Here is a 63,952-nt window from a genome sequence, read left to right as displayed (position 1 = left end):
GTTGATGTTTACTTGAATTTTTCATTTTTTTATATGCTTTGGTTCCCTGGTAATTTGGCAGATTATTTGCGATAAAAACTAGTAGAAGCCAAATGCAGGCTTGTAACGGAGCTTCAATGATAGGTTCTTTGCAACAGCCTATAAGGATCAAAGTCGATAGACCGACATTCCATTTAAAGGGTCTGGTTATTCTGGATTAAGCTTAACTCTGTAAAGCCCTGTAGAGCTCAACTTGAAAGTATCTTAGTTACTGGGAGGTCTCCCTTTTCGGACACTGCCCCTGTGCTCGAAACCGGCTTTGTGGACCATGGCCTCAATGAAGCTGATCCTGACGTTCAATCTTTATTAATAAGGAGAAGGAGAGGCAGTTCAAAAGCCTTGAGCTCATTGCCTCAGAGAACTTTACGTCCCGAGCAGTAATGGAGGCAGTTGGTTCATGTCTCACAAACAAGTATTCTGAAGGACTACCTGGTAAAGGGTATATCTAGTTAAGCAGAAATGCAGAATGCATAGAGATTTAGTATTTGTGATTTTAGATTTTATTGTTTGTAGCGAATTATCTTATTGTTTATTGCAGGTACTACGGGGGCAATGAGTACACCGACGACTTGAAACACTTTGCCAAAAGAGGCTTTGGCAGCATTTCATCTGGATGAAAATAAGTGGGGCGTTAATGTTCAACTCTTGTCAGGTTTATCCTTCTAATTTTGAGGTTTATACAGCAATTCTTAATCCACATGATCGAATAATGGTAAGATACTTCTGTTTTAGCTGTTGTATCTTGGTTCTCTTGTTGGATAGTACCCATATAAATGGTTCTTAATATGATATATAGGGTCTGGACTTGCCTCATGGCGACATTTGTCACAGGGATTCATGACTGCTAAAAGATGAGTATCTGGCACTCTATCTATTTCGAGTCAATGCCTTATCGACTTGATGAATCCACAGGTTATCTATCAATATTGTTACTTAATGTTCGTGATTGGAGGGCTTGTTTGGTGATTAATTCAGTTTGTGGAACAGGCCTTACTGACTATGACATGCTTGAGAAAACAGCTACCCTCTTCCGGCAAACTTATAATTGCTGGTGCTAGTGCATATCCTCGAGATTTTGACTATCCTCGAATGGGAAGTAAGCACTAACGTGCTTTTCTTGTTCTGCTATATTATCCGCTATCACAATATGTATGCATATACATTTTCATTTAGCATATAACTATTGGAATTGGTATCTGTTGGAAGATCGCAGATGTAGTTGGTGCATTTCTGATGAGGATATGGCTCATATAAGTGGACTTGTTGCTTCTTCTGTAGTTGGTGATCCCTTTGAATATTGTGCCATCGTGACAACGACTATGCATAAATTTTGATTTTTGAACTTATTAAATGGTCTCAATAATAAAACAAGTATTATGTTTTTTTAGATATTTCAAATTCGAACAGTTTGCGAGTATAATATATGGATGCGATTGTCAGCCAAAAAAATATAGAGACTAAAAATGTTATTTTAATCTTTTTATATGCGGTTTCATACTTTTTTAAATATTTAAAATGAGATATTGAGTTCTTATATTTTCTTATTTAATTTTTTTTATTTCTACCATTATGTGGTCTTAAGGTTGTTTGTTTGGCTTTGAATGGATTATTCAGCGTTGAATGCTTAACCGTTCAGTATTCATCACGTTTTTTTTCGCACCTCTGAATGTTCAATGCTGACTGATTCAACAAAACGGTGTTGAAATGATTCAATAAAACAATGCTGAATGATTCAACATCAAAATACATTCGAATAATTCAGAGCTATTATCAAACAGCATGTCACATTCAGAACTAATTCATACAGAGCCTCTGAATCATTCACATTTGAATTATTCAGCGCTTATCATTCTGAAATAAACAAACATCCCCTTAGTAATAAAAGAAATGTTATACTTTTTAGAGATATTGAATTTAATAGTTGAGTTTGTAAGGTATGGATATGTTTGTCAGAGTAAGAAAATATAGAGGATGAGTCACCTTAGTAGTTAAAGGATCTGTTGTTACCCCTTAAGATCATGAGTTCAAGTACCGTATATATCAAGAATATGAGTAATTGCACGTTCAATATCAAATAATTTCGATAAACATATACTATCTTGTATTTACTTTAATTTATAGAAGAAAAAGTGATAATTATATATCTAAACTTAAATTATTTAAGGTATTTACTTCAAATTTTATAAAAGAAAAGTAATAATTATATATCTAAACTTAAATTATTTAAGGTATTTATTTAGAATTTTATAAAAGAAAAGTAATAATTATATATCTAAACTTAAATTATCTAAGGTATTACTTCAATTTATAAAAGAAAAGTAATAATTATATCTAAACTTAAATTATTTAAGTTGGTTACTTCAAATTTATAAAAGAAAAGTAATAATTAATATCTAAACTGAAATTATTTAAGTGATCAAATCCTTAAGTTGAGGAAATCACTCCTTAACGACGCTGGTGGAGGCTAGGGTGTTAACCGTACAGTTTAGCTTAAACGGTCGGTTAATCGTTATAACATTTATGAGATTTTTCTAATTGTAATTTAATTGTAAAAAACGGTTAATTGTTATCATTTAACTTATTATAATTATTTTCAATTTTTTCATAATTCGTATTAAAAAATATAAAACTTGACATATACTTACATAGGTGTAAGTGATAAAATAAAAAATGTAACACTTAACATAAACTTACATCGGTAGTATATATCTCTCAATATCTAGTACTTGATAATAAACACGTATTATATTGGTGTAAATATGTTTTTTGTATTTACAAAGAAATAAAAAATTAAAATATAAAAATATTATTAGTTATTTGTGTACAAATTTTATTAATATATATATATATATATCTTATATATATATATATACATATATAATATATATAGAAATAATAAAAAGTATATAAATTATTTATGTGAAAATATAATAAATTAGAAATATAATTATAAATTTAACCTACTAACGTTAACCGTTTATTAAATTCGTAATCTTAACTTTAATCGTTAACCATTATTTTTAACGGTTCAATTAACCGAAATCGTTTAGTATTAACGGTTCGATTAATTAACCTATTAAATGTACGATTATGCTGATTACGATTACGGTTAACAATTACGATTTTTTTAACGTCCTCTTTTCCATTCTTGATTAATCTCTTCTTTCAAATAATATTTTCTAAATATGTGTCTTTGATATACACCATATGTTTACTTTTATTAAATCAAATTTGTACAATTTTTAGTATATTATTATTTTTTATCATCGATGGCATTGTCAGTGTGAGAAAAATCGAACATAGACATGTGACATAGATAAGACGTTTCCCATAAATCATGTCTTTTGTTAAAAAAAATCAAATAAATATATTATTCGATAACATTTAAATTAAAATTATTTTTTAATAAATTATCAAAAGTTATGTCATCAGTTAATTTTGTTTTCCAAAAATTTTAATTTAAAATATTAAAAATAAATCCTAAATTTTCTGACTCTATTATGGTCCAACGAAGACAACGTATGAAATTATCAGCATAATATTATACAACGTCATTGTTCATATAAATTAGGGTAACGTATAGTAATGGTCACTGAACATTTCTGAAGTTTGCATTTAGGTCCCCCAACTTTAAAACTTGCAATACAGTCCCTCAATATTTATTCTGTTTGCAATATGATCCCTCAACTTAAACCACCGTTAGAAATAGGGTAAATTATATAAAAGGTTATTGAACTTTTCAGACACTTGAATTTAGGTCCCCAACTTTAAAACTTACAAACATCCTCAATTTCATTCTAAACCCCAATTCCAAAGTAATTCAATTTCATTCTAAACCCTAAATTCCAAAATAATTCAATTAAATTCAATTATGGTCAGATTTATTATTATTAATTTCATCTTATTTAATGTGATACGTATTTTTTATATAAATATAATATAATTCTTATCTGTTGAAGAAATTTTTAATTAAAAAAAGTATTAGGATATAGAAGATGTTGAAATAATCGAATTTTAAATTTATAAATGTTATTTTGACGTATAAATAAAGTGTAAACTACTAGGACAACTTAACTATCTAGCCCTTTTTACTTTTGTCATCGATCTTTTAAATTTATCAATCATACAACATAATTATTTAACTGTTTCAACTAAGCCACTAGTCGTTACCATTGATACAAATGACGAAGTGGCAGTTAAAAGGAATTGACATTATTATCATTCAGTCTTTATTATTTATATAATCATTTGGTCCTAAATTAATAGAATTTAATAAATTAATCATTTAATTAGGATCTACATGTGTTAGCACATGATCATGACACGTGTCATTGGTGCACATGTCACCACCTAATATTATATATGCTATCAATTTGGTCCTAAATAAATAAAATTTATAAATTAATCATTAACCAGGATCTACATGTGTTAACACATGATCATGATATAGTTATTGGTGACACCATGTCACCACCTAATTAGAAGAAATTAAGTTACAAAGAAGTAAAATTTGGGTCTTGGGCAACTCAAACCTGAGTCACGCAAATGAAAGATACAGGGTGGAGCCACTAAGCTAATATCATCGTTTGTGTTAAGAGATATACAATAATACATATACTAATAGTATGACCAATGCCAAAAAAAAAGAATATAATGGAAATGGAAATAATGAGATTTGAACTTCGCAAAAAATTGAAAGCAATAAATGATGGGAAAATATTATATTTTTTTACAATAAAAATATTATATTTGATAAATTGTTTGATAGATTTAATATATTTTTTAAATATAGTTGATACAATATTTTAAAGAATAAATTTAAGATTTATATATTTTTAAACTAAATTTAATAATTATATTTTTCATATTTATAATTCATGATTATATATATAATCTTAAGTTGAGTATTTCTAATATAATTAATAATTTTAATTTCTTATTAAAAATAAAATATTCAAAAAATATAAATGATTCATACATTAATATATGAATTATTTTTTTATTTATACATCTAAATATAATATACATTTATATAAATATTTTTATTCGTATATTGAATATTTTGATTAAAATAAACATATTTAAATACTAGTTTATACAAGAAATAAAATATATAAAAATATAAATGATTCATACATTTAAATAAATTGAATCATTTATATTTTCTATACATCTATATTTAATAAGAAATAAAATTATTGGGGACTATTTTGCAAGTTTTAAAAGTTGGGGACCTAAATTTAAGTGGTTGAAAAGTTCAATGACCGTTTATATAATTTACCGTAATTTTCTAACAGTGATTTAAGTTGGGGACCATATTGCAAACGGAATAAATGTTGGGGGACTGTATTGCAAGATTTAAAGTTGGGGGACCTAAATGCAAGCTTCAGAAATGTTCAGTGACCATTACTATACTTTACCCTATAAATTATGACCTGAAAATGAAACGTGGAAGAGTGTGGGCAAGAGATTCTTTAGTTTACGTCACCATTCATTACATAGCACTTGCCTTCTTTCGCAAGATAGTAAGGGACGGATTGATTGTGAATTCAAACCTTTTCAATTGTAATTTAAACTTTATTTTTAATCTCAGGGATTATTTTATTTATGCGGGCATAATTTAATCAGGGGCGAATGTAAGATTTTATGTTAAAAAATAAATTTAATTTATAAAATTTTAAGAGTGCGAACTACTTATAAAATCCTGAGAACAAAATTTTTTTTCATTAAAAAAATCTAAAATATAATAATTTTAAATTTCACGAGCAACTTGACCGTCCCCCTAATACATCCCTGAATAATTAAACTTAAATTAGATTTTATCATTTTTAAACGATCAAATATAAATATTTTATACACAATTTATGTTTATAAAGTTATTCAATAAGTGATTATCACTAAATTCTATACAATTTTATCAGTTTCATGTTTTTTTATCTCTAAGTAATGTTTTTTTTTTAAAATTATACAAAAGATAAAAAAAAAATACTCTTATGCTAATATTAATTACCATTTCAAATTATATAAACACTCTATACTTAAATTTCGTATTTTATTAGTTATTTTTAATTTAATATATTTATGTAACTTAATATGTGAAAACTAAATAAATAATATGATAATGCACTTTAAAAATATATATTATCTTGTTTATATTTACATGTTCACTAAATATATATTATTTTTAAAATATTTTATACATTTATGAATAGTTATAGTTATGATAATTATAATATAAAAACTGTGTTATCAATATGTATAATTGTAATTGTACCTTTAGGGTGTTTGGATAGGATTTTTTTTTTCAGATTGTAATATCGATAGGATTTTTTTTCCAGATGTAATATCGAGAAGATTCCCGATAGGGGAGTAATAAACTATTTCCAACAGTAAATTTTATGGCCTTTTACCGGAATGATAATCCATTATTTGTTTAGGTATTGTTTTTTCCTTTCACTTGGACTAAATGTATAAATATTTAAAAATAATATATATTTAGTGAACATGTAAATATAAACAGATAATATATATTTTTAATAGTTGCATTATCATATTATTTATTTAGTTTTCACATATTATAGTTACATAATATAATTAAATTAAAAATAACTTTACTTTTATTTCAAAAACCTTTACTTTTATTTCAAAAGCTATAGTCTTTAGTTTTCACAAATTTGTTAAAATTTATTTTCCCAACCACAACTATATTTTCCTTGTTTTACTATCCAAACCTGTTATCATTTTATTTATTGTTTATTATAATAACTTTTTAAATATTAATTAAGATTAAACGAATATATGGTATGTTTACTCTTTTAATCTACCCATTTATCTTTTAAATTTTGAAAAAAATTTATATAAAAATTTTTGAATTTAATTTAATAAATATAAATTGAAATAATACAATAATATTTTCTATGAATTTTATATAAGTATTTCATTTGAATATTTGTATTCTACTTGTTAAAAATATCATAAGGACAATTCAGTAAAATATACATTACAGTAATCCTTTTTCCTTTAACCAAACAGTAATCATACATTCGTGTCAAACAAACCAAACACAATAATGTAACATTCTCAGTAATGTGTAAGGTAATGTAACATTTCAGTAATCTTATTCCCGAAATAATGTTGGATTTCATGAGCCAAACGCCTTAGAGGAAAATAATAAGCACTTACCATCAATATTAAAGCATATTATATAAACTTATTTCAGTGTTATTTTATTTCCCCAACAATATTATTTAAATTCACCAATAATTCATATACAATAGTCGTTGGGCATAAAATATTACTAACTATAAATAAACTGAAACACTCGCATTGAACTTTTCAAGACAAGGGAGGGATTAAGACATAAAATATTATTAATTTGTTTCTTAAAATTAGATTTACTTTACGGCTTGATTTTTTCTTTTAAATATATTCGATGGATACATTTATTATATAATATGAAATAAAATAAAATTACTTTTGAACAGTAAAATATATAGGGATGGGCATGGGACGAGGTGAGGCAGCTTTTTTGGCCATCTTGATCTCAAACTGAAAATATATATATAAAATTTGATTTCACCCAATTCCGATAAATTTTAGTTTTTTTCGTTCCGAACCTATCTTGATTTTTAGACTAAAACTTCGACCCTAATATGAATATATTAATACTATCATTATAAGATTAAGTCGGGTCAAAATTCATGAATTCAGATATTTTGATCATCTCTGAAAATTGGTGCTATTATTATTTTTAGTCAAAATAAAGTTTAGGTCATGGATGATTCTCTAAGTTCAGGGTCAGGAGATACCTAAGACCCAATTGAAATTTACGTTAGAATTTATAGATTGTCCACCAAGAGTGACAGTAGTAGGATTCGAACTTGACTTTACAAGTTTAAACTTCTGAATCTCAACCACTTATACCAACACTTGTTGACCAAAATTGGTGTTATAATTACACCAAATATTTATTAATACTTTGATTTTTTTGAATAATGACAATTGAATTTCATTAATAAAAATGGAGGAATTAATATTACAACAAATTCAAAGAGAAAATTGGAGACAATAGTCAAAAAACTTATACATAAAATAAAAATATTAAACCCAAATATACGAAAATTGAAACCTTCCAAACATCAAAATAATTTAGTAACCTTCATAAAACTCATTGTCTCTCTCGAACGAGACTTTACAATGTGATTAAGAAGTGGTGAGTGAACTAAACAATTTGACATACTGTTTCGCTACACAATTCCGATTATATAGACAAACGATCATTTACAAAAGAGGAGATCTAATAATACGTAATCATCGACAAGCCAATCAGAAAACAAATACCTTGAGTATCTTTATGGAAGCACCAACACGACCATTAAAGTATGCGAAAAACTTACTGAAAACAATAAGAAACGTACCACCAGAGCAGAGAAAAAACATGCTACAAGAGTAGAGAAAAACATGTCATAAAAACAGAGATTCTTATTTAAAAATAAAAAAAAAACTCAAGAAATAAATAAAAACATAATATGAAAAATAACAAGAAAAATAATAAAAATAATAACTATCGGTGGTTGATAATTAATATTAATATTAATATCGCCACCGGCTAAAAAATAAAGGAAGATAAGAAGATTGAACAAAAATATTAAGAGAAAAAATTAGGTTAATTTTTTTTAAATTTTATTCTTTAATGAAGAGTTTTTGTATTTTATATTTTCCGGGAAATAAGCAGCCAATAAGAAGCAAATAGGTAACAGACAATTCAACTCTGCGGGTCCCAATCAAAAGCCACGGAATCAACTGGGCCACCACCCATATTTCATCACTCTCATCATGACCGTTGTTTCTTATAGGTCCCATCATCAACGTCCCAGATGCATTAACAAGTTTTTAATCAACAAACGTAGATCCCGGGATCGCCAATATCACCGAAATATCTGTATTTATATAACTTTGTTACAAAGCTTTGAATTTTGAATCATCTCTCCAATTTACCCTTATTCGTCAAACAATGACCAATCTCGTTACAGGAGTAGTCCTTCTCCTGTTATCGGTCGCCGGCATCGTTTCTTCCACTAGAAATGTTATCGGAGACGTTCTCCGGTTGCCGTCGGAAGCTTCGAGGTTCTTCCACCGGAGCGACCACGATGAAGTTGGTGGCACTAAATGGGCGATCCTGATAGCTGGATCTAATGGTTATTGGAATTACAGGCATCAGGTCAGAAAACTTTCACTGAATTAACTTTTTTCCACATTGACATGATTTTTGGAAATATTGATCATCGTCAACCTCCACCTGATATCCTGTAGTCAAACTAGTGTAATTTGTCGGCAATTTTTTTTAATCTATTTTATCATTCTATTGTGAATTTGTTTGTTGTTTGATCGGTCTTAAATTTGTTAAAATGTTGATAATTATTTCAGGCTGATGTTTGTCATGCTTATCAACTCCTAAGGAACGGTGGTTTGAAAGATGAGAATATCGTGGTCTTTATGTACGATGATATAGCTTTCAATGTAGAAAACCCTAGGCCTGGTGTTATCATTAACAATCCTCAGGGACCTGATGTTTATAAGGGAGTTCCAAGGTTTGTTTTTTTTTAAGAATTGTTGCTAATTTTACATTTCTGATTATGATCGTTGCCTTGCTGTTCTTCTGTAGGATTATACTGGAATAGATGTCAATGTTAACAACTTTTTTGCGGCTATCCTCGGAAACAATCTGCAATCACCGGGGGTAGTGGGAAGGTTGTAAATAGTGGCCCTAATGATCATATCTTCATATTCTACACTGACACGGGGGTCCTGGTATTCTTGGTTAGTAATATCAAATTAACTGTTACTTTTGTGTTGCTTTCTGATCATGTCTTAGCTTTGTATCTTTTACTTGCAGATTCTAGTATGGTCTTCAGCTTGCAATTTGATACTTGTTTCTAAAGATGCTAATGATTCCTTTGTGTAATACAGGGATGCCCACCTGGCCTTATATCTTTGCTGATGACTTGATTGATGTTTTAAAGAAAAAGCATGCTTTAGGGACCTATAAAAGCTTGGTAAATCAATGTTTTAACAATTATCGATTTTGAATGAGATCTCTTATTGCTTTATGCCGTTCTAAAGTTCTTGTCCGCATGGAACTTTGTAGGTATTCTATCTTGAAGCTTGTGAGTCAGGAAGTATCTTTGAGGGTCTCCTTCCCGAGGGTTTGAATATCTATGCAACTACAGCATCAAATGCCCAAGAGAATAGCTGGGGAACCTACTGTCCCGAAATGTACCCAAGTCCTCCCCCAGAATATGATACCTGCTTGGGAGACTTGTACAGTGTTGCTTGGATGAGGACAGGTTGATATCAAGCATGCTCATCGATAAGTCCTTTTCATTTATCATTGGCAGTATTGAATATAACATCATGCAAAGTTGAATCTGATTGTCTAGATCTGTTTCTCCATATTTAAGCAAGTTTTATATATATATGAACTTCAGTTTGTTTCTTGGCTGCACCTTGTTGAGCTAAAGTGTTAGTAGACAAATGTAAAATGTCTGGGACAAAAGTGGGTGTTATACATGTAAATTTGATTCTTTAGTATGATCTAGACTAGAATAGATATCTTTCAAAACTGAGGAATCGGTTTTTGTTTTATTTTTATTGACTTGCATCCCCTGGAGTGAATCCTAATATTGTGTTTCTGTTGAGCAGTGATGTACATAATTTGCGGACGGAGTCTCTGCACCAGCAATACGAAGTTGTAAGGCTTTTACAAAGTGTTTTTGCATGAACTCTTTTCTTTTCTTTTATCAGGAAAATATAAAGATTTCATTTTCATTGTGGGGTAGTTATTGATTACTGTTATCCAAAAGGAGGGAGCTTTACAATTTCGTTTTTTGGGCTTTTTGCAGGTGAAACAGAAGACTATCGGTAACAATTATGTTTATGGCTCTCATGTCATGCAATATGGTGATATAAGGCTTAGCAAGGACAGTCTCTTTGCATACTTGGGCACAAATCCAGCAAATGATAACTTCACCTTTGTTGATGAGAACTCCTTCCAACTACCTACAAAAGCTGTTAACCAGCGCGATGCTGATCTTGTCCATTTTTGGTCCAAGGTTTGTACCTTGTTTCTTCTTGAGATATATATATATATTAAACACAACACTCGCTTCTTCGCATCGATTTCTTTAAAAATGTCCTCGTTTGGAATGATTCCATACATTCGAAAGCTGTCACTATGCTAGTTTTAGAACCTATCTAATTTGGGGATTTCTCTCCGATCTACTTTACAGTATCGCAAGGCACTCGAGGGCTCTGTTAGGAAGGCTGAAGCACAGAAGCAGTTTGTTGAAGTCATGTCTCATAGAATGCATGTAGACAACAGTATGAAACTCATCGGAAAACTTTTATTCGGAATAGAAAGGGGCCCGGAAGTTTTGAGTGCCGTTCGACCGGCTGGCCAACCACTTGTAGACGACTGGAAATGCCTCAAGAAAATGGTAATTACTCTTTGATTCTCAGTCTTTTGTTTTCTTTTCTCTTGCTACTGTAAAACACACCTTGTTCATCTAAAACAGGTGAGAACTTTCGAGGCGCATTGCGGATCGCTAGCCCAGTACGGGATGAAACACATGCGATCCCTTGCAAACATCTGCAATGCTGGAATTCAGACGGAACAAATGGCTGAGGCCTCGGCACAAGCTTGTGTTAGCATTCCTAACAATCGTTGGAGTTCTGTTCAGCAAGGGTTCACTGCATAAAAACATAGTGACCGGAATCGGCTAAAATATTATCGGCCGAAGCTTGGATAATGGTTATATTTTCGGATTGTGGCTTCTTGTATTCCTAATATTCCGAATGCTGCTGCATTTTGATGACTATCCATGTGATTTGCTTATTTGTATAATTATGCAGAAGCAACCATGTACCATAACTCCTAATGTATATACGGGTAGGATGTGTTGTATCAGAAAATAATGTATGTATACAAATGCTGTATGATGCAATTAAATCCTTGTTTGATGATTATCCATGTGATTTGCTTACATGCTAATTTGGATATGATAATCGTTTGAGATTTTGAAGTTAGATTATATCATATATCAGTGAATAGGTTAACGTTCAATTCAAATTGTTATCATTTTTTAATGGAAAAATGATTTGTTTAGAACACAATGAAAAGTGGGGTGATTATTTTTTAACTTTTAATAGTTAGGAGACTTAAAAGAACATCTTATAGTCGGGATCATTTTGTAACTTTATAAGTCGGAAGACTCGATAAAGCAAAACCCTATGTCGAGGACCATTTATATACTTTACCCTTGACTAAATTGGTTATATACTGATTAATATTAGAGTTGATTGCTTTACCCATCCTCAAACTATGATGTATCATTCTAATTTGATTTATGTACTTTTGAGCATTCCAGTTTCATCCTCAAACTTTGAGACTCATTCTAAATTAGTTCTAACTTTTGTGAATATTCCAATTCATCCTTAAACTATGATCATTTGATCTCCAAACTTTCAACCATTTTAATTTCATTCCAAACTATCGTTATATGCTAATCCCATCACTTGTTACTAAAACAAGTTAGGCTAAACCATATTATTATAAGTTTAAGAAAAATTATATTAAACTATGGTTGGAACTAATTGTACATTTGGATGAATTTGAAGAAGAAATTGAAAGATTCAAAATTTTGAGTCTGATTTAAAATGAGAGTTATAGTTTAAAAATAAAATTAAAAAAGAACTAATTTAAAATGAAACTTATAATTTAAAGATGAAGTTAAAAATTTAAAATAAAATCATAATTTAAAAATGTGAACAATTAAATCTTAATATCATACTAATTATAAAATTCAAATTTCAACAATCATCTCTTTCAATGATGAGTGTAAGTAGATATCTAAAAGGGTAAACTATGTGTTTAGTACTTAAACGGTCAATTTTGATCTATTTTAGTATCTAAACTTTTAATTTTTTCAAAATCATACATAAAATTTAGTTTTTTTTCATTTTAGTACCCATGTTCAAAATTTAATGTTAAATTTTTATAAAAAAAAAAGAAATTTAGGTACTAAAACGGATCAAAATTAATAGTTAAAGTATTAAGCGCGTTATGTTTGTACTAAAATGAAAAAAAACTAAATATTAGGTATGATTTTAAAAAAAATGAAAGGTTAAATATTAAAATTGATCAAAATTATTAGTCTAGGTACTAAATGCGTAGTTTACCTAATTTAAAATAAACGACTCGCGAAAAAAAAGGAGAGAAAAAACAATGACCGCTCTTTTTCACCGACTCAATGACTTGTGAGTTACGGCTCGATAAGAGTGAAAGCTAGTTTTGTAGCCAAAAAAAAGAGAGATTTCACCCATCACGTGACTCCATAAAAGACCCGAAGACTTGAAATTTCCTTCACAAGGAAGAATGGGATTGATCAAAGCATTAGGGTAATGTAGAATTATCATGAGAATGAAATTTATATTCTATTGTTTGATTAGCTCGAGAATTTTATTTTCGGTAATATAAGATTACCAATAGTGGATTTTTTGGGGTATATTATCGTGAATGTCATTACCTCTCTTTCTTTATGTATTGTTGGATTACCGGTGTTTTGGACTAAAATGCCCTTAAATTATTATTTTTTTTCAAAAATATATTTATTTTGTCATTGAATAATAAAAATTCTACGAATGTTAAATTATAAATTTATCCTTAAATTATTTTAGATTTACAAAAAAAAATTATAATTAAAATTTTATATGAAGTTTAAGGGTTAAAATAAAATTTTACCCTTTCATTAAACTTTTTTTTATTTTTAATTTTGTAAAAAATATATAAATATTATGAATTTAATTTTTTTTAAAGAAAATATATAAATATTTTTTAACTTGTAATATTATACAAATATATAATAAGGATAATTTGGTCAAATATACATTCCAATAATCTTTTATTCCTTTAACCAAACACGGTAATCTTACATTCATGTTAAGCCAACCAAACACAAAATACAACATTCCCAATAATCCTATTCATTGGTAATCTTACATTCCCACTGGTAATCTTATATTCCGTGAACCAAACGCATTAATGTGTGTTTGGTTGGGGGAGTGTGAGATTCTCATTGGAATGGAATTCACATTTTCCCGTTTGGTTGGCTGAGAATGTCATTCCCAGTAATCTTACATTACTAATAGTGAATTTTTTAGGGTATATTACCGGGAATGTCATTACCTCCCTTTCCTTAGATATTGTTCGATTACCGACGTTTTGGACTAAAATGCTCTTAAAAAAATTTCTTTAAAAAATACCCTTATTTTGTTATTGAATAATAAAAATTTTACGAAAGTTAAATTACAAATTTATCCTTAAACTATTTTAGATTTACAAAAAAAAATCTATAATTAAAATTTTATATGAAGTTCAGGGGTTAAAATAAAATTTTACCCTTTCATAAACCTTTTTATATTTTCAATTTTGTAAAAAAAAATTATATATTTTTTTAAAGAAAATATATAAATATTTTTCAACTTGTTAAAAAAATTATATAATAAGGACAATTTGGTAAAATATACATTCCAATAATCTTTTATTCCTTTAACCAAACACGATAATCTTGCATTCTTGCTAAACTAACCAAACACAAAATACAACATTCCCAGTAATTCTATTCCTTGATAATCTTTTATTCCCAATGGTAATCTTACATTCCGTGAACCAAACGCACCCTAAAAGGTGTGGTGTTGTCCACAAGAGACTCGACACGTCGTCTTTGGAAGAATCCGATCGAAAACATTGTAAAATTTATAAAATTTTAAGTTGGAAGTAATTTAAAGAATTGTTTTTTTAATATTTTTTGATTAAAATTTTTTTATAACATTTTCGGTTAATAATAAAAAATATTACCTTATACATAACATCTTCAATTTAACCGAAAATATTAAAAAATTAAAATTTTAATTTACAGTCGATCTAAAATATTAAAATTTTACAATATTTTCTATCACACTTATTTTTATTTTTTTAAAACTTTAAATTAGAGTGTTGAGGGAGAACTATCACGGAAGACTTGAAATTTCCTTGGCAAGGAAGAATGCAATTGATTAAAGCATTAAATTTCATTATTTTTTAGTTTAACCTCTAAACCTTAGATCCCATTACACTTAAAATGTGATAGAACCCAAGTTTATGAACTATATTAAAAATGTTGTGAAGGATGGAACGAGGGGCGGGTGGAGTAGTCTTTTTTTAAAATTTAAAATTATTATATATTTTAGATTTTTTTTTATATTTTATATTAAAAATCTGTTTTTGCCCCTTATAGTCAAATTCGCTCCCAAAATTTGTAAATGTTCAAATTCACTCCTTTAACATAAAATCATGTGGTCGTCCCGTTACCGATATCCGGGACCAAATAAAGGAAAATTGTGAGAGAATGTTTTATTCTTCTTTTTCTTCCATGATTTAGAAAATTTCGAGACTGGTTTATTTAAAGATCACAATAATCGGTTGATGGAATTTTTTAGTATTATTAATTTGGACTAAAACATGATGATAATAATATAAGAATGTGATTAAATGACGTCCAATTAAATGATTTTACTTAATTCAATGGTCCTAAAAATATGTAAAAATAAAAATAAAAAATATACAGTGTAGGTACAGGGACATGAATGAATGCATGATCTTATGAGACGGGGAAAATTTGAACTTTTAAAATTTCAGAGAGTAACTTAAACTTATAAAATTTTAGGGGTAAAAACATATTTTCAACATAAAATACATAGAAAAAAATCTAAAATATATAGTAATTTTAAAATTTCAGGGGGCGAATGTCCCACCTATCCCCTCGATCCATCGTTGTGTAGATGCATCCTAACCCCCTCTCCAAGGATAAATAGAGGGGGTGGGTGGGGGATAGTCGCCCCTCCCCTGATACTTTAAAATTATAATATATTTTATATTTTTTCTATGTATTTTCTATTGAAAATTATTTATTTTCATCCCTAAAATTTTAAAATTTTAAATTCACTGCCAACATAGAATCATACGTCCGTTACTGTCTATATATATATATATATATATATATATATATATAAAAGGTCAATTGCAGCACGCGTGTCTTACCGGTCATTAAACATTTCACTAAAACGGACTAAAATCAACAACGAGTCAACATTCAACGATGAGAAAATTAAGGTGGCAATGTTTACATCGACATTCTTAACCACACAAGACATCTGTCAAACAAGAAAAATGACATCAACCTTTTCTGTAAGAATTTATCTCCTGCTTCATTAATAATAATCTTCGTGTTATTTCACAATGTGGCAAACTGACAATTACTTGTGGGTCCAGATTTGAGTTTATCTTAATTTAGTTACATATGATTAAACAAATGTAGAATTTGGAAGCTGTTTGAATTATGATCTGTTGATAAACTAAACAACGATCGACCTCCATTGCTTAGTTTGGTGTCATATCGTTTTTTATAGCTGTTATTGGATTATAATCTAGCGAAAAGAAAATTGAAAAAAATAAGGGTAAAATATACATATGGTCCCCCGACTATAAGATGATGCTTTCTTAAGTCTCTCGACTATTAAAAGTTACAAAATGGTCACCGACTATAAGGTGATGCTTTCTTGAGTCTCTCGACTATTAAAAGTTACAAAATGATCCCCGACGATGGGGTGTTTCTTTGTTGAATCCTCTGACTATTAGAAGTTATAAAATGATCCATTGACTATTTAATAGGTTTCAAAATCATCATTTTTTTGTTAGAAAATTGACGGCAGTGTAAGCTGAATGTTAATCTACTAATTGAGATATGAAAAAAACTTGATTTCATAATCTAAAAAATCATCATATATGTAGTTAACATGTTAACATTTAGTTCAGACTGTTGTCAATTTTTAACAGAAAATTGATGAGTTTGCAATATATTAAATACTCATATGACCATTTTGTAACTTTTAATAGTAAGAGACTTAACAAAGTAACATCCTATAGGGGAGAGATTATTTTGTAACTTTTAACAATCAAAAGACTCGACAAACATAACCTTATAATCAAAGGACTATTAATGAGCTTTACCCAAAATTAAAGGAACCCAATTAATTTGCTTCGGTGATACTCTTGCAATATTTGGTCATTTAGGTTCAACAACTCTCCAGGCGAGTTTAAAAGGGCATTTTCAATTAAATTTATAATAATTAATATTCACTAATATTGCAATATTTGGATGTATGGATTACAATGGAGTCATTTAAATATAGTTATATTATTTAATTTTATAATAAATAATATTATTTTAAAAATTTAAATTCATATAAGCAAATATAATTAATTATATCAAATATGAAATGAGAACAAATTTTTAAAATAATACTTATAATTCATCTAATTAACAATAATGTTTAAACACGCAACTAATGACAAGAGAGCAATTATATTCGAAGTCGTAAACTTGTAACCCCATTATATTTACTAATTTTAAGATTATGATTAAGAATTTGAAAAGATACTAGTAAACCTCTTTAATTAGTTGGAGAAAATGGAAAGAATTATATGTGATATTTCCAAATTCCGTGAGAGATAAACGAATATAACTCTGTTTGGAGGCAGAGAAAACGCAAGAAAATGCTAAACATAAAAGGAAAGAAACTAGAAAACAAATGAAATACATACAGTAAAAAATATATTTCACTATACTAATAGAAATGGCATCAATCAATGATAATAGTGAAAATAATCTATGTCCAAAACATCGATAATCAATAAATCTGTGCAGCAAATAGCATAGCTAACACCTCTCTCTAACATGATAATATAATTACTTCCCAGATCTACTACTCAAACATCTAAAACACCAAACAAAACTCAAAATATGTATCACCGGAAAACAGAGCGTCGTCTCTACACCATCCATAACCCCGGCCAGCAAGAGAGATTACATCCTTCAGATCCATAGAGTCGAGCCGAAAAGCAGAGCCGTTACGGCGGAAGAAACGGCGGCGACAAATGACGGGGAGACAGAGACAGCTCCAGAGGTGGGGCTCGGTGCTGGAGCTTCAGCAGCGATGGCGGAACCCATGAGTGCGCAAACAGCGACGAAAACAAGAATTAGAGAAGCCTTTGTGAGAGCCATTGTCGATGAGAATACTTTAACTTTAAACAATAAAATTGAAACTCTCTTTTTGTTGAAGAGCAAAGAAAATTTGCAAGGTTTTTGTAATAGTAGAGACGAAGATAGGGTCTGTTATATAAAGAGTGAAAAACGGGAAGGTCGGTCAGCTGCCCGTATTTTCCAGCCTGGAGATTGTTATATAACGGGGCCCACCGTTTTAAGAGTTTCCTTAATTTTATTAATTCTGATTACACGCGTGTAAATATACGAGGTCTATTTCTGATTTCAGTCCCCTTACTCTGTTGATTTAGTCCTTTTAATTTAATTTGGTATAATTTAATATTTTAATTTATTATTATTATTATTATATTCGAATTAATAATACTATCTTTTTTTTCCCTTTAAGTAACGATGTGAACTTTTTATTGTCATAATATCTCATAGATAAATTTCAATCAACTTGAATACCTAAGGCTTTATCGAGAAAAAATTCATAGCATTTTGTTGAAAACAACAACTAAAGATGTTATTAAATTAGACATACTAATAATATCATAAAAGCAAAGATAAAAGTATATGATTTCAGCATAATAGAGGGATTAAAATCGAAATTAGACCAAATACTAATTACCTGCCCGATATTTTGTGATAATGACGGTGTGTGAAAGATGGAAAACGCCGTCGTTCTGTTTGTAAGGAGCGAATCTCTGTTGTTTGTATTCATTGGTAATTATTAAATGTTTGATTTTGTATCATTGAGCTACAGAGCGTGTTTCCCACACGCGAATCCAATTATATTCGATGAAGGTTAGGCCACCAGTCGATGTCTGATATTCACTCGTGTTCAGAGCGCGCGAATGATGGAGTATAATAAGAAGAGAAGAGGAAAGGTGGAGCCGGGCGGGGCCCCCAGCTCAATCCGGCCGCAGTTGATGGGAAACAACTTAAAAGATGCGCGGTTTCATTGAGGACGCGCCAAGTCCACAAAAACAGCACATGGTGTAGCGGAAAGTGGGCCAATCAGGAGAGAACACGTGAAGGACCAAAAGCTACATGTTTTTTTTTTTAAATATATCTAAAGGAAAGGGCCAAAGACGGAAAAAGTGCCACATGAGAATTTTTAATTCTCAAAGTAATGTATTCAGTCGATTAATTTTTGATATAGAGTGTTTTTTTATAGAGTTTTGAGATTTTTCGACGTTTTTAAGGGGTGTTTATTGTTAGATGGATTTTTATACGTCTTTAATGGGATTTCAGGAAAAAAAATTGGCTATTTTACATAAATATCACCTTAACAAAAAATTAATTACTTGTTAGTCACTGTTTAAGAATATTTTACGGATCTAACATATTTTTAAATATTTTCTATAAAATTATTCATGCATTAAATTACATAATACAATTATATTTACCAATTACTACTTGATACTTTCTGATACGTTTTTGACCCTTTCAAAATCCTATACGTATAGTATATTCTAGGAAACTTTGAGGGTAAGTAATTTAAAATATAAATAATTTTATAAAATACATTATTTTAAAAATAATTTTACAGAAAGACGCGGTATATGTACCGCATAGGATTTTGAAAAATATTTATAAAAGTTTTATAAAAGTTTTAAAACTAATATTTATTTTTCAAAATCATATGCGGTGAATGTGTTACGCCTTTCTGTAAAATTATTTTTCAAAATCCTAGAATATACTATACGTATAGGATTTTGAAAATGTCAAAAACACATCAGAAAATGTCAAGTAGTAATTGGTAGACATAATTATATTGTGTAATTTAATGCAGGAATAATTTTATAGAAAATATTTAAAATATGTTATATCTGTAAAATATTATTAAACAGTGCCTAACAAATAATTAATTTCTGTTAAGGTGATATTTATTTAAAAATGTCAATTTTTTTTTTTAAATGTTAAAGACGCTTAGATTTCCACAATTGACTGTGGAAAGACACACGTATGAGTTCCTGACTATTCTTTGTCATCAGTTAATTAAGCCATCAATTAAGCATTCTTTTTAATTTAGAGTGTACGTTGTGGGTAGGCCACATATTGCGTTTAATCTCAGCAATTATGCAGATGAATTGGATTCCCTTCCTAACTGACCGAACCATGAGTCTTCCGACATTAATTTATTTAAATGATATTAAATTATTTATTACTTAAATCAATTCTGATGAATAATTGTGTACAATTTATTAATACATTAATTTAGATTATATAATATAAATATTTTTTGTATTAATAACTTTTAAATTTATTTTTATTTATTCATAATAACAAACTCAATAAATCTAACATCAAAAATTAACATTTTAATTTATTTTAGATTTATCGCTTTCTTCCTCATCTCTTTTTTCTTCTTTACAATTTGTATCAATTTTATTGATCGATCCAATTTTTTATTCTTTAATTTTGTTTAACCGACGACGACACCAGTTTTAATGCTAGTTGCCACTCATCGATTATATTTTTTATTTATTTTTTTAGCTTTTCCTAATAATAATAATTATATATTTGTGACATATTCTTTGTCTTTATGACATATTTATATATGCTTTTATGACATGTTTTTCTCTACCTTTTGGTAGCTTATGATTTCTTGTCGTTGTTTTTATTTATCTTTTTTTTTTAAGATTGGATTTGAAATCGGCACAACTGATCAATATGACACTTATTTATTATTATGATGATCTTCCTTGCTTTGGACCATCGGATTGAATTGGATACGCTTTTTGCTTTCTCATGTCGCTTGACTTTGATTTGCGATTTGTCGGTGATCTTTTAATAACTTCATTACCTTTTTGTCGTTCATTTACCGATGTATTCAGATTTGTTCGTATCTTTACTTAATTCGAATTTTTAGTTAAGTTTTTTTAACTTTTCATTTTTTGGTCTTTATGCCATCTAGGTGACTAACTTTGTCTCAATGTAATAGAAAAATGTCATAATTATATTTTAAGTTTATGTTTATGCTTGTAAATCTTCATTATAATTTTAGATATTTTTTATTTTTTAATAAAACTAGCGACTTTTTATATAAAAACTAACTTTTTTTAGATTTATATTAATTTCGGATTTGAATTATTCTAGATTCAACTTAATTTCGGCCTATGTCACTTAGGTTTTTGTCAATTCTAGGGTTGAATAATCTAAGTCTAGCCTTCGGTTGATTTCGAACCACTGGGAACCTTTCCGCCATGGGGTGAGAGTCACCTCTGGAGCCACTCTCGTTGTACCGGCCTCGACTGATGCAGGGGGATCCGAGACAGATGATGCTGAGCTGTCAGATTGCACGTTGATGGCGCTGAGATACCATGAGTTGGCAGATCAGCGCAAAGGCGAGAATTGATTGTGACATGTTCCTCATTGGGGTCGTTTTGAGTATGTTTCAGTCTTTTGGCCATAACTTTGGCTACAGGTGTCAGAATCGCGCATAAGACCCCAATCCGGAAAGCTCTTTTCGACGCGCACGCTCTCCACATGAGCTACGCTCCATGTGGCCTTTTTTTCAACCTCAAATTCTGCCGTTTTCCCCTCCGAATCACTAGATTTAGTTATTTTTTACTATTTATGGTAATATTTCGATTGTTAATTAGGAAGTCAATTTAAATCCGATTTAGGCCGGATTTTTGGGAGATTGCTTATTTTATTTCGAATTTCAATTTAGAGTGATTTTCGGGATTTTGCTATTTTTGGCAAAATTCGAATAAAGACGATTTGTTTGCTATAACAGTCCGGCTTGTGGACTGCTTTTTCATAGTTTTTTGATTTTATAATATTTTATTAAACCCTAGAGACTTTTTTCTCTGGTTTTTGGGCGAATTTTCTCTTGTGAATCGTCTGTCGGAGCTAGCCTACAGGATAATCACTATTCTGTCTGGCGTCAGTTGGTGTCAGAGCTTCAACATCTTCTTGGGAAATTTCACCAGTTTCAATGGCTGGAGGTCGTGGTCGTGGTCGTCGTGAGCAGGTTCCGAATGAGGAAGCCCAACGCCGTGATCGCAGCGTTCAGGATGTGATGATTGCGGATTTGCAGAGGCAAGTCGCAGAATTAACCCAGCGCCTGGCGGCGCAGGATTTAGAGGATCGTGAGGCCTCTGATCACGATACCAATTCCACTTTCGAAAACCCCATATCACAATAGCGCAGGATTCCGGGGCGCAGGATTCCGGTAGCACCGTGGTCGGGAGGAGCGTCATGGAGACCTCGGTTTTCGGGTCGATCTCCCTGAGTTTTCTGGTACATTACAGGCCGAGGGATTCGTGGATTGGATTAATGAAGTGGAGCGTATTTTTGAATATAAGGAAGTCCCCGATCGTGTGAAAGTGAAACTGATCGCCATCAAACTCAAGGGCAGAGCATCTGCGTGGTGGGAACAGTTACGACGTTCACGAGAAAGACAGGGCAAAGCCAAGATCACTGATTGGGAGAAGATGAAAAAGAAGATGAAGGGCCACTTCCTTCCCTTCGGCTACACGCAAACCTTATTTCAGCGACTTCATGCGTTGAGGCAGGGCGCGCGATCAGTCGATGATTACACGGAGGAGTTTTACCAATTGGTCGCCCGGAACGATTTATCTGAGACGGAGGAGCAGATGGTGGCGCGATATTTGGGGGGTTTACGCCAGCCCTTGCAAGATGTCCTCAACCTTCATTCATTGTGGAGTGTTTCGGAAGCATACCAGCGTGCACTTGCTATTGAAAAACAGCAAAACAGGAGACCAGTGATCAGGAGCGATCACAACAGTCGACCAGTTCGCCCTCAAGAGTCCCGTCCTGCTCAGCAGCCACCGCAGGGTAATTCTAACCCTACTATTAGATGTTTTCGTTGTGGTGAACAAGGGCATAGGGCGACTGATTGCAGGAAGCCTGCTAGTCAAAAGGGCAAAAATTTGTTGATTGAGGAAAACGTGGAAGACGAGACTGAGGAGATTGGTGAACCCGTGTATGACGATGATGAGACTGATGATGTGCTGTATGGAGATGGTCATGAGACTCTGGTCGTTCGCAAGAGTCTACTTACCCCCAAGGGCGATTCAGGGGACGATTGGTTGAGAACCAATATTTTCCACACGACTTGCACAGTTGCAGATAAAGTCTGCAAAATGATCATTGACAGCGGCAGTTGTGAGAATGTAGTGTCCGAGGAGGTTGTCCAGAAATTGCAGTTGAAGACGGACCGTCATCCTAAGCCATACAAGTTGTCATGGCTAAATAAAGACAGTGAGGTAACAGTTGATAGGCGATGCCTCGTGTCTTTTTCAATTGGTAGAAAATATTTTGATAATGCTGGTGTGATGTTGTGTCTATGGATGCGTGTCATATATGTTGGGTCGACCTTGGCAGTATGATCGCAGTGTCATTCATGATGGACGGAAGAATACATATTCCCTTAGCATCAAGGGAAAAAAGATTGTGTTGGCACCCCGGCGGGAAGGACTTACTCCTACCCCAGTAACCCATAATACTAATCTGCTTTCTATGTCCAGGTTTTTAGATGAGATTGAGCATGGCGACGTGGTCTATGCCTTGCTACCTTATGAGAACAATGCAGTAGACGTGGATACAGATTTACCAGTAGAGGTGCAGCGGTTGCTAGAAGAATTCTCTAACTTGATGCCAGAGGATCTTCCTCCTGGACTACCACCTATGAGGGATATTCAGCATCAAATTGACCTTGTTCCTGGGTCAAGTTTGCCAAATCGACCAGCATATCGCCTCAGTCCCAATGAGGCCGAAGAGTTGCAGCGACAGGTGGAAGAGTTGTTGGAGAGGGGCTATATCCGAGAGAGTATGAGCCCATGTGCAGTCCCTGCTCTGTTAGTGCCAAAGAAAGATGGTTCTTGGCGTATGTGTTGACAGCCGAGCGATCAACAGAATTACAGTGAAGTACCGGTTTCCAATTCCCCGTCTAGATGATATGTTGGATCAGCTATCTGGTTCTAAGATCTTCTCAAAAATTGACCTTAAGAGCGGTTACCACCAAATCAGAATAAGGCCTGGAGATGAGTGGAAGACGGCGTTTAAAACGCCACAAGGGTTGTATGAGTGGATGGTCATGCCTTTTGGGTTATCCAATGCGCCCAGTACATTCATGAGATTTATGCATCAGGTCTTGCGGCCTTTTATGGGGAAATTTGTTGTAGTTTACTTCGATGATATCCTCGTTTATAGTCCGACATGGACTTCACACTTCGATCACCTCCGTGCTGTTTTTGAGATGCTGAAAACGGAGTGCTTGTTTGTCAATCAAAAGAAGTGTTCTTTTCACTACTTCTGTGACTTTTCTTGGTTTTGTTGTGTCTACTGATGGTGTTCATGCAGATCAGTCAAAGATAGATGCAGTCTTGGAGTGGCCCAGACCAAGAACCTTACATGACATCCGAAGTTTCCATGGCTTGGCGTCTTTTTACCGTCGATTCATTAGAAATTTCAGTACTCTGATCGCCCCTATCACAGAGTGCCTCAAGGGGCGTGATTTCCAGTGGTCTGAGGAGGCAGAGGCCAGTTTTCAACTGGTCAAGCAGAAGATGACCGAGGCTCCAGTTTTGGCACTTCCAGATTTTGACAAAGTGTTCGAGGTAAATTGTGATGCATCTGGCGTTGGCATTGGTGGTGTTCTGAGTCAGGCAGGTCGTCCGGTTGCTTTTTTCAGTGAGAAGCTATCGGGATCAAAGAAAAATTATTCCACTTATGATCTGGAGTTCTATGCCATAGTTCAGTCCCTGAAGCATTGGCGTCACTACCTAGTACAGAAGGAGTTTATTCTGTTTACCGATCATGAGGCCTTGAAGTACATCAATGGCCAACACAAGCTGAGTAGACGTCATGCCAAGTGGGTAGCATACTTGCAAGAATTCACTTTTACGCTGAGGCACCAAGCAGGGAGTTTGAACCGCGTCGCAGATGCCCTGAGCCGTCGTACCTTACTTCTCACCACCATGAGTACTAAAGTTGCAGGATTTGAGACGTTCACAGATATGTATGCAGCTGATCCTTCCTTTGGAAGGATATTTCAGGAGGTAACTGAGGGTCACCGTCATGATTTTGTTTTGCATAATGGGTATCTGTTTCGTGGATTACAATTGTGCATTCCAGATTGTTCATTGAGGCAGCAAATTATAAGTGAACTCCATAATGAGGGACACTTTGGCCGAGATAAGACATTGGCCCTTATCTCTTCTGAATTTTATTGGCCCAAGTTGACTAGTGATGTGGCCCATTATGTGGACCGTTGTTATGTGTGCCAGCGGTCTAAGGGAGTTCTCACCAATGCGGGATTGTACACTCCCTTACCTGTTCCTGAAGCTCCTTGGTTCGATGTCAGCATGGATTTTGTACTAGGCTTACCCCGCACCCAAAGGGCCTCTGATTCTATCTTTGTTGTGGTTGACAGGTTTTCCAAGATGGCTCATTTTGTAGCCTGCAGAAAGACTATGGATGCTGACCGGATTGCCCATCTCTATTTCAAGGAGATTGTGCGTTTACATGGTGTTCCTCGATCCATCACTTCAGATCGTGATACTAAGTTCATCAGTCATTTCTGGAAGAGCCTGTGGGGGAAACTGGGAACGCAGTTGAATTTCAGTAGCGCCTACCACCCCAGACGGATGGCCAGACTGAGGTGGTGAACCGAAGTTTGGGAAACCTTTTAAGGTGTTTGGCAGGAACGAAGCCGAAGCAGTGGGATTTGGCATTGCCTCAGGTAGAATTTGCCTACAACAGATCAAAAAACAGAACCACAGGTTTAAGCCCATTTGAGATTGTCTATGGTCAGAACCCATCCGGGGTGTTGGACTTAGCCCCTATTCCACGTATAGGACGTTTCAGTCCTAAAGCAGATGAGATGGCAAAATATCTTCGGGGTATCCATGAGCAGGTGAAACAGACCATTCATGAGAGCAATACCAAGTACAAGACTCGGGTTGACAATCATCGTCGTCAGGTACTTTTTGATGTTGGTGATTTTGTTTGGGCTGTATTAACTCGTGATCGTTTTCTTGTTGGTGAGTATAATAAGCTTAAGGATCGGAAGATTGGACCTTGTGAGGTCGTGCAGAAGATCAATGATAATGCTTACAGGTTGCGACTTCCCAGTCACTTGAAGACTTCTGATGTCTTTAATGTGAAGCACCTGAGTCATTGTTTTGTGGATCCTGATGACACTACTCTGAACTCGAGGACGAGTTCTTTCCAACCCGGGGTGACTGATGCAGGGGGATCCGAGACAGATGATGCTGAGCTGTCAGATTGCACGTTGATGGCGCTGAGATACCATGAGTTGGCAGATCAGCGCAAAGGCGGGAATTGATTGTGACATGTTCCTCATTGGGGTCGTTTTGAGTATGTTTCAGTCTTTTGGCCATAACTTTGGCTACAGGTGTCAGAATCGCGCATAAGACCCCAATCCGGAAAGCTCTTTTCGACACGCACGCTCTCCACACCATGTGGCCTTTTTTTCAACCTCAAATTCTGTCGTTTTCCCCTCCGAATCACTAGATTTAGTTATTTTTTACTATTTATGGTAATATTTCGATTGTTAATTAGGAAGTCAATTTAAATCCGATTTAGGCCGGATTTTTGGGAGATTGCTTATTTTATTTCGAATTTCAATTTAGAGTGATTTTCGGGATTTTGCTATTTTTGGCAAAATTCGAATAAAGACGATTTGTTTGCTATAACAGTCCGGCTTGTGGACTGCTTTTTCATAGTTTTTGATTTTATAATATTTTATTAAACCCTAGAGACTTTTTTCTCTGGTTTTTGGGTGAATTTTCTCTTGTGAATCGTCTGTCGGAGCTAGCCTACAGGATAATCACTATTCTGTCTGGCGTCATCGACCGACCGGTCAAGGGTCATCAAACGAATCGACGAGCTGTATCTGGATCATCTACCACTATGTAATAGTAGATGACGCTGAAGTTGTATAAGGGTATGCAAGATTCAGAGAGGAGGATGAACCATTCGTTGGATATGTCAAGCAAGGCGTTGGCAAGGAGTCGTCTCTCGGCATCACACATACTCATCTTTCCCCACTCAGATACCTTTAGAGGTAGCAAAAACATAACAATCACTATTATTTCTTGTGCGAAAATCAATCACAATAAGTTCTCGTACAAGTTCCTAACACATTACAGATTACTACATAAAGGCCTCTAAACCATATAATTATTGATACGCTGATGATCAATACTATCTGTAATTAGTTCAGAATCTACATTGTATCCATTACTATAGTGTGCTATAATGCGAGGGTGTTAAACCCGTGTTGCGGTTTTGAAGCATGGAACAGACCCACAGAGGTGTAAATGAAAAATATCAAAAGTGCAAGTTTCAGTCCGGATTAAACGAATTCAGAAATGGAAGCAATGACACATACAGCTTAAACACAATCAAATGCATGTCTATAATATACATGACCATAATTTGCAACCTTTGCTATGAACTAGTGGTACACGTCTAACACGTACCTAATGTTACATGGACTATGTTAGTGTACGAGTTTTTTTTCTTATGTTTGGAGCATCACACTCCATCCTACGTTTGCATGTGTTCGGGCATCGTAAATGCTAATACCTATTCATCAGTAAAGAAACACCTGCACAACATTATTTCAGAAGACATCCAAGCATACTAAGAGCAAAATTAAAGACAATACCTCACCATCACACACAATAAGCATGTAAAAAACTATACACAAACCATATACAATAAAAGGAGATTTGAATAGCATACCTGACTCGGGATATGTCTCCCATAAAACACCGAAGACGGAGGAAACTCGGCCTTGAAAGACGGCAGTGAATGAATATAGACAGAATAAAGGCCTTCGTCGCCATTAAAAAACCTCTCCCATAGTGGAGAAAGTGGCAATGGCCCTATAGTCAAGAACATAAAAGCAATCTTGGGAATTCTATTGAACGGATACTTCTTTATTCCAGGCGCAAACATTGCCCTCCAAAACAACTCTTTATCGCTCATCGAATGAATCAAACTAGACGGAGGTTACATCCAATGATCCAAACAATCATTCGGTTCTTCGCCGCAAGCCACCAAATTCGACTTAACCGTTGTTATCACACTATAGATTCCAAAATGCTGGATTGTGTATATACTAACGATGGAGAAAGAAATACAGTTAGCAAGATACAACACGAATAATTGAAGTACCCTTAATCGCGGAGCCTTAAATTGGGTTGCTCTAGTAGCAGCCACAGCTTCCTTTCCTTCCTCTAATGACCCAACCGACCCAGATCTCGTCTGCATCTTTAAAGACAACCCCGAAAACTAGAATTCAAAAATCCTGGGTTCAGTTCCAAAAACCAAAAGCAGTGAACTAAAAGCTATTGCATTTTAAACCCCAAAAACGATCAATTCAGTGAAAATTTCCAAAATGGGGTTTCTAATATCCACCCAATAAAATGCAACCCTTATTAGCAAGTGAAACGATGATGGAACAACAGATCTAGAGCTGACAAGCTATCATGCCACCTGCCAGGGAAAAAGAAAACACCCAAAGCAGAAAATTGAAAATCAAGAGCTCAACACAAAAGATTGTGTCATAAACAGCATTGTTAACAAGAAACGTCAAATTCAAAGTGAAAAAGCTGGTTTAAGTATAAGGCAAGGAAATGACCATTTAAACTTGCTAGAGCAGAAATTAAAGATAATGTGGACAAGTTAATCAGAATGTGAAGTAACGGGGGTTGTTGTTGGGGCGTCGTTTACTTATAGGTAAGCTGGGTTTTAGGAATGGAACGGCTACGTTTTTAGGTGAGTTGAGAAGACATTCTTGCCTTAAAGTAGCTATTTGACAAACTCCGAGAAGGGATAGCATTGAAGTTGGGATTGTCTCTCTTACCCCGTTCTTTTTCTTTTGTAAGGTTGATCATTACACTTTGATTTTTCTAGGCTAAATTATGTATATAGTACTTTAGTTCGTTTTTGTATTTAATTTTTAATTTTTTAAAATTATATTTAACATTTAGTTTTTATTTTAATTTAATACCTCGTCGTTAAAAATTTAACGACATTACATTTTTTATTGGTAAATTATATCATTCATCACTCAATTATATTCTCACTCTTTTTTTGGTACTAAAGTTTTATTTTTTTTTAAATTTAACTACTTAACTTTCAAAAAATAAAATTAGCTCACCCTTATTCCCATATGTAATGGGGTAAGGGAGAGGTAAGATAGTAGGTTGCCCCCAACACCAGGTTGAGAGCAGCTTCCGTAGGAGACCTCCGAATTATGCATTGCCCACCGTGGGACTCGATCCCATGACCACAAGGTTAAGAGCCTTGCGCTCTACCAACTAAGCTGGACGAGCAATTCTAACTACTTAACTTTCAAATTACTCTAATTTATTTTATTAATAATTTTTGTGACATGACATTTTTTTATTATTATTTTATTAATATATAATTACAAAAAAATAAATTTAAAAGTTAAAGTGATTAAATTATGAGTAATTTGAAAGTGATTAAATTATAAGTAATTTGAAAGTTAAGTAATTAAATAAAAAAATTAAACTTTAGTAACAAAAATAGGAGTGAGAAAATAATTGAGTGATGAGTGATGCAATTTACCCATAAAAAAGTATCATGTAGAAATCATCCATTTTTTTGGCGATATATTAAAATGAAATAAAAATTAAATATTATGTATGATTTTGAAAAAAATGAAAGTTTAAGTATTAAAATAGACTAAAACTGATAGTTTAAGTATTAAACTCGTAATTTACCCATTTTCTAAAACATTGGTTATACTTTATGTATTTTTTTAAGAAATAAACGATTAATCATGAATTATATTTTACTTTTTATAAATCATTATCATTACATACACTTTTAAGATAAAATTAAAAACAAATAATTTAACACTTCAATAATTTTAAAAATTCTAATAATAAATTAATTCTTATCTCGCTTTACATTTCGAACCTCAAGTCTTCTTAGTTTGAACAGAACAATATCTAATAAATTATCATTTATTTATTTTGTTAATATAATCACTGATATTCAATCTATTGATCGATTAATTCAGATTGAGTGTACTACAAAGGCAAGGACATAAATCGAGTATTACAGAGGTAAAGACTACCCTCTCAACCCATCTATTGATCGAATAATTCAGATCGAATACTACATAGGCAAAAACGACCCTCCCAACCCAATTTGTTCCATTCATAATCGCCAGGATTCAAACCCCTAACCTAACTATTTTATTTTATTTAAAAAGTATACAACTTTCAATAAACACGTCATATGTTATTATCTTATTAGTTAACATTGTTTATGTGTAAAGTAAGAACAAGATAATAGTTTAAATATCACTATTAGCAAAAAGAATTGATGGATCAATCTACTAATATCATTATTTCTTTTCCTTATAACTTCTACTATAGTCTATAGACGTGTTAATAGATCGAATTAAGTCACAAAATCAAAATTTTCAAACGGGACTCCAAACTTGAGCTATTGAATCAACCTAAACAACCCTTTAGTCGTATATGTAAAAAATATTTAAAAATATATCTTTGGATAGAGATCGTGATATTAATTTAAATTTACAGTATAATCTGTTGGTGAAGAATCAAAGTTTTTTTGGGTAAAAAATATTAGGTTCTAGAACATGACAAGAGAAAACGATCGGTAGCTACTGCATCGAGTGTAATATTTCTAAAAACCAAGAAAACCATATGAATCATTGCCAATGCATCTATTGGCATCCACCAAAATGAAAACATTGCCAATGCATCTATTGGCATGCACCAAACTGAACGTTTCACATCAAACCACCTTAGGATATAGCTTAATGCCTACATGTAATGCAGTCAATTGTTTCTACCTCGGTCACAATGAACTGTAAGTTTTATTTACTAAAACATGTGGAAGGCAAGAGAGTTTAATTACTCTACTTCACCGGTTCAAAAGTAGAACGGAGGTTGGAGATCATCACGGGGCACTCTCCCTTCTCATCGTATTCAGCAAACTCGTCTCCGGACAAGTCAATACCTTCAAATTTAGTTCCTTCCAGCTAGACAAAGAAATTGCAGTAATTTAACATGGGAACGCATCAACCAAATAGTCAAATACATAACTGGAATGGCTGTAAGTAACTGTGACTACTCGCTGTGATGATAAAGCAATTACTAATATGACCAACAATTCACAGGTAAGAGCAATGTAAACCGTAAATTTCTAGCAAGGCTCGCCCATTTCATTCCATTGAATTGTTTAATATAGACGTGATTTAAATTGCCCTTAGCTCAGGTGCAAGATAAGCTATCATACACTTGCTGAAGTAGGTGGAGGAAATCCAAAATATGTGCTTCTCAACTAGGGAACTCATGGAATGTAATACGTGAAACGTTCAGGATATGCATGATATTAAGCAGGGAGTTCAACCTAGCAATTAGTCCTGAACTCCTGCATACATGACTGGTTATTTTGGTCTTTAAAGACAGAATATGTATTAATATGCTTGGAACTGGAAATTTTATAAGAAATGATTACATTTCAAAGCCCTTGCTATGATTAGCTATGTCGACTTCTACCAGCCAAAGACTTTCTAAGGTAGAAGAAGAAGAAAAACTTACAGATTCAGCCTTCCAGTCACCACCAAATACAAAACCTACTGGTTCATAACCCCTGCAGTCAAAAAGCATCAAAGGTGCAAATTTTCCTTCTTCACAGTCTTCCTGAGTCAGTGGCCGACCTTTGCCTGGGATCATTGTCACAGTTCCTTCCCTCATACAAAACTTGCACTAGAGATAAAAAAGAAAAGACACCGCATGCCGTTAATCGTTGGAGGCTAATAGATGCAAAGTTCCACTATATATAAGTTTTCTTTTCCCAAAAAAAAAAATGGTTATATACAAGTTAAACGCACAAGATATCTACATTAGGCTACTTAATGACTTATGATGTAAAAGACGGATCTATCTAGAAAAAGAGTATGGTTTCCTAAGCTTCTTTGATCCAAAATGTAGAAGGCACGAAGGACCAAAGAAGAATTCCATCAAATGATACGAACTAAAATGAATCATGCAGATAAACATTTATATTTTGAAAATACACCTTGCTTATCTAATCACAGAAACATGATATGGAATCCCAAAACCATGAATATGGTTGGGTAACTGTTAGTTATGAAGTATTACCATCTAATACCCTATTAACTGATTGTTCCCTTTTGCGAATCCAGAACTAGTATCACCATGTGCAGCCCAGGTGCGTGGTTAGATTCAACGTGAAAGAGCATTTAAAAGAAATTCACTAAGAAGTAAGTGTTTTGACTTAGAAGGAAAAAAAAGTCTGTTGTCGCCTACTCGCCTTCCACTCTCAGCACATACAAACATATATTCAACAGATCATAATGAATTTCAGCTGAAACCAATGCATTTACTGGCAACATAAGTATGCAAGATTACCTTCTGAACAAGATTGGTTGTTCCCTTGCCTTGTAGAAGAGAAACAGTGTCACCCAAACTCACACATGTTTCCTTCTGACTCAACTCTCCACACCTACCACATTTCAGCTGCAAATCCAAGATTTCAAATATTAGTGGAATAAGTCCTCGAAAATCAAGCATTTGCAAAAACATGATGTGAGAGAGATGCAAACTCTCATGCACATAAGTGAAAGAAGAAAAATAAATGTTACAAGTAAAGTCTATAAAAAAAATGAGATCAGCTCCGACTACTTAAGAGGAAGACATTTCAACAAAATTATGAAAGGACATTGAAATAACTCTGAAGCATAAAAAACACATAAAATTGAAACGGAATAGCTAGAACTGACTAGCACCGAAGAGGGGAAAACAGTGGCTAGGGTTCATCAACCATTTCAGCACAGCAGAGAACAATGTTTTTCCCAAACAAAAACAAAAACAAAAGGTTTTGCAAAACTACAAACCCAAAAACTTACATGACCCAACAAAGCATTATTGAAACGAGAAAGCGAGAAATGGATAACGTAGAAAAGAGGATAAATGAAACGAGAAATGATTCTGGAAGAAAATAATAAGAAAACGGAAGCAGTTTTTCAAGGAAAATCCATCTGAAATAGCGAATTATCAATATCTAAAAGCACCGTTTTCTGAATAGAAGCGATAAAATTCAATAATAGAAAAAAGTTTTCGACTAAAAATTTGAAAATCGTTAAAGAAAGATTAAAAGGGATAACGTACTGGATTCAAGCAACAATTAGAGTAATAAACCTGGAGCTCAATTCAAACGAAGAAAATCAAAGTCACAAAAGTAAACAAACAAAGAGAGAGAGAGAGATACCTTGAAGAGATATGGAAAGGAGGGATCGTCACAGCCGCCCTGAGGCTGGAGGTTAGTAAGGTTTTCGAGGTCGGCAGCGATCTTGAGCATGAAGTTCACCATTTTGGCTTAATTAGCAGCGTGGAACCAAAGCCCTCTCTTTCACTCACTCTCACCTTGCGCTGGATCTGATGAAATGAAATGGCCCTGTGGAAGATAATCGTTTGCAATTGTTTGGATTCGCGATTGGACTTTTTGATATCCTCGATGTAATAAGGGTAAAGTTCGTTGTTTTGTTGAGTTTTTTATTATTAAAATTTGTAAAATGATTTTTTGATTATATATATTATTTTATTGAGTCTCTCGATTATTAAAAATTATAAAATAGTTATTTAATTTTTTATATGTTTTAAACTTATCATCTTCTGTTAAAAATTAATAGTAGTTTGAGCTGGACATTAACATGCTGACTGTGATATGATTATATGCGATCTAAAAATCTCAAACGATTATCATATCTTAGTCAACGTGTTACTCTCTTGCTTAGATTATCATCAATTTTTAATGAAAAATACGAGTTTGGAATATATAGATAGTTGAGTGATCATTTTGTAAATTTTAATAATCGAATAACTCAATAAAATAATGGCCTAAAGTGAGAATATCATTTTTTTTACTTTTAATAATTAAGTGATTCAATAGAACAATGTCTTACAGTTGGTGGACCATTTGTGTATTTTTCTCATTATATTCTCGATTTATGCTTATATGTTAAATTGGAATTTTTTTATGTTGTACGAACCAAGTGACCTAAATGTTTAAATAAGTGATTGTTATTCTTAGAGGTCTCGGATTCAAACATCAATAAATGCACAAAATATTGAATGTTTATTATCAAATAGTTAAAACTCCTTAGAACATATACTACCACTTATAAACAACTCAATTAATAAAAGAAATACCATATTTTTTAATACATCATATTTAAGTTATCAACATAATTACGAGTGTAAACGAGCCAAGTCGAACTCGAGTATTGATGAGCTCAACTAGAATCGAAAACTCTGAAATGGAGCTCGACTCGACTCAAAAACTCGCGAGCTTAAAATTTTCAAGCTCGACTCGAACTCGAAATCCTAAACTGAAGCTCATGAGCAGCTCGAAAAAGCTCGAAATGAAAAAAAAAATCTTAAACATAACTCGATTGAAGCCTCAAAATCAAACTCGAACATGAACCTTAAATACATGAAATCTTACTGTATTTTTTAAAAAAAATTAATACATAAAAATTAATATTATTAATAATTTATTTTTTTAAAAAATAAAATCTTAATATATTATATTTTTGAGCTGCTCAATAGCTTTTCGAGTTGAATATTGAGTAGCTCGTTTCGGCTCGTTAAGAACTTGAGTCGAGCTCGAGCTCGAGTTGAGTCCATTCGATCCGAGTATTTATCGACCTTTAATCGAGTCGATCTCGAGTAGCTCGCGATCTGTCTCGTCTCATTTACAACCATATACATAATATCTAATCCGATCCATGCTTTCAAACTAAATCTATAATAAATTTAAGTTATAATTACATAAATAAGTTGAGAGATATATTTAAATAAATTATTATATTTACCTATAATTACCAACAATCAATTGGTCTAGTGGGATGAGACACTAGGTACTTTAAGCAAAGTCAGGGGTTCGAATCATGACGTTTGCGAATAGAGCAAATTAGGTTGGGAAGGTCGCTTTAGCCTCTACAGTACCCGATCTAAATTAATCGGTCAATAGATCGGATATCAATGATTAAAAAAATTGATATTTAAATTAAGAAAGGGAAATATTTAGAACAATATTTATAGTTTTAAGATTTAATAAGAATCTTTTAAAATTTTGAAGTTTAGTTTGAAATATATCATGACGTTTACTACAATAAACTCAACTAATAATATTTTGAATACATTAATGATTAAATGATTTAGTAATATAAAATATTATTTTTTAAGTAAGATTAGATATTTAAATCATAACATTGTAAATAGAGTAAATTAGAATAAAAGATCTCCCATATAATAATCTTTATATTATTCCATTCAAATTAATTGATTAATAAATTAAATATTAATGATTAAATAAAAAAATTATTTAAAATATTACGTCCATTTAGAGGTGATTGTAATATATTTATTTTTTAATTTGAGCTTAATAATTTGATTCAAAGATAGTTTGAAATATATTACAATGAAAATTAGGGTAAATTACATAAATGATATCTCGATTATAGAGTATTATTTTATTGAACCCTTCGACTATCAAAACTTATAAAATAGTCCATTAATTATAGATTGTTTTGTTTTGACTATTAAAAATTATAAAATGATCATCCGATTATTGATAAAAATAATATCTGTTCAGAGTTTTTGTTTGCCATTGATAATGCATATATCTCTATGGAAATAATTATTCGAACCCAAAATATCAAGAGAAAATAACCCTTCTTTTATCCGGTTCAAGAGAATTTGAGATTAAATATGATGTTAGTGTTAGATTTTTGAATTGCAATTAAGTAATGGATCACAAGTTCTGGAAGAGAAGAAAGAAAGCCCAATTATCGGAGACGAACCACGACGTAGGAGCTGGCCTGGAACAGACCCAAATCCAGCTAAAGGTGCTTTGGGTAACTTTCGTAAAGCTGAAGCTGACGTTGAAAACAAGTTTTTGGAGAGGAAGAACCCGTGGTTCAGGTGAAACAGCACATACGATAGAAAAACTTAACGCTTTTATATTTTTGGCCATCGACCTTCATAAACTATGCCAACTTCATGACAATTTTTTTAATGGACACTTTGACTTTGCAATCTAGGAATCAATGGGTTTCAGGTTGAATCTCAAGAGTGTTTTACCGGTTCCCTCTCATTTCCTTGCCAATTCACCTTCCAGGCTCCCTTCTTCTTCTGGTGAGTTAGTGAACTACCAAGTTGAATTTGGATTGCTGCATTGTTTTAATGTTAATTGAAGCTAAGATGGAGGTTTTCTTGCTAAAACGATCAGTCCCTATACTTTGGTGAAGCTCGAGATTCAGTCTATGTACTTAAAAATTAAAAGTTATATCGCTTTTTCGATTTGAGTTATACTATTTTCTGTCAAAATTTGATCACTATCACGTATGGTTACTGCTTATGCTTTCTGAGTTTATAATGATTTGCTTTTGAAGTTGGTATGGATGTTGAATTTTGGCGAAAAATACATATCGGTGTTAACGATTTGGTTAGAAGCTTTTATTATGGAGTCCATGCAATTGAATTCCAGTTTACATCACCAAGTGTTTGTCTTTGGGTTGTCAATTTTTATTTCTTTCCTTTTTTTTAATTCACTTCCATTGTTTTTCTTTAACACAGTGAAAGGAAGCTTCTTGTAACTCAGCTAGGCTGTCTTTCCTCCCTGTAATATCTGATGAAGGTTTGATTTTATCGAAAGATCCTCTGAAAGCATACGCTTCTTCCGGAGCTCTGCAAACATTAGAAAACGGTTGCTTAGAAGTTGAAGAGAAGGTGAGTGGTTGAATATCAAATCATATCTACTAAGCTGCACCAATACTTTAATGTCCAATTCTTAATATTGCATTGCCAAATATCTTGTACTATTCTGTTTTTTTCTTTTACAGGTAAAGATTGACAAGGGATCACAGTTCCAGAGCTGTTCAAGTGTTATGATTGTTAAATCTAATGAACAGATCGGAGGGAACAAATCTTCCTGGTGCACAAGCCTGCAGATATGCAGTACAACACATTATGGAGTGCTAATGGAAAATCTCAACATTTTAGAGGAGACACTTGTTGATTCAGATGTGTTAAGATTGGAGAGGGAAATTTTACTACAACTAGGAAGGGTTGGAGCTCTAAATTTATTCAATACCTGTCTGTCTATGACTCATAAACCTTTGAATTTTCGACCTATCTGATATTGTTTCCGTTAGTGCAGAGTGTAATATGAATGGCTTGGTAAGGATAAAAGCATCATTCGTTCTAGAAAAAAGAAGCAACGAAAAAGGAGGAGAGAAAAAGTGGTTGAAACCACTAATATTTCTACGCAATTGCTACCTTCCAACATCCTACATGGACGCTTTCAGAAGCCCAAAGTTTCTTCTCCCAAAAGAAGGTCAGACTCTAGGAAGAGATTATCGAAAGTTGCTAGAAACGAAGTAGTAATGTCAAAGGGAGTTAAGGTTGTCTTAGAAGCTTGGTAGACATTCTTTTTGTCTCACACATTTTAAGTCAACCTTTGCCCGCTCTATGCTTTCCTAAGCAAGTGATTACAAACTTGGAGAGGATTAGAACAATTATGGAAGAGGAACCTGGGAAAGTTGTGAGCATGAGTTGCGGGGCAGAAGCAGCCAAACTTACGGAGAAGGTGCTGAAACAGCATTTGTGTTATGGTTGGTGCTGCAGGGACGAGCTACTAAGGAGTACACGCTCCTTAGTCCCCTACTTTACAAGGAACTATTGGGGTCTGGGAATAGCCCATGAAGATTTAATCCAGGTCAGATTGACTTCCTCAATATGTTTGGTTACGTACTATACTTGTTTTAGTTATTTCCAATCATGTTCCGTATATATATGCAACTTTTGTAGAAGATCTTGCCTGAATAATGATGTGGCTGCCTAGCTTCGTTGTATATGTTGACAATTATGATGTTTTGGAACCTGATCAACAACGTCGATAGATTAGGATGAACTTTTTTGTAGCAAATATTATGTCGGGAAAGCTGGGTTGAATTCTGAAATACATACAACAGTTGTTATAGATTAGTAAAGTTGGTCCAAATAATAATATAATATCCTTTTGATGTGGTTTTCCAATTAAAGTTTCGAATAAGTAGTCATGAATGAGCAAAACCGAGAAGCAGAAAGCAAAGTTTTCCTTATGGAATCTCCCTAGTAAGATGGATTACTTTAGGGTCTCATTCTGATATATCCTTGCAAGTTGTGATTTGTGACGTTTCAATACTTTGCATGAGCCGCACTAGTGTTATCGTATAGGACATTTGACATATCATGCAAGTAAAACATAAAAGTAAATGATGTTAATTTAGCTTTCTTACAAAAAAAAAAAATCAACTAAATTTGTAGCATATTTTATATGAAATCAATCAATCTAATGGATTAATGTATTTCCAAAATGTCAGACATGCTTGCTTTTCATGTTTCCTATTATCGTAACTTTTATCCTTCAAACTTAAAAAGGCTTGAATGGGATTTTTAGGAGCATGTTCTCTGTAAACCCTTAAGTTTTCAGGGTAGTGAGCATAATTGAACATTTTATTATCTTTGTCAAATTCTTGTTCAAATCATAAAGTTTGAACAGTGTAATAAATCATGCCAGGATTAGCCGAATATCATTTCTTTGGTTTGTTCTCTACCTGACCAATTGTTCATGTTTATTTTGTTTTGTTTGACAGGCAGGAAGTATAGGAGTTCTACAAGGTGCAGAAAAGTTTGACCACACAAGGGGATACAAATTGGCTACCCATATACAACACTGGATAAGGAAATCAATTTCGAGGATGGTGGCACGGCATGCTAGAAGGATCCAAGTTCTTGTATGTAGCTTTCTCTTCTTTAGTATATTATTTCTTCAGCCGATAAAGAATAAAAAACTCAGTTTGAGTAAATTTCTTTTTGTACAAGTTTTTTTTTTTGCAAACAAGGAACTTATCTCTATAAATAGATACTAAGGATTAGAGTTTAGAAATGGATTAATTAATTCCTAAATTGCGTTTCGATGTAAACCTTATTGTACTCTTTCTCGTTCTATATTATTACAGTTACTATGAAAGTTGTTTCGATATCATTGAAGCTAATATGCATTGATGCATTCTATGAATTGAATGATGTGGGGGCAAGAACATTTTCCCTGTTTCCTCTCCCCATGTTTTCTCAAAGCGATGGATGATGGGTTTGGAATGCTTCCCATTACATTGCTTCCTACCATCTGCATCTGCATTCTTATTCTTTCATGCAAGCTCAATACGGCATCGATGAAGATGCTTCGATTGAAAATATGTGTTGAGTATACGATGATGCTGGAACTTATCCCAGATGTGTCCATAGGGAGGCCGGAGAAAACTGTGATGAGGCAGCACATGAAGGAAGATATTCATGGTCTTTTGAATGATTTGGAAAAAAGAGAGGCAAGTGATGGTTCTCCGTTACGGGGTCGACGGCTCTCCCCCGAAGTCACTCGAGGAGATCGGAAGGCTTTTCGGTGTGAGCAAAGAGTGGATTAGAAGGACCTGACCTCACCCATGGCTCACTCTCAACACTCGACCGACCTGACCTCACCCTGGCTCACTCTCCACCCGACCTGACCTCACTCCTGGCTCGAACCCAAATTCCTCCCTCCCTTGAAAATCCTGCTCGAACCCAAATTCTTTTAAAAGAAATCCAACCCGACCCATTTTTTTTTTACAAAAAAACCAACCCTATCGGGTCGAAACCATAAATGATCAAACTTGCAACATTTGTGGTAATTACAAATTAAAAAGACAACTAAAATGACAATGTATCAAGTATCAACGTCCATATGTATCAAGTACCAACTAGATTAACTTCTGAATTTTTGAAACATAAGATCATTTTCCATATCATAAAGAGAAGGAATACTCAAGTTGTTATAGTTGATAGCATTCTTGCAATGCCAAGGCCTGTAAACCATTATTGTGCTTGATGTCCAATTATTTTAATATAAAAGTACATAAAAAAGACGTGCAAATAATGAATAATCTTTTTCAACATCTCACCATTTTCACCACAAAGCTCATCTGTTGAGCAAAAGAGAGATTTTTATTAACAAGATAACCAGAGATTCTAAGCTACAGAGCAGCTCAAAACCATCTGTTCCAAATTACAAAAAAAAGGAGCATAATCTGCGAATGCAAATTCGATTAAAGAAACCCAAACCAACAAAACAGAACACACAACATTTTGAAACCCTAAACCTCCACAGTTGTTCCCTCAACTCTTAAGATCCCTGGCCTTGTGTAACATCTTGAGATTTATTCTGCACATACTGTCCATATTCCTTGGCCTTCTCGGTCATATCTCTAGCCGTACTGGCGAGCTTATTCCTTGCGTAATCAAGTTGATCAGCTCCTAGCGGATGTTTCCCTTGCACGTAATTGTACATCCACGACAACGCCGTTATCGCCGCCACCCCACACCCTCCGGAAAACAAGAACCCAGTTACCACCAGCAGTATGGTTATCCCCGCCGGGACTAGAACAGGGCTGAAGATAACGATCAACGGCGTTGCCATGATCAAGGCAAGCACCGTGCCGGTCAAGGTTAACCCGGCCAAGAATAGCAGCGTCGCACCCAATGTGGAGGCGGTCATGAACTTTGCCACTTGACGAGACGACGGAGCTGACTCGTAAAGCTTCTGAGTCATGGGCGTGTTTTGATCGTTGACGGACATGATCGTCGGCTCTGATCTGTTTTGATGATGAAAATAAAGGAGGGAAGATGAGAGGGACTGGGAGGGTGGTGGCGGTGATATAAGGAGGTGGGTGAGAACTGAGAACTGAGGGGGAAGGGTACGTGGCGGTCGGTGAGGGGATCCTCGTGGTGAGTGTAGAGGTGAGGCTATCAGAAATATGTCTCCGCTTGTCTTGAAGAGAGTGTTAATTTGGTCGGGGTGTGGCGCGTGTTGGTTTGAGCCGCTTTGCATGGTTGAGGGTTTACGTGGAGGCGGCACGTGGCTTTATAAGTCCACTCTCTGGATTTTGGCCTTGTGGGGGCATTGGCTTTGGTTTAGCAACGGCTTCCTCGTAAAAGGCATTTTCCAGGCAATTTAAATGTCTTTGTTATAATATTATACATTTTAGTTTTCATATAATTAAAATTCGAATCAAATCAAACTTGTAACTCACATTTGTTTCATATTTTAAACGATTTTTTATTTTAATATTATACAAAAGAAAAAATATTATTTTATATACAACCATGTAGGTCTATAAACGAACTGAAACGAATTCAACGTTGAGCAAATCGTTCGGTAGAAAATTTGTTTATATTCGTTTATTTATTAAACGAACGAACATGAACAAAATTTTATGTTTGTTTAATTAAATGAATGAATCAAATGACTCATTCATTTATTTAAGTTTATATTCATTCATTTATATTTGTTCGTTTATATTTAGCCAATCTTCATACTGATTAAAAATATTAATACCTAATAAATTTTGACCTTAAACTTATTAATATTTTAAAACTCAATTAATTTTAAAACCACATTAAAATACTCAACTTAAGTAAAGAAAATATAAATCCTAAAATTATTTGAAAAAAAAAAACTCTTCTCAAATATAAACTCAATTAATTTTATGTTCTTTTGTTTAGGTTCATTTATGTCCGTTTATCATTTTAACGAATGAACACGAGCGAACACAAACAAATTAAATTTTTAAATGAACGAACACAAATAAAAAAATTTGTTTGTTCGTTTAGTTGTTTGTGTTCGTTCGGTACGTTCCATCATGGGCTTATCCTGAAACATTTAGCTTTACTTACAGGTGCTTGCATTGTGGCATATGGAGAACGATACCAAGCTTCAACATGAAGAATATGGTCGTGTAGAGATTATCAGCATCGTGTACAAGACGCTGCTGCAGAGACGCAAACCTTCTGCCAGACGAAAATGAGATGATGAAGAAGAAGATTAACAGAACCGGGAAGAGTAAAACGAATAGTTGGAAGTTGATGGCGGAGTTATATAACCGGGCCTTGTAATCAGCATATCGAGAGAGACAAAGCAAGAGGATGACGATCCCAAATATGGTAAGGAAGGATAGAGGCGGTGCTGAAACTGAAGACAGGGTCTGGTTTGTCCATCCTTGTTTCCACTGAGGACCCCTTCGTTTTGGATACAACCACTCCATTCCTCTGCTTGGTGTGGCTGGGCCTGGGACAGATAATCGATATATGTAGTTCATAATCATAGGTTTTTTTTTTGGCATAAATTCTCTGAGTGTAAATGCCTTCTCAGCAGCTTGCCTTGTTTTCTTTTTCATTAGATTTAGGGACACTCAAGTGTCTGATACCAAATTATATTTTGTTTTAAAGGTGTTCGGAATTGTCGGTTTTTAGAACCTACAAGTAAAGAGCACTGCCATTGTAATGGAAACGACTTCACGACCTATTGAACTTTCATCTCCGTTAAACTTCACCTGCAGATGATTGTGTCGTAGCATATGAAGAACGATACCAAGCTTCAACATGAAGATTATGGACGTATTATCCTTGTCAGCAGTTTGGATGTTTATTGTCTCGTGTTTCGTATATCATATAAAAAAAGACAAACTACACATTAAGTACCTAAATTATCAATTTCAATCCGTTTAAACTTTTAAAATTTTCAAAATCATACTTAACGTTTAATTTTTATAAATTATTTTATTTTGAAAAGTAAGAATTTTATAAAGAGGAGTACACATTATTTGGGCCCTAGTTAAAAAATCTTCTTAGATCTAATTGGAGGAAAAATAATGCACCCACGATACAGAAATTAGGACAATCCAATAGATGGAACACATAAAGCCACATGTAAGACACCAAAGCAGACAGCAACCAGAAGGAAAACAAATAGAACCTAGGGCATCCAATTCACTATGCAGTAGCCTTGATTGATAAACCAGACTTCACAAACCCCCTCAGGACTGCCCTTTCCATTAAGCCAGAAACTGACCGATTCCCATATAAACCGAGGACCGTTAAAAACTTAACACGTATATTACCTAAATTATCACTTTGTCTATTTTTAATACCTAAACTTTCAATTCTTTTTAAAACTTAACATTAAATTTTGAATGAAGGTACTAAAATGAAACAAAAACTAAACTTTAGATATGATTTTGAAAAAATTAAAAATTTAGATACTAAAACAGATCAAAAATAATAGTTTAAATACTAAACATGTAATTTACCAAAAAAACACGGAGTAAACTCCACCAATTTTGATTATATTTGTCATAACCATTTTTTTGTGAAACAATTAAATATTATTTTAAAAACGATTACGACTTTATTTTTTAAAAAAAATGGGTGATCTTGAATTGATTTGAATAAATTTGAAAAGAGTCGCCATCGACCTTTAGATTAGGAAGGTCGAATACCTAAAAACGTCTTTCAAAATAATTTTAAGAAAAATCATTTTTAAAGACAAAAGTGGTCTACGTTTACCAGAAAATCGATTTGATGGGTTCGGGAGTCGGTTACATGTGGGGAAGGATTAGCACCCCCACAGCGTCCAAAATTGGTACTGTATCGCTTACATATCGTCGTGATGATGGAAATTATAAATCGAATATAAAGTTAAATTACGATCCATTTATTGAAATTTAATCAATTTGCTTCGAGTTAATTATTTACAGAAAATTCTTTAACTCGAAAAGAAATATCGAAATTAGTAATCCTCCATCGGGAAAGTTAACTCGACTATTTCTTATCCATAAAGAATATTTCCCTCTTGATAAAATGCGAATCGAATAAAAATGAAATTTACGTTTGCATTCAAATAAAAATGAAATAAATATTAAAAAAAACACACATTACATTATTAAAATAAATTAATTAGTAAAATATAATCGACTTGTTGCAAGTTCCTATGTCGTTAAAATGCCGTATCGGATCGTACCACTTCGACCAAGTGGTACTTTCCACGCCCATTCTATGCATACGTGTTCTTGAAAATATAGTCGAATATTTCATATATAGATAAAAATATAATGAAAATAAATGTAATTGGAAATACAAAATAAAATATTTACATTACTAAAAAACATCATTTACATACTACAAACAACCAAATAATAAGTGCAATAAAATCATACATAAATGACTAAAATAAAATAAAAAAAAATATTATAAACCAAGATAATATTATCAAAAGGTAAATATTTGTAATTACAAGGATCAAAAGGAAGAAAAACAGAAACTTGATGTACTGAAATAGTAAATACAAGAATTTAAGGGAGTAAATAGCAAATACAGAAACTGAATAGGTTAAAAACATAAGAAAAAAGAAATTTAGGGACCAAAATAAAGAAATAAAAACTAATGGGACTAAACAGTAAAAACCAAAGTCCGAATTACAAATATTAAATAATACATGTATCAAAATGAAGATAACCCAAAAATAATATAGAGAACTAAAATGAAATTATTACAAACATTGGGACCAAAGTCAAGTATGACTATAATAACATTACATTTAATAATAGGACTAAAATAAAATATATATAACTGCAGAATACAATGTACAAATTTATAAAAATTAGCAACAGAAGATCTAGTGACCAAAATATAAACTATACGAACATGGTATACAAAATACAAAATACATAAACTGTAAGAGTGACCAAAATGTAACATGCATAAATATTAAGGCCAAATTAAAATATCAACAGAAACATAAAGGGCCGATCAGTAATTAAATAAAATAATAAAAACAGTGACTAAAATGAATAATCATAAATTCATGGGCCAAATTTGAATATCAAAGAAACATGCATGAAATATTAAATCAGTGGCTAAGATGTAACATTTAAAAATAATGGAACCAGAACCAAATATAAACAAAAAAATGATATAACCTAGGATAGTGACTAAAAATATAAAAGTGAAAAGATAAAGGCTCAAATTGAAATAATGTAAACTTCATTCCATGGCTAAATAACACGGTTACAAAGGATCAGGGACCAAAAGTGTGGTTTACCCCTTAATATGAAAATACGGAAACCCCTTGACCCCTCTAAACGGCGTCGTTTTTGAAACTGGGATATAATCCCATTTTAGGGTTATCAACCGAACCCTAAATCATTTTCAAACCCCTCTCTCAGCCTCCTTTCCTTTCCCTTTCTCTACTCTCCCTTCTCCCTCGCCGCAACAACCAAACAGAGGCTCCCCGGCCACCGTATCGGTGGCCATGGGGAGCAAACCGACCCTCAATCCTCTTTCTTCCTCATCTCCTTTGAAAACCCAACCCTTCACCCAAAAAAAACCGAGAACCCCTTTTAATCCAAACCTAGATTCAAGAAAAAAAAGAACGTTTTACCTTCGATTCAGGGTTTTTCAAGCTCTGGTGAGATTGACAAGGGATAGATCTACAAGGGTAAGACTTTTTTCTTCTCTCTATGTTATTTTTTTTCCCCGAATGCTCTCTATTTTTTTTTTGGTTATCACCGAATCCTCTCTTGTTCTTCTTTCTGTTTTTTTTACCAACCGAATGACCCCCCCCTTTTTTCTGATATCTGCTTGATTTATGGCCGATTTTGCTTCATTTGGTGAGATGATGATGTCTAGAATAGCCCATGTCCTTCTCTGATTTTGTAAGATATAAATCCCGAATATTTAGGGATTTATTGGTATTTTAATTTGGGGTTTGGTTTTTGGTTGATTTAGTCACTGATGGGGTTGCTGTTTGATTGATTTTTCACTGTAGATGACGATGGTGGCGCGGGAACGGCGGCTGGACCATCGGAGTGGGCCGGAAAAGTGACGGCGGCGCGGCTGGAAGTCCAACAGAAGCGGCGGCGACGGCTGAATGATGATAGGTTTAGGGTTTAAAACCCTAATTACTTGGGCTCGTGTTTGGGCCTTGGTTGGGCCTTGGTTGGGCCTTGTTGTATTGGGCTTTGGCCTGCAAAAAAAAAATATGTAATAATAAATAATAATAAAATAATAAGATGACGATAATAATAATAATAATAATAAAATAACGATAAAAAAAAACCCGGACAAAAACGGGTGTCTACAGCTGCCCCTCTTTGCACATTCTTGTGTTAACAAGAATAGGGCAAAGACGACAAGAAAACACGTTTTTGTCTGGTTCTCCTCTTTTTGGTTTGAAAAAAAATGGATAGTTCTGTTGGTGGGGACGACACTGCTCATACGCAATGAAGAGGTCTGGTCATCTAAGGGTGATAACACGGTTCCTACGTGATGAGGACGGCTGGTTATCTAGGGTGACACGACTCATACGTGATGAAGAGATCTGGTCTGGGGATGACACGGTTCCTACATGATGAGGACGGCTGGCCATCTAAAGGTGATAACACGGTTCCTACGTGATGAGGACGGCTGGTTATCTATGGTTGACACGGCTCCTACGTGATGAGGGGATCTGGTCTGGGGAATGACACGGCTCATACGTGATGAGGAGATCTGGTCATCTAAAGGAGTTATGGTTTCAAGAGAAACCAAATTAAAGATTTGTTTCAAAAGAAACAAGCCCAAAGATGTTATGTTTCAAAAGCAACTGTCTCAAAAGAGACAAAATTTTGTTTCAAAGGAAATGACTCAAAGATTGTTTAAAGGAAAACTGTCTCGAATGAGACAAAATTTGTTTAAAGGGAAATGATCTCAAAGATGTTTGTTTTGTTTCAAAGGAAACAGACTCAAAGATGGTGAATTTTGTTCCCAAAGAAACAAACTCAAAGATTTTCAAAATGAACATATTCAAAGATTTACTTCAAGAGAAACTGTCTCAAGAGATACAAAATTTATTTTAAGAAAAACAGATTCAAAGATTTTTTCAAAAGAAATTATCTTAAGAGAGACAAAATTTTGTTTCCAAAGAAACAGACTCAAAGATTTTTGTTTCAAAAGAAACTATCTTAAGAGAGACAAAATTTTGTTTCCAAAGAAACAAACTCAAAGATTTTTTCCAAAAGAAACAATCTCAAAGATTTTTTCACAAAATTGTCTAAAGAGAGACAAAACTTTGTTTCAGACTCAAAGATTGTTTAAAGGAAAACTGTCTCAAGAGAGACAAAACTTTGTTTCAAAATAAATAGACTCAAAGATTTTTCAAAAGAAACAACTCAAAGATATTTATTCAAAAGGAACAAACTCCAAGATTTTATTTAAAAGGAACTAACTCAAAGATTTTTTCAAGAGAAACTGTCTCAAGAGAGACAAAACTTTGTTTTAGAAGATTCAAATATTGTCAATTTTGTTTATGTGGAAATAATCTCCAGGGTGTTTTCAAAAGTGTTTATTTTGTTTCAAATGAAACAATTTCAGGATTTGTTAAAAGGGGAAACTGTCTCGTGCGAGACAAATCAGCTTTGAAAATCTCAAGTGATATTAATTTTGCTTTAAGTACAACAACCTTGAAATTTGTATTATGAGAGAAAATGATGTCTCAAGCGAGACGAAATTTGCTTTAAGATATAGTCTCAAATGAGAAAAAAAAAATTTTTTAGAGCAATTGTCTCAAGCGAGACAAAGTTTGTTTTCGAGAAATGATCTCAAGTGAGATCAACTTTGTTTAATGTGAAACAAATCCGAAATTTGGATCTCAAAGGGAAAAGGTCTCAAGCGAAACAAAATTTGTTTTGAAAGAAGCAACAATCTAAGGTGAGATTAATTTTGTTTTTAGTGAATCAAATTCAAAATTTGTATCTCAAAGGAAAAATGTCTCAAGCGAGACGCAATTTGTTTTAAGAGAATTTGTCTTAAGTGATACAAACTTTGTTTTTAAAGAAATTGTCTCAAGCAAAACAAAATTTGAGAAAACGATCTCAAGTGAGATCAACTTTGTTTAATGTGAAACAAATTCGAAATTTGTATCTCAATGAAAAATGTCTCCAGTAAGGCGGAATTTGTTTTTCAAGAAATTGTCTCAAACGAGACAAAATTTGTTTTTAGAAAGCTGTCTCGATCGAGACAAAATTTGCTTTGAAAGAAATTGTCTCAAAGATGAGACAAAAATTTGTTTTAAAATTCTCAAAATTTGTGGAAAACTATCTCCAGTGAGACAAAAATTTTGTTTTGAAATAGATACGATCTCAAATGAGATCAACTTTGTTTAATGTGAAACAAATTCAAAATTTGGATCTCAAAGGAAAAAATGTCTCAAATGAGACGAAATTTGTTTTGAAATAAATTGTCTCAAGCGAGACAAAATTTATTTTTTAGAAAAATCTCAAAGTTTGTGGAAAAATGTCTCAAGGGACAAAAATTTGTTTTGAAATAGATACGATCTCAAATGAGATCAACTTTGTTTAATGTGAAACAAATTCAAAATTTGGATCTCAAAGGAAAAAATGTCTCAAGGGACTGAATTTTACTTCAATAAAAAAAACCTCAAAGATGATAGATAGTCTTCTTGTTCCTGTATGTTGAGGAAATGTCTTGATTGTTGACTTCAAGAAGTCAAATCATTGCTTCTTCAAGTTAGGGATTTCTGGTTATTTCTGAGCTTTGATTTCCTGAGAGATCAAAATGATGTATTTTTGACTGACTATCTTGGATGTTATGATGGATGTCAAGATGAAATTTATTTGATTTTTTTTATTGAATTTGTCCTCCAGCGAGGAGAAAAATGTCTTTAATACACATGATGGTAAATGTTTGATGCAAATTTATGTATCATGTATGTATGTGTATGTATGTTTTCTCAATCTGGAAGGAGAATTGTTGCGAGAGCAGTCTTCACTCTATCATTGATTCAATTTGTCTGTATTTCCACCAATGTGTACTCTTACAAACCTTAACCTGAGACCATTTGTTTATTCCATCAAATTTTGTCCAAAAATTAGCTTTCTCTTGCCCCAGCTTCGATATTGAGCTTCAGATAGATATTTTTTGAATTCCACGATACGCCTCCAGAGAGATTATCTTGTTTGAAAATGTTTTTCTTCTTCTTTTATTTTCAAAAGTCTGAAAATATCAATAGTTTTGAAAAATGTTTAATCAAAAGTTTTGAAAATATTGCTCTTTTCAAGGTTTCACAATTGACAAATCATAAAACAAGAGTTCATTGGATATCAAAGAATTAATTACTCTTTTAATCCTTCAATAAGTTATAGCTATTTGACAAGTGTCAAGATCAATGTTATCTTTGAGATGGTTAAGTAAGGAATGATAAAAAAGTCTCAAGGGGTTATTTTTGGTCAAAAGTATAGTGTTCTCATTTATTTGATGTTCTCTGATCTAATGGAGCAGCTTCTGTACTCAGTTATTGGAAGTGTTCTCTGACTCCCAACTCTCATGTTCTCATTCAGGTTGTGTGATGCCTCATCAAGGGATTTGAGCAATCGTCTCCTATGTAATAATCTTCATATTCGAGCCGCCCTTTCAGGTTTTCAACTCGAATCCTCCTTTGGTTTCAAGACGTTACTCAGAATTTTACGTCTTTAACCCCCCTTTGTTATTTTTCTCTATCATGCATTAAAGATTTTGGAAAATCTTTATAAGTAAAATATTAATCCTGATAGGCGGGATGAAATATGAGGGTAATCTCTTCCGCTTAGAAATCCATGTATGATTAGAAGGGACTTGTAAGGCACGTAATGTAGGTCATAGTTCAGGGTTATGAAAGAAAGGGATAAAAGGCCCAAACATGTGTTTTAAGGGTATTTGAACCAAGGATCAATTAACTCTGATGCCTTCGATCTTGTTTTGCTCAATTTGAATCTACTCGCATGTCTTTCTCTTGATGTTTTATGATCTTCGAGTCAAGTGATTCTAGAGTGATTGTGTTTGATTAATCTCACGGTTTGAAGCTCAATGCGTCATTTAAGTAAGGAGACTCTTTGTCTGTGTTCTTTGTCATCTTTTGTTCTTTGCTTTTTCTTTGATTTTTGCTTTGATTTTTCTCTTTGCTCTTTGTTTTTTTCTTTGGTTTGATCTTTGCACTCTGCGTCTGGTTCACCTTTCGGTATCTCATTTGGATCAATTTTCTTCACTCAGATTTCCTTCACATTGCCCCCCAGTGTGGAGGGTGATCCTTGGTTAGGGTTGAATCGAAAGAAAATATCATTCAGGCTCAAAGGGGACACAAGGGATATATTTTCTCCTTTTGTGAAGGGATAAAGAAAGAAAGCCGTTCATCATCTCATACACAGAAGTCCTTGCAGAAGAGGTATCCCCAGGGGAATAGATTTTCAGGATTAATTTTTATTTAAATGAAAACAGTAATTAATGCATGATAGAATTATTTTGAATGAATTCTATTTTTTTCTTCGCTTCTTGCTCTCAACATGTCTCAATTGCTCATGCTCGTCTTCAGAAAATTGATGCGAGATGCCTCACACTGTGTCTTCTTTGTAGGAAGGTTTATGTTCAATTGAACATCTTGTACTCAATGTCTGTAGGTTTTATTGGTAGAAAATGTTGGTTTTACGTCTAAGAAGACGATGATGACTTTATTGGCTCAAAGAAAGGTACGGGTATGACTTTTGTGTCTTAAAAAATAAATACAGTGTTTCAAGGTGGAAAGAATATTTCAAGGTCTCAAAGAGAGGGAATGTTTCAAGGTCGAAAAGAATATTTCAAGGTCTCAAAGAGATAGAATGTCAAAATTGGTTATTTGGTAGTGACCAGGAATTATTTCGGGTAAAAAAATCGAGAGATTTTATTTTGGGTTTTAGACAGGATAAAAAAAAGGTCTAATCTTGCCATATGTCAAAAATCTATAATTCTTGAAGAATTAAAAGAATATGTAATTCATTCGATATTCAAAGAACTAAAGATTAAAATTTGTTCAATTATTTAACCTTAGAAGGTAGCATCATTTCAGTCATCAAAGATTAAAAATATTTAAGCAAATATTGAAGAAAGAACAAAAACGAGTTCAAACAAAACAATCTCTATGGATGCAAGTGGTTGATGCAATGACTTCTCTGGCTTAGTATTAGGATACCCCTGAATAAATCATATTATGGATTTTGTGCTTTAGTGTCTTGCAGTTGTCAGTGGTATGCCCCGAGCTCCCAACATGATAGCTGCATATGCCGTTAATATCATGGCCTTCAGGATATGGGGTCTCTCTTGGTTTGGATTGAACTGGAGTCACAAGGTTCCTCTCAACTAGCATTGGGAGCAATTCTTCATATGTCATTGGGAGTGGATTGATGCGACAGAATGCCTTATGAAGTTTGGTCCCCAGATTAGATAGATAAGATCCTTCAATGTTAGTATCATCTCTTTCCTCATTGTCGGAATGACTAGTGCCTCCTATCTGGCCATTATTGACTGCTCTTTCGATCATTTCTCCACACATGACAATGTCAGAAAAAACTCTTAGTGGCAACCCCTATCATGTAGTCGATATATGGAGACTTCAATGTATCGATGAATAGAGTGATGAACTCTCTTTCAGTCATTGGTGGATGCACTTGAGATGCGACATCCCTCCATCATTGAACATATTGTCGGAAACTCTCATAATTCTTCATCTTTATATTCTGAAGCATTGTTCGATCGGGGGCCATATCAATCATGTTCTTGTATTGGCCCAGAAAAGCACTAACCAAACACTCCAGGAGCGGACTTGAGAACGACTCAGCTGGTTATACCACCTAGAAGCAGGTCCAGTCAGACTATTTTGGAAGCAGTGCATCAACATCCGATCATTTTTAGTGTATCCAGTCATCCTTCGAATAAACATCGAGAGATGGACATTAGGGCAACTGGTTCCATCGTACTTTTCAAACTCAGGCATCTTGAATTTGGGCGGGAGCACCAGGTCAGGAACTAGCACTAGTTCTATTGCATCCATCCCGTTGTGAGAGCTTTGTCCTCTCATTCCCTGGAATGTCTTTCTGCACCACTGTTTCAGATTCTCCGGGATCTCGTTATTGACTCTTTTTATCTTATCAGGATTTGACATGCTGTGATTAGTAGAATTACCCTGAAGATTTATCACATTTGTACGAGCTTTAGTAGCTGATAAGCTTACATGGCGGCTTGGAAGCTTATGGGGCGAAATAATTATTTGGGGATTAGCGTGGGTTATCACACATTCGGAGGTTCCTCCGGTCGAGGAAATCTTCTCTTTGCTTCTTCCTTGGTTGAGCTCATCCATTTTTGTTACCATTTGGCCAACTAGGTCTTTTTGGTTTTGCAGGATACGATCCACAATGGTCTTTTGTATCTGCTCCATTTTAACCTCCCACTCAACTTGCATCTTTTGCAAACTCTCGTTCAGCTCTTTCTTTAATTCCTCAAATTTTGCATCCATTCTCAGTACTGTGTGAATGCAATTGCACAGTTAGAAGTGATTCCTCAAAGTTTCCAGCAAGGTATGATTAATGCATGTAAACATGCTTAAATGAATGTTATGCAAAATGCAACGATGCAAATGCAAATGCAGAAATGTGGATCCCAACAATGAATATTTTAGAACAATTTTCACCAGAAATAAAAGTTTTCACATTACAAGACAGTCCACTTTACAGACTTGACTTCTCTTAGATGTTGAATCTGAAATGGGTTGCTGCTTCATCTTGGATCTTCATCCTTGAAAATGATGCCCCTCAAGCGTTTTGTAAACAGACTCTTTTAATGCCCCGGCGATGCTGAAGTCAGTGCATCGCTCCTTGATAAATAGCGATGAAATGATCGTAGATAAAAATTGACTGCTGGATCACTCATTGGATCAGTGGCTCATCATTTTAGTTTCGAACGTTGCACGATCGTCTTGAGCAAGTCTCCTTCTTGTACTCTGTGCATTTCTTTTTAGCCTTCAGTGCATGTCTGTGTATGCGATCGCTTGATTGAAAACTTTTATCTTTTCTTGTGAAAATTTTCTCTCGAATATCCCCTTACGGATCAACACTTTTACATTATGATGATGCAATGCCATGCAATGCAAATGACAAAATGACACAAACAAAAGAGAAGAAATAAGTTAGTATACACAAACAAAAGAGAAAAATAAGTTAGTACATGCAAAATAATTGATACGGATAAAAATGTTATTCAAAGATGAATATAACACCTACCCGACATGATATCTACCCAAACATGCTTTCAATTAAATAACAATCCTACCCGGACATGCTATCTTCCCAAAATGATCTATTTTCATTCAAGAAATTAGTCCTAACCGCATGGTGTCTAGTTCGCATGCTTTATTCGGGAAAAAAATCTACAAATTTAAAAGGTTAAGGTTTAGAGTCGTTCCTCCTTCGTGTACACCTATTTTGGGTACCTACTGACGGACAAAGGTTCGGTATGATTATACCTAGGGTGATCGTTCGACGGTTCACTATATGCTTGGTTTCGGCTCTAACGGGGAAAAGGGTACTCGAATTGTCCTTGATGTCGGTGCCCCCTTGGGCTACCAGACCCTCGATCCTCACCCATTACAGGTTTCGAGCGGAACGAGTTCAATTCGAGGGGATTCACTGCCTTATACCCATACGAGGAATAAATCCCTACGAAGGTATAAGGTATGTATCCCACGAGTTATTTGCTAAAACTCATACGAAGAATAAATTCTTACGAGAGTAAAGCATTCACCCCAACTAGTTTGGATCAAAGCTCGTGTCTGGAGCTTATGTTATGCACATGTATGTGATGTGTGTGAGGAGGAACATACCTACCTTTGACTCAAAATGAAAAAGAAAAAAACTCGACAAAAACTTGGACAGAACTGAAAGCAAAAAGATAAAATGTTAGTATGATAATTAAAAATGAAGCAATTAAAAACTTCAATAAATGGATCATAAATTAACTAAAAATTAGAAATCATAATTTCCATCAAGATGACAATATGTAAACGACATACAGCCTGACTCTCAAAAAAAGAGTCCCCAGCAGAGTCGCCAAGCTGTCATAACCATTTTTTTGTGAAACAATTAAATATTATTTTAAAAACGATTACGACTTTATTTTTTTAAAAAAATGGGTGATCTTGAATTGATTTGAATAAATTTGAAAAGAGTCGCCATCGACCTTTAGATTAGGCAGGTCGAATACCTAAAAACGTCTTTCAAAATAATTTTAAGAAAAATCATTTTTAAAGACAAAAGTGGTCTACGTTTACCAGAAAATCGATTTGATGGGTTCGGGAGTCGGTTACATGTGGGGAAGGATTAGCACCCCCACAGCGTCCAAAATTGGTACTGTATCGCTTACATATCGTCGTGATGATGGAAATTATAAATCGAATATAAAGTTAAATTACGATCCATTTATTGAAATTTAATCAATTTGCTTCGAGTTAATTATTTACAGAAAATTCTTTAACTCGAAAAGAAATATCGAAATTAGTAATCCTCCATCGGGAAAGTTAACTCGACTATTTCTTATCCATAAAGAATATTTCCCTCTTGATAAAATGCGAATCGAATAAAAATGAAATTTACGTTTGCATTCAAATAAAAATGAAATAAATATTAAAAAACACACATTACATTATTAAAATAAATTAATTAGTAAAATATAATCGACTTGTTGCAAGTTCCTATGTCGTTAAAATGCCGTATCGGATCGTACCACTTCGACCAAGTGGTACTTTCCACGCCCATTCTATGCATACGTGTTCTTGAAAATATAGTCGAATATTTCATATATAGATAAAAATATAATGAAAATAAATGTAATTGGAAATACAAAATAAAATATTTACATTACTAAAAAACATCATTTACATACTACAAACAACCAAATAATAAGTGCAATAAAATCATACATAAATGACTAAAATAAAATAAAAAAAATATTATAAACCAAGATAATATTATCAAAAGGTAAATATTTGTAATTACAAGGATCAAAAGGAAGAAAACAGAAACTTGATGTACTGAATAGTAAATACAAGAATTTAAGGGAGTAAATAGCAAATACAGAAACTGAATAGGTTAAAAACAGAAGAAAAAAGAATTTAGGGACCAAAATAAAGAAATAAAACTAATGGGACTAAACAGTAAAAACCAAAGTCCGAATTACAAATATTAAATAATACATGTATCAAAATGAAGATAACCCAAAATAATATAGAGAACTAAAATGAAATTATTACAAACATTGGGACCAAAGTCAAGTATGACTATAATAACATTACATTTAATAATAGGACTAAATAAAATATATATAACTGCAGAATACAATGTACAAATTTATAAAATTAGCAACAGAAGATCTAGTGACCAAAATATAAACTATACGAACATGGTATACAAAATACAAAATACATAAACTGTAAGAGTGACCAAAATGTAACATGCATAAATATTAAGGCCAAATTAAAATATCAACAGAAACATAAAGGGCCGATCAGTAATTAAATAAAATAATAAACAGTGACTAAAATGAATAATCATAAATTCATGGGCCAAATTTGAATATCAAAGAAACATGCATGAAATATTAAATCAGTGGCTAAGATGTAACATTTAAAAATAATGGAACCAGAACCAATATAAACAAAAAATGATATAACCTAGGATAGTGACTAAAATATAAAAGTGAAAAGATAAAGGCTCAAATTGAAATAATGTAAACTTCATTCCATGGCTAAATAACACGGTTACAAAGGATCAGGGACCAAAAGTGTGGTTTACCCCTTAATATGAAAATACGGAAACCCCTTGACCCCTCTAAACGGCGTCGTTTTTGAAACTGGGATATAATCCCATTTTAGGGTTATCAACCGAACCCTAAATCATTTTCAAACCCCTCTCTCAGCCTCCTTTCCTTTCCCTTTCTCTACTCTCCCTTCTCCCTCGCCGCAACAACCAAACAGAGGCTCCCCGGCCACCGTATCGGTGGCCATGGGGAGCAAACCGACCCTCAATCCTCTTTCTTCCTCATCTCCTTTGAAAACCCAACCCTTCACCCAAAAAAAACCGAGAACCCCTTTTAATCCAAACCTAGATTCAAGAAAAAAAAGAACGTTTTACCTTCGATTCAGGGTTTTTCAAGCTCTGGTGAGATTGACAAGGGATAGATCTACAAGGGTAAGACTTTTTTCTTCTCTCTATGTTATTTTTTTTTCCCGAATGCTCTCTATTTTTTTTTTTGGTTATCACCGAATCCTCTCTTGTTCTTCTTTCTGTTTTTTTTACCAACCGAATGACCCCCCCCTTTTTTCTGATATATGCTTGATTTATGGCCGATTTTGCTTCATTTGGTGAGATGATGATGTCTAGAATAGCCCATGTCCTTCTCTGATTTTGTAAGATATAAATCCCGAATATTTAGGGATTTATTGGTATTTTAATTTGGGGTTTGGTTTTTGGTTGATTTAGTCACTGATGGGGTTGATGTTTGATTGATTTTTCACTGTAGATGACGATGGTGGCGCGGGAACGGCGGCTGGACCATCGGAGTGGGCCGGAAAAGTGACGGCGGCGCGGCTGGAAGTCCAACAGAAGCGGCGGCGGCGGCTGAATGATGATAGGTTTAGGGTTTAAAACCCTAATTACTTGGGCTCGTGTTTGGGCCTTGGTTGGGCCTTGGTTGGGCCTTGTTGTATTGGGCTTTGGCCTGCAAAAAAAAAAATATGTAATAATAAATAATAATAAAATAATAAGATGACGATAATAATAATAATAATAATAAAATAACGATAAAAAAAACCCGGACAAAAACGGGTGTCTACAATATTATTAGAAAATTAACTCAATTTAAATCTGACACAATCTAATTTGATCTTGAGAAGTCAAGAACTCAAAATAACTTGAACTAAGTAAAACAAATAACACAAATGACAAAACTCAAACGGACAAAAATTCGAATCGATCAAAATTTATACTGACCTGGCCAAAAAAAACCATGAACCTCAAACCTAAAATTGAACTTCACCCAAAACTGACTATCGCTCTTGTCCCTATCATATTTGTGTATTAATTTAGCCCTTTAAGTTACTCAATTGCATCATTCTAGACCTTATCCCTAACTTAAAACCCTAAATTATAAACTTTAAACCATAACCTTATAATCTCTAAACCATAAACCCTAACTTATAATTTAGAGTTTTAAGTTAAGAGTAGGGTATAAAATGATGCAATTAAATAACTTTGATGGCTAAATTGATGCGAAAATACGATAGGGGCAAGAGTGATAAGTTAAGTCTACTACAGGGGCAAAAGTTACCCTTTTACCTAAATTTAAATTAATCCGACCCAGCTCAATACGACCGGTTAACAAGTATAACAAAATTTAATAACTAAAAAGAAAGAAAAATGTAATGTAGGCAGATCACACATTTCCAGACCCGTGTAAGCAAACTATGAACTTCTCAAAGTCAAAGCACCACCACCAAAAATTTCAAACTACCAAGTAATTCATACAACAACAGAAATTGAGGGACTGAGTTACTATTTTCTTGATTATTTAAGGATAATAGAGTTAAGAGTGCTATCTCTTTAAGTGATGGAAAATTTGACTGACCAAAAAAGATGGGAGAGGGAACTTTCATGGCATACAAGGATTGTCTTCGGTCACCGATATTCCGTCTTTGCAATTGTCCACATCCAACAAGCCATTTGCTGACACACAAGGATTGTCTTCCGTCCCTGATGTTCTGTCTTTTCCATTTCGCTATCCAAAATGTCAGTTGTTGGTTGTTTCTCTTGCTTGGATTTGGCAATATTTCGGGGGTTCAGGAAGCTAGGCTGGTTGGTAGAAGAGAGCAGTCTCGCCCACATCCTATCGGTAATGACGACCTTGTTCTGTTTCTCAGTGATGCGCTGCATGTAAAAGTAACAACGAAGATATTAACTGTAAGCTTTTTTTTTTACCCATGAGAAAAACATCTTTTGATTCTCATAAATTCAGTCAGGGAAGTGTTTGTATATTGGTGGGAGACAAAATGCAGCTATCTACCCAATGACTAAACCTATATATATACATATATATGCTACTTCCATGCAACTGGAACCGTGTCTATTGGGTGGACTGGGTTGGTTTTAGGTCAGGGCGTCAGGCCAATCTAGATTGACATTTATGATCAAATCGAGCTGGTTCAAATTCTGATCGAGTTTTCGGGATTGTGTCAAAATTGATAGGTCTACCATGCAACCTACAACAGTTCTTTCTTTCCCATTCTTGTATTTAACTTGTGTTAGGTTTCTGTCTCAAAGCAACGCCAGTAACAAACAGAAATTGGAGTTGCGATCCCAGTCGATGTGTTCAGCGGACACTTGGACAATAACTCTTAACGGTGTTTACTAACAGAGAAGTTATGAAAGGGTGTCGTTGAACATACATTAAATGGAATGTAAGCATGTCTGCCATTGACAGGACCGACAGTGAAGCCTGTATACCCAGCCATTGCTCCATGTACAGCACTATGAGCAAGTAGGGTGCAGTAGACATTATCAGAAGCAATGCTAGGAATAGCCCGGATCATGTGTAGGATCTGAAAGCAAAAGTTTTGATGTCAAATATTATGCACATTACTAGAAATTTGAATTTGGTAGGGACGAAGTAAATAAAGAGCGAATGAGATATTAACATATATATTTAAGATTAATGGGCATCATTTTCGCAAAATGGTCCTACACAAAGTGATAATAGACGGTTAAAGATTTCAGTGTAGATGTTAAATAGACATCTAGTCAGTAGCCATGTATTAATTGAAGTTTATACCTTTATCCCGTGAGAGATCCACAACCCGACATCTTGAAGAAGCTTGTTTCCAGAAGCATCTTGCTGGTTCAAGGACTGCAAGCTCTCTGAAAGAAGATCCTGTCCTGCTCCTTCAGCTATAACAATAACCGTATGTCCGTTTTCTTTGAGTCGTTTTTTGATATATTCATAAAGTCCACTATGCAGCATATTTCTTATTTGACACTTGGAAGAAATAAGAATTACTTAGAGGGATTGTGGCAATACTTTGTAGATTCATCCTCACTAACTCTTTGATAATAGACCGGAATATCATTGTCAATAGTTTTCGGAATTCCAGCAACAGCTACTTTGAGGCCACGTCGCCTAATTTCCTAACAAGATCATTAAACATAAGTAGTGAATATCAATTAGTTGCATCGTTTGGTAGTCAAATTAATGCCAATAATTGCTTAGAGGGATTGTGGCAATACTTTGTAGATTCATCCTCACTAACTCTTGGTCATATTCATCAACCACTATGCAACATATTTCTTATTTGACACTTGGAAGAAATAAGAAATGGCCAAATGCTAATACCTAAAAAATTACTGCTGCTCCTCTTTGCGTCCCGTCACCTCCAATTATATAAACCTGAAGCGCTAACTGAGACAATTAGAAGCTATGCAGTAGCAGCCATTTGAAAAAGAATTTGATGAATAAATTCAAACAAACAGAGAGGAGGCTCAGACAGAAACTCTACCCATGCACCTCAATGTACCTGATTGATTCCACGATCCTGAATGCTGTCAACAATCTTGGATTTGACATGACCCCCTCTTGATGTCCCAAGGATTGTACCACCGCGTTTTTGGATATCGTTGACAAACTTGGGCGTAAAGGTGATTGTGTTCTTTGCATAAAAACCCCTATATCCTCCCTAAAGGTGTCCCAAGTATATGTTGAAGATAAAGTCACCGAGTGATGGTGTTTCTCATACAGATCATAAACCAAGTAATCGAATAGTATTAAACCATAGGGTTACTTACATCTATTCCAATAACTTTTCGGACACCATAGGTGTCCCTATATTCTCGAGCTCAGTTGGACAAAAATGTTTGAATGTCAGCATCAAAGGTAGTGGCAAAGGTTCCAAGGGTCACTATAGTTTAAAGCTGCTAAGCTGTTTTATGGCAATGATGCCGCCATTCCCCCCCCCCCCAAATAAAGCTGTTTTAAGAGTAAACAAATGATGTTTTAGGTTTCTGTTTACAGCCATGAGGTTATATTTCTTTCATCCTTTAACTTGAAACTAAGTTCAGTTCTTTCATGGAGTTTAGTTCGACTTACATTGTTTAATTACATGTTTATGGAGAATAAAGATGGTGGAATGTATTATTAAGAAAGCAACCATACGATAACCGTATGGGGAAGAACAATTATTGGGTAAAGTGGACAAATTCTCACCCCGATTATGCCACGTCAATTTAATTGTTCCGTTTGAAGGGGGAAAATACCCTACAGTGCCTAAAATTGCAGGCTATTGTTGTATTGTCTTAAGAGTGAAGTTGGGTTCGTCAGAAGGCGTACTGGTAGATAGCATCAGCTACACCGTCTACATCATTGCTAACACCGATTACATCGGCCACGGCTTTCGTTTTCTCCGATCCATTGGTGAGAGCAACTCCTAGAGATGCTAACTCGAGCATTTCCATGTCATTTTCCCCATCACCAATTGCCATTATCTACAGCCAAATATAAGGAAAAAGGAAAATTGATTACAATTGTGCGTTCTGATAATGGGTGTCCCTAGCCTATTGGTGCTGTCTAAGAATACTTAGTATACTATTTGAGGAAGACTATTTTCGAATATAACGTATTGCCTTCACGAATTTAAAGAAAATCAGTGCCAGTAAGCACAATTTAACATTTCTCGTAGAATTACTAAGGTCGCTATATTTTGGTAAGTATCACAGCAGTTCAAACTATGTAGAATGGTCAATGAATAATGTTGCAGCTAGTTATCTGACGCCAGACAGAATAGTGATTATCCTGTAGGCTAGCTCCGACAGACGATTCACAAGAGAAAATTCGCCCAAAAACCAGAGGAAAAAAGTCTATAGGGTTTAATAAAATAGTATAAAATCAAAACAATCCAAAAAGCAGTCCACAAGTCGGACTGTTATAGCAAAAAAATTTCTTTATTCGAATTTTGCCAAAAATAGCAAAATCCCGAAAATCACTCTAAATTGAAATTCGAAATAAAATAAGCAATCTCCCAAAAATCCAGCCTAAATCGGATTTAAATTGACTTTCTAATTAACAATCGAAATATTACCATAAATAGTAAAAAATAACCAAATCTAGTGATTCGGAGGGGAAAACGGTAGAATTTGAGGTTGAAAAAGGCCACATGGTGTGGAGAGCGTGCGCGTCGAAAAGAGCTTTCCGGATTGGGGTCTTATGCGCGATTCTGACACCTGTAGCCAAAGTTATGGCCAAAAGACTGAAACATACTCAAAACGACCCAATGAGGAACATGTCACAATCAATTCCCGCCTTTGCGCTGATCTGCCAACTCATGGTATCTCAGTGCCATCAACGTGCAATCTGACAGCTCAGCATCATCTGTCTCGGATCCCCCTGCATCAGTCACCCCGGGTTGGAAAGAACTCGTCCTCGAGTTCAGAGTAGTGTCATCAGGATCCACAAAACAATGACTCAGGTGCTTCACATTAAAGACATCAGAAGTCTTCAAGTGACTGGGATGTCGCAACCTGTAAGCATTATCATTGATCTTCTGCACGACCTCACAAGGTCCATCTTCCGATCTTTAAGCTTATTATACTCACCAACAGGAAAACGATCACGAGTTAATACAGCCCAAACAAAATCACCAACATCAAAAAGTACCTGACGACGATGATTGTCGACCCGAGTCTTGTACTTGGTATTGCTCTCATGAATGGTCTGTTTCACCTGCTCATGGATACCCCGAAGATACTTTTCCATCTCATCTGCTTTAGGACTGAAACGTCCTATACGTGGAATAGGGGCTAAGTCCAACACCCTGATGGGTTCTGACCATAGACAATCTCAAATGGGCTTAAACCTGTGGTTCTGTTTTTGATATGTTGTAGGCAAATTCTGCCTGAGGCAATGCCAAATCCCACTGCTTCGGCTTCGTTCCTGCCAAACACCTTAAAGGTTCCCAAACTTTGGTTCACCACCTCAGTCTGGCCATCCGTCTGGGGGTGGTAGGCGCTACTGAAATTCAACTGTGTTCCCAGTTTCCCCCACAGGTTCTTCCAGAAATGACTGATGAACTTAGTATCACGATCTGAAGTGATTGATCGAGGAACACCATGTAAACGCACAATCTCCTTGAAATAGAGATGGGCAATCCGGTCAGCATCCATAGTCTTTCTGCAAGCTACAAAATGAGTCATCTTGGAAAACCTGTCAACCACAACAAAGATAGAATCAGAGGCCCTTTGGGTGCGGGGTAAGCCTAGTACAAAATCCATGCTGACATCGAACCAAGGAGCTTCAGGAACAGGTAAGGGAGTGTACAATCCCGCATTGGTGAGAACTCCCTTAGACCGCTGGCACACATAACAACGGTCTACATAATGGGCCACATCACTAGTCAACTTGGGCCAATAAAATTCAGAAGAGATAAGGGCCAATGTCTTATCTCAGGGAGTTCACTTATAATTTGCTGCCTCAATGAACAATCTGGAATGCACAATTGTAATCCACGAAACAGATACCCATTATGCAAAACAAATCATGACGGTGACCCTCAGTTACCTCCTGAAATATCCTTCCAAAGGAAGGATCAGCTGCATACATATCTGTGAACGTCTCAAATCCTGCAACTTTAGTACTCATGGTGGTGAGAAGTAAGGTACGACGGCTCAGGGCATCTGCGACGCGGTTCAAACTCCCTGCTTGGTGCCTCAGCGTAAAAGTGAATTCTTGCAAGTATGCTACCCACTTGGCATGACGTCTACTCAGCTTGTGTTGGCCATTGATGTACTTCAAGGCCTCATGATCGGTAAACAGAATAAACTCCTTATGTACTAGGTAGTGACGCCAATGCTTCAGGGACTGAACTATGGCATAGAACTCCAGATCATAAGTGGAATAATTTTTCTTTGATCCCGATAGCTTCTCACTGAAAAAAGCACCGGACGACCTGCCTGACTCAGAACACCACCAATGCCAACGCCAGATGCATCACAATTTACCTCGAACACTTTGTCAAAATCTGGAAGTGCCAAATTGGAGCCTCGGTCATCTTCTGCTTGACCAGTTGAAAACTGGCCTCTGCCTCCTCAGACCACTGGAAATCACGCCCCTTGAGGCACTCTGTGATAGGGGCGATCAGAGTACTGAAATTTATAATGAATCGACGGTAAAAAGACGCCAAGCCATGGAAACTTCGGATGTCATGTAAGGTTCTTGGTCTGGGCCACTCCAAGACTGCATCTATCTTTGACTGATCTGCATGAACACCATCAGTAACACAACAAAACCAAGAAAAGTCACAGAAGTAGTGAAGAAAAGAACACTTCTTTTGATTGACAAACAAGCACTCCGTTTTCAGCATCTCAAAACAGCACGGAGGTGATCGAAGTGTGAAGTCCATGCGGACTATAAACGAGGATATCATCGAAGTAAACTACAACAATTTCCCCATAAAGCCGCAAGACCTGATGCATAAATCTCATGAATGTACTGGGCGCATTGGATAACACCAAAAGGCATGACCATCCACTCATACAACCCTTGTGGCGTTTTAAACGCCGTCTTCCACTCATCTCCAGGCCTTATTCTGATTTGGTGGTAATCGCTCTTAAGTCAATTTTGAGAAGATCTTAGAACCAATAGCTGATCCAACATATCATCTAGACGGGGAATGGAAACCGTACTTCACTGTAATTATTTGATCGCTCGGCGTCAACACACATACGCCAAGACCATCTTTCTTTGGCACTAACAGAGCAGGGACTGCACATGGGCTCATACTCTCTCAGATATAGCCCCTCTCCAACACTCTTCCACCTGTCGCTGCAACTCTTCGGCCTCCTTGGGACTGAGGCGATATGCTGGTCGATTGGCAAACTTGACCCAGGAACAAGG

The 63,952-nt window shown here is 34.2% G+C and overlaps 4 protein-coding genes, 1 long non-coding RNA gene and 4 pseudogenes across 5 annotated transcripts; 3 read left to right on the top strand and 6 right to left on the bottom strand.

The window, feature by feature from the left end:
- The first annotated feature begins 92 nt into the window (after positions 1-92).
- LOC120141378 lies at positions 93-1,373 on the top strand (annotated as a pseudogene).
- A 7,664-nt stretch (positions 1,374-9,037) lies between these two features.
- On the top strand, positions 9,038-11,816 carry LOC120141379 (annotated as a pseudogene).
- Positions 11,817-27,049: 15,233 nt separating this feature from the next.
- On the bottom strand, positions 27,050-28,703 carry LOC120141377 (annotated as a pseudogene).
- Positions 28,704-30,835: 2,132 nt separating this feature from the next.
- LOC120141373 (CXXC motif containing zinc binding protein-like) lies at positions 30,836-33,704 on the bottom strand. Its single transcript, XM_039156271.1, has 4 exons — positions 33,489-33,704; positions 32,630-32,737; positions 31,796-31,963; positions 30,836-31,233 (listed from the first exon to the last, which is right to left on the bottom strand). The coding sequence occupies exons 1-4, from the start codon at positions 33,588-33,590 to the stop codon at positions 31,111-31,113; spliced, it is 501 nt and encodes a 166-aa protein (XP_039012202.1). The 5' UTR covers positions 33,591-33,704; the 3' UTR covers positions 30,836-31,110.
- A 2,410-nt stretch (positions 33,705-36,114) lies between these two features.
- LOC120141376 lies at positions 36,115-39,757 on the top strand (annotated as a pseudogene).
- A 722-nt stretch (positions 39,758-40,479) lies between these two features.
- LOC120141371 (oleosin G-like) lies at positions 40,480-41,194 on the bottom strand. The gene has a single exon (XM_039156270.1). The coding sequence runs from the start codon at positions 41,184-41,186 to the stop codon at positions 40,482-40,484; it is 705 nt and encodes a 234-aa protein (XP_039012201.1). The 5' UTR covers positions 41,187-41,194; the 3' UTR covers positions 40,480-40,481.
- An 833-nt stretch (positions 41,195-42,027) lies between these two features.
- LOC120141375 lies at positions 42,028-42,399 on the bottom strand. Its single transcript, XM_039156273.1, has one exon. The coding sequence runs from the start codon at positions 42,397-42,399 to the stop codon at positions 42,028-42,030; it is 372 nt and encodes a 123-aa protein (XP_039012204.1).
- Positions 42,400-57,482: 15,083 nt separating this feature from the next.
- LOC120141374 (ATP-dependent 6-phosphofructokinase 7-like) lies at positions 57,483-58,607 on the bottom strand. The gene is made up of 2 exons (XM_039156272.1): positions 58,464-58,607; positions 57,483-57,945 (listed from the first exon to the last, which is right to left on the bottom strand). Exons 1-2 carry the CDS (start codon positions 58,605-58,607, stop codon positions 57,697-57,699), a joined length of 393 nt encoding a protein of 130 aa, XP_039012203.1. The 3' UTR covers positions 57,483-57,696.
- A 548-nt stretch (positions 58,608-59,155) lies between these two features.
- LOC120141372 lies at positions 59,156-59,727 on the bottom strand. Its single transcript, XR_005517767.1, has 3 exons — positions 59,586-59,727; positions 59,405-59,458; positions 59,156-59,199 (listed from the first exon to the last, which is right to left on the bottom strand). It is a non-coding gene; the product is annotated as an uncharacterized LOC120141372 (long non-coding RNA).
- Positions 59,728-63,952: the final 4,225 nt, after the last annotated feature.

The sequence above is a fragment of the Hibiscus syriacus genome, unplaced genomic scaffold (assembly GCF_006381635.1).
Source record: "Hibiscus syriacus cultivar Baekdansim isolate YM2019G1 unplaced genomic scaffold, ASM638163v2 tig00110797_pilon, whole genome shotgun sequence".
Lineage (NCBI taxonomy): Eukaryota > Viridiplantae > Streptophyta > Magnoliopsida > Malvales > Malvaceae > Hibiscus > Hibiscus syriacus.
This window is presented reverse-complemented; position numbering and strand designations above follow the sequence as displayed.

Coding starts and splice junctions, on each gene's coding strand:
- LOC120141373 (XM_039156271.1), bottom strand. CDS start 33,590: ATGGTGAACTTCATGCTCAAGATCGCTGCCGACCTCGAAAACCTTACT. Junction 32,738..33,488: donor CCTTTCCATATCTCTTCAAG/GTATCTCTCTCT, acceptor TTGGATTTGCAG/CTGAAATGTGGTAGGTGTGG. Junction 31,234..31,795: donor GTGACTGGAAGGCTGAATCT/GTAAGTTTTTCT, acceptor TTCTTTGTCTAG/CTGGAAGGAACTAAATTTGA.
- LOC120141371 (XM_039156270.1), bottom strand. CDS start 41,186: ATGCAAAGCGGCTCAAACCAACACGCGCCACACCCCGACCAAATTAAC.
- LOC120141375 (XM_039156273.1), bottom strand. CDS start 42,399: ATGGAGTGGTTGTATCCAAAACGAAGGGGTCCTCAGTGGAAACAAGGA.
- LOC120141374 (XM_039156272.1), bottom strand. CDS start 58,607: ATGATCCGGGCTATTCCTAGCATTGCTTCTGATAATGTCTACTGCACC. Junction 57,946..58,463: donor ATGCTTACATTCCATTTAAT/GTATGTTCAACG, acceptor TTTTACATGCAG/CGCATCACTGAGAAACAGAA.